The 65,858-nt window shown below is 44.0% G+C and overlaps 5 protein-coding genes and 3 long non-coding RNA genes across 15 annotated transcripts; 3 read left to right on the top strand and 5 right to left on the bottom strand.

Moving 5' to 3' along the window:
• Positions 1-5,362: 5,362 nt before the first annotated feature.
• On the bottom strand, positions 5,363-20,365 carry LOC120710226. Its single transcript, XM_039995875.1, has 19 exons — positions 19,980-20,365; positions 18,649-18,710; positions 17,985-18,072; positions 17,835-17,896; positions 17,646-17,739; positions 16,997-17,428; positions 15,975-16,886; positions 15,763-15,894; positions 15,567-15,683; positions 15,113-15,193; positions 14,349-14,478; positions 14,195-14,234; positions 14,082-14,126; positions 11,424-12,132; positions 10,545-10,722; positions 7,251-7,356; positions 6,630-6,720; positions 6,474-6,536; positions 5,363-6,256 (listed from the first exon to the last, which is right to left on the bottom strand). Exons 1-19 carry the CDS (start codon positions 20,076-20,078, stop codon positions 5,615-5,617), a joined length of 4,083 nt encoding a protein of 1,360 aa, XP_039851809.1. The 5' UTR covers positions 20,079-20,365; the 3' UTR covers positions 5,363-5,614.
• Positions 20,366-21,671: 1,306 nt separating this feature from the next.
• Positions 21,672-23,523, top strand: LOC120708439 (beta-glucosidase 5-like). Of its 2 annotated transcripts, none has more exons than XM_039993679.1 (4): positions 21,672-22,158; positions 22,258-22,321; positions 22,613-22,700; positions 22,935-23,523. In XM_039993679.1, exons 1-4 carry the CDS (start codon positions 22,027-22,029, stop codon positions 23,164-23,166), a joined length of 516 nt encoding a protein of 171 aa, XP_039849613.1. In that variant the 5' UTR covers positions 21,672-22,026; the 3' UTR covers positions 23,167-23,523. The 2 variants fall into 2 exon arrangements, with proteins under 2 accessions (XP_039849613.1, XP_039849612.1); XM_039993678.1 differs by having other exon boundaries at positions 22,613-22,709.
• Positions 23,524-25,708: 2,185 nt separating this feature from the next.
• Positions 25,709-29,454, top strand: LOC120708438 (vacuolar protein sorting-associated protein 36-like). The gene is made up of 8 exons (XM_039993677.1): positions 25,709-27,252; positions 27,332-27,532; positions 28,147-28,240; positions 28,328-28,385; positions 28,564-28,633; positions 28,842-28,977; positions 29,067-29,151; positions 29,230-29,454. The coding sequence occupies exons 1-8, from the start codon at positions 26,614-26,616 to the stop codon at positions 29,285-29,287; spliced, it is 1,341 nt and encodes a 446-aa protein (XP_039849611.1). The 5' UTR covers positions 25,709-26,613; the 3' UTR covers positions 29,288-29,454.
• Positions 29,455-33,540: 4,086 nt separating this feature from the next.
• On the bottom strand, positions 33,541-36,744 carry LOC120708437 (ADP-ribosylation factor 1). The gene is made up of 7 exons (XM_039993676.1): positions 36,546-36,744; positions 36,049-36,204; positions 35,533-35,603; positions 35,248-35,367; positions 34,832-34,950; positions 34,374-34,455; positions 33,541-33,837 (listed from the first exon to the last, which is right to left on the bottom strand). The coding sequence occupies exons 2-7, from the start codon at positions 36,194-36,196 to the stop codon at positions 33,832-33,834; spliced, it is 546 nt and encodes a 181-aa protein (XP_039849610.1). The 5' UTR covers positions 36,197-36,204; positions 36,546-36,744; the 3' UTR covers positions 33,541-33,831.
• A 773-nt stretch (positions 36,745-37,517) lies between these two features.
• LOC120708435 lies at positions 37,518-40,327 on the top strand. Of its 3 annotated transcripts, XR_005689368.1 has the most exons (7): positions 37,518-38,008; positions 38,094-38,239; positions 38,368-38,646; positions 39,118-39,249; positions 39,672-39,737; positions 39,884-40,112; positions 40,201-40,327. It is a non-coding gene; the product is annotated as an uncharacterized LOC120708435 (long non-coding RNA). The 3 variants fall into 3 exon arrangements; XR_005689369.1 differs by lacking the exon at positions 39,672-39,737 and having other exon boundaries at positions 37,520-38,008; positions 38,094-38,251; XR_005689367.1 differs by lacking the exon at positions 39,672-39,737 and having other exon boundaries at positions 37,523-38,008.
• Positions 40,328-41,205: 878 nt separating this feature from the next.
• LOC120708434 (AP2-like ethylene-responsive transcription factor At1g79700) lies at positions 41,206-44,427 on the bottom strand. The gene is made up of 7 exons (XM_039993675.1): positions 44,047-44,427; positions 43,878-43,960; positions 43,633-43,641; positions 43,165-43,262; positions 42,911-43,035; positions 42,550-42,626; positions 41,206-42,231 (listed from the first exon to the last, which is right to left on the bottom strand). Exons 1-7 carry the CDS (start codon positions 44,292-44,294, stop codon positions 41,606-41,608), a joined length of 1,266 nt encoding a protein of 421 aa, XP_039849609.1. The 5' UTR covers positions 44,295-44,427; the 3' UTR covers positions 41,206-41,605.
• A 4,946-nt stretch (positions 44,428-49,373) lies between these two features.
• LOC120710777 lies at positions 49,374-50,406 on the bottom strand. The gene is made up of 3 exons (XR_005690012.1): positions 49,907-50,406; positions 49,668-49,781; positions 49,374-49,588 (listed from the first exon to the last, which is right to left on the bottom strand). It is a non-coding gene; the product is annotated as an uncharacterized LOC120710777 (long non-coding RNA).
• Positions 50,407-53,511: 3,105 nt separating this feature from the next.
• On the bottom strand, positions 53,512-57,026 carry LOC120708433. Of its 5 annotated transcripts, none has more exons than XR_005689365.1 (6): positions 56,312-57,024; positions 55,372-56,171; positions 55,204-55,286; positions 54,892-55,011; positions 54,556-54,805; positions 53,512-53,854 (listed from the first exon to the last, which is right to left on the bottom strand). It is a non-coding gene; the product is annotated as an uncharacterized LOC120708433 (long non-coding RNA). The 5 variants fall into 5 exon arrangements; XR_005689364.1 differs by having other exon boundaries at positions 55,204-56,171; positions 56,312-56,616; positions 56,759-57,024; XR_005689366.1 differs by having other exon boundaries at positions 55,204-55,467; positions 56,088-56,171; positions 56,312-57,023.
• Positions 57,027-65,858: the final 8,832 nt, after the last annotated feature.

Here is a 65,858-nt window from a genome sequence, read left to right as displayed (position 1 = left end):
CCCTCATTCCCTCCTCTCATTTGACCTCAAAAAATCCAGAAAATAGAGAGGGGTGAGAAGAAGGGAAGCAGCGAAGCTCTGCCGAATTCCGCACTTGTGATCTACCGGTAACTTTCGTATAAATTCGTTGATATTGTATAACAATTTAATTTAATTAGCAGATTAGCTGAATTAGATTTGGTGCTTTAGAACACTGGTTTAGTATTACAATTTGAGTACTATTACAGACTTTTTCAAATAAAATAATTATACATTAGAATAGAATTATGATAGTACCTTATTGATATTGCAGTATAAGACAATAGAATTATAACAGTACCTATATTTTCACGCATCGATTTGGTATACGATATGTGCATTGGTTAAATTATGGTTTGTTATTTGGCGCACCACACTATAGCGCCATTGTCTTCGTCAGGATCAACCTACATTCCGTGGAGCAAGTGTAAAGCCACCGTACCCAAAGGAATTGATGTGCCAATGTGCTTCTGCGGTTCGTTATGCAAGTTCATGCAATCTGAGGTTTTAGGAGATGACTACGGCATGAGGTTCTTTATGTGTGAGAACTACGAATATGATCCACCTAAGCGATATGGCAAAGACCGGGCCAAGGTAGCAGGACAACATACGCTATTTTTCTATATGACCTAACATTGAGTTATGATTCTAACTTGTGTTGGACAAAGTCTCCTCCGCCTCTTTGTGATTTTATGCAGTGGTTCGACACCGTGCAGTCGCAGCAGGCAAAGGACATTGTCGAACAAAAAACAAGATGGGCTGCAGAACGTTGGCGCCGAATGAAGCACGAGGAACAGCAAGAGGAGAAGCGCAACAAAGAGCAAGAATAGATCCGCAAGAGGATGGAGGAGGTGGATCGTAAGGCGGCGGCCGAACGTGAAGCTGACAGGGAGAGAAAGCGAGAGAGGGCACGTCGTGCGAAGGAAGCCGGGCCCGAAGCAATTAGGAAGGGCAAATATCATAGGTGCACTCAGTAGAGTAGTACCATGTAATCCTGGCATTTTACATTCCATATGACATGGTAGGTTTAGATGCAACAAGAAATTATCTTGGCGCGTGCACATGCCACTGCAATTAGTTATTTGTGTTTTAAGTTGAGAGCTTAACTCTGTGTGTTGTAGCCTTTACCATTAATTTGCAGTTGTAGCCGGGAGTCTATGAAGTCTTTGAACTTTTCTTTAATATTTTCGGAGCTTTTCATGTCACTAGAATACTAAAAAACACACATTAATATAACGATAAGAATTAAGAACTAAGAAATACATCAGGGTCTGCTGCTAAAAAGCTCGAATAGCTCAAAATAAGAACCATAGTGTATCTAGCTGCGAGTACGAGATCACAGGTTGCCACTGCTCAGCACGGCGATCACGGGTTTCCCAAATGTCGCATTCTTTGCCCAGACATACGTGACAAAAGACGACAACCCAATAGCAGTGCTCTTCCAACATTTCAAAAAGATGTGACAACACGGCAACCACACCAGCTCACCTTCAAAGCAGTCTATCTGGCGAGGACGACGGACCTGTCATTCTACAGCGAAGGTCTGTGGCGTGTAGTGGGGAAGGCGGCATCTAGGCGCGATCGACCGAGCGGCAGTAATGCAGTGCTGTGAGTCTGCATGCACAGAGATGCCGCCTATAAACACTCCACACTCCGGGTATCAGACATTTGTGCGCCTATAAATACTCCCAAGTTTGTGAACTCCCAGCACAACTCAAACATCAAACCTCATTGTATACCCAATGTCTGGAGGTGGGTCTAGCGGGAAGAATTACTATGGTTTTGGGAAAGGAAAAGGGGGAAGAAAGGGAGACCCCATAATATGGGAGGGGCCTCTTGGACCTGATTCCTTTCCGGAACCAGTGTTTGAGTTTCCGCCACAGCACAAGAGTGAATTTACCAATGAAACTCCCCTTCGACAATACGATAACCGTAGAGAACCGTGGCCAAAATGCAGACATGGTGAGGACTGCTTAGTGCAGATGTGCACCGACGGGATGGATGGCGGTCGGCGTTTCTTTAAATGTCCACATGCATGGGTAATACTCGGTTGTTTCATTTCTTTATCTTCAATGAGACACCTTACATGGAATTTGTTTTGCAGTCTTCCGATGCACCAGAAAACTGTGGTTTTACTAGGTGGGGAGATCCTGCACCAATTGATTCTGTTCAGGAGTTCATCGAGTACCTCCAGATAAAGATCTTTGATCTGGAATGTAAGGTGAACCATTATGAGGAAGTGAGCGAGGGTAACAAAGACGACGAAGTTGATGATATCAGCAATGCAGCCGTTTCACAGGATGAACCATGCACTATTCCTTACTGCAACTGCCCTTGTCACAAGAAGAAGGGCCATGCGCCTCCGGCACCACCGCCTGCACCACCTGCAATGGGTGGATACTGCGGAGAAGGCTCAACGCAGTTTGCTACGTGGGGGTACGGCTACTAGGACTACCCTAGTGCTAGTGACATGCTGTATCATTGTGTTTATTCTGTTTTTTTTAAACTACCTAAGGCATGTTAGGTTAGTCCGGAATCTGTTTACCGTAGTTTGCAACGGGTTCTGACATGCCACTGCATGTGTGATGTGTGTTTCATTATCGTTGTATTATGATGTAAAATTTGGTGATTCACATTACGTAATGCATTTCTTAGTTCTTATTTCTTATCGTTATATTAATTACATGTGTGCTTTTAAGTTACCTGTAGATCAGGAGTACGCAATTCGCAGAGCTTCGCTGCTTTTCTTCTCCTCACCCCTCTCTTTTTTTCTGAATTTTTAGGCTCAAATGACAAAGGGAATGGCGGCGAATGGTGGCCAGGGTTTAAGCAATAACAATAACGGAAGCAGCAGCAATTAGTGGATTCATGTTGAGTTCCTCGTGTCAAAAAAAAGAAATGGTTAAGGATACAATCAACCAAGAAATTATTACTTCGAACTTCTAAGCTCTATTGGTAGAAGTAACTAATAAGTACAAATAAATGATAATCGAAATCGTCCGAATTGCTTCGAGACCTCGTTTTTAGTTTCTAATCATTATAGGTTTGTGTAAATCAACGTGAAATCTGCATCTACCAGACATCCGCATCACCCACCAAAATTGACATCCGACACCTTCCGTAAATTTCATGATAATTCGAACTCGATTTCCAAATCCTTCTGCAAATATATCACAATAAATCTTCGGACGCTGGAGGAATTTTATGCAATTCAATAGGCTTTGTTGGCCAAACACAGGATCATGTCACCCCCCCAACGGGCGACAGGGTCCTGTCGCCCCTGAGGTGGGCGACAGGCCCCCCTCTTTTTTTCTCCAGGGACTTCGTTGCAAATTTGAAGAAAAAAAATTACATTTGAGCCCTGTCGCCCCCCATAGGGCGACCGGGGTATATTTTTGAAATTTTCCAAAACCGACATATATTTTTGAAATTTTAATTTTTTTTTAAATATAAAAAAGAAAAAATTTCGGAAGTTGGGTTGCTTCACATTTTCCAGCCCGTTAGGCTATTATGGTGTTGGTTTTTTGTTTTTTCCTTCATATATATGACTACATAGACAAAATGTTCTGTCAAAAATAATGGTTATTCAACTGAATATCTTAATGCATAGTGGGCCCGCCCCTAGATGGATGGTGGGAGAGCTACCTAGTCGGTGTGCTGCCTCTCTAGAACAATGCGCAGCGATGCCGCGCAAAAGTGACACTCCTTTTTATTTGTTGTTGTATTATTAAATGTTTAATATATTTATAATAAAATTTGTGGCAATCTAAAGGTTAGAAATATGTATGTCTCTATCTTATCATTATAAGAGCCGAATGTTTTAGTTGTCCATGTGTTATTATTTGTGGTGGTTGGCTTATCTCGGCTTTTGACGTGTGGGAGGAAAAAGTGGTAAACATACTATTAGATTAGATATATTTATTGTCATATCATACTTTGCTCTTGATTGATCACGATCTGTCCAATTAGTTGTGAGTTAATTGAAAAGAAATTGTCGTTTCAGTCAGTGTACTTCAATCCATTCTATTCTCTATTGCCTCTCTCATAGGCTCATGCTGTAGAAATAGAGTTGATTAGTTGTTGTGGGCTCTATGGCGAGAGTACTTATGGACTTCATCGTGTTATGGTCGCGTGAGTTTGGTAAGGGCAGAATAGACATTGCCCAGATTTACTTTTATTGGATACCTTTTATCCTAACGAAGCAAACAAAAGCTAATTCATATTTTTATATTTTCTACATTTTTCTTTGTATTTTACAATATGCTAGGACAGATTTGTAATTTCATGATAGGTACATGGGTGATACCACATGCATAATTTACTTCTTTGAAATATTATGAACGGAAAGAGAGTACTCCCGAGCTGCAACCCTTCAGACACTTAAATGCAAGACAGTTAAGATTTATCTAAGTCAAACCTTTATTTTCATTACCACTTTATCTAAGAACTCGTATGATAAAAAATATGGTCAATAATAATGGTTTCATCTTGAAATATATAAGAAGTAAGAACTATTACAAACATAATGTTGCTATCCATACATACATGTCACAACAGTAAGGATTGTAGCTAGATCTCCCTCTAAATGAAATTAGTAGGTATTTATAGGATTTTAAAAAGTCAAATTTTATAGATTTAGACTAACGAGTTGTTAAACTATGCATGCTTTTTCAAAAAAAAAATTTGACAAAAAACTTCACATCGAATGTTTGAACACATGCATGGAGTATTAAATGTGGACAAAAGAAAAAACAAATTGCACAGTTTGCGTGTAAATTGCGAAACAAATCTTTCGAGCCTAATTGTGCCATGAGTTGACAATGTGGTGCTACAATAAATATTTGCTAATAATAAATTAATTAGACTTAATAAATTCGTCTCGCAATTTACAGGCGGAATTTGTAATTTGTTTTTTATTAGTCTATGTTTAATACTTTAAATGTATGTCCATATACTTCAAAAAAATTACAAAAAGAACTAAACACACCCGTACAAAACTTACATGAATAGATCCGTACTTCAAAGGCCTTTTCATAGCAATTGATGATATATCAGAAAATTAGAAATTGATGACGTTTAAGATCCAATACCAATGCTGGAGATGCTCTAATACCAATACGTGTGGTAAAGACGAACCGAGGGACGGAGTAGGACACGCTCTTTTTCTTAAAACTAATAGATTGCCAGGTGGTTTTCTTGAAAAGAAATGCTGACGCGTGTCGTCGGGCGTTGCCTGCATTAACAGTGCACTTACCTTCAACCCAGGGCATGTTGAGAGAAAAGTTTTTACGGGCGATAGTTACGACGGGTTCTAACTCCTGCGTGCAGAATGAGGACCAGATCATGCTGTTATGTTCTGTGCATTTGTTCAGGAACGACCATGTGACCATGTCCGTACAGCGACTAAATATATTCCCGGTAGATAACATCATAATTCAACTACCAAATACTTTTCTTTCAAACATCAGACCTTGCCAGGAATATGCGAAGAGCTATAGAATGCATTGTGCTAACTGAACTTTACAGACAGAAAAAGAACAATTGGGCTTCAAATTTAGGTACCCCATTCAGAAATTTTCATGCAGCAGCATCATCTTCAGGTTCGTTCTTCATATGCATCGTCGAACCCATCCTCATCACTGCTGTCCGGACTAGCACCAGCACCATCCTCTTCTTCATTGTCCTGGTCAGCGATACCAATTTCTCCATCAATCGAGCTCAACTCCTTCCTATCACCATTTTCATCTGTATCGAGTCTGATGTCCTTGGCCATCTCAGCATTCTCCAAGTCATCAAAGTCACCTGTGGGAATATTATTTTCGATTTCAATCTGGTTCACCTTAACAATGGGAAACTGCAGCGGCTTATCAGGCCAGTCCTCAAAGAAATTGTTCAAGGCCATGAATTTGAACGTGTGAAGAAGCCTATGCCTGTCCCTCTTGATATCGGAGCTAAGTAGTTTCTGTAGGAGGGTTGGTTCCCTGCTCTTAGCCGTTGCTCCATCACCGATAGGAGTACGGTTCCATACCTTGGATCTTTTAGACTGAAACTCTCCACGCTCATACCTCATTCTTTTGTTAGTATTGGCACGATTTCTAAAACGAGAATCCCTGCGTTGAGTTTTCCAGTTACTTTTTTTTTCATTGCCTTGATCCTCAGTTTCAGATAGATAGCCAGGAGGTAACTCAGGTAATTCAAAACCCAGTTCTTGCTGCTTTGCTAGGATTTCCTTCAGTTCCTGCACCAAACAAAATAGTTGCATCTAAGAACCAGGCCAACATACATTTCAGATCGAAATAATGGAACTGTAACATCCTAAGACATATCCCCACTACTTGAATGCTGTGGACAATGCTTCTGACTATAGACCACTTAAAGCCAGATCAATTCTATTTTCCTTTAAAACTAAGGAGGTAAATCATGACCATAGATCCATATCATAAATATTAGATCACCTGGCGTCGCAGCTGGGCATCTTTGTCCTTGTTTTGATTATCTGACTGACTCTCAGACAACTTCTGCATTATGGAGTACAAGCAGTTGGTCACTATCCTTTCATGTATACATGAAGTACTCAGGCTTAGTAAGAAGGCATAAGTACAAACATGAACCTTGCTTATATTGACGCTTGTAGGGTAGTTCTTCTTGCGTGCTTCTACCCACTGTTTAACTTCATTTGCATCATAGATTAAAGGAGGTCGCCTGCAAATATGTGTTAAATATTATCTGTACCATGCCTAAGAAATATGTATTGCTAACCCTATGATTAAACTGTATTTGTACAGCAACAAAGAATAGGAAGATCAAGCAGTTAGACAAGGCACAAATCAACAAAGTGCCAATAGAAAGTGAGTGTAGAAATAACTTTTTCTCGAAAGGAGTGTAGAAATAACTAGGAGGCTGGAGTTTAGGAGGTTAAGGCTATCTTGTTCAACACGTTGTCCTAGTCTATGACTATGAGCCTTTTCCGATACATAAATAGAAGGATTAAAAAAGTCACCAGAGAAGCATAGGATGCTCAAACTATTCTCAGAATAAAGGCGTAAGAAATTATGATGGTTTGATGGCAGCATAAGCATAATAGCTGACCAGTGGACGCTGTACCAAAGATATTCAAGTACTCAACACTAAAATGTCGTAAAGGGTACAATAAGTCAATAAAAAGTCTGCAAGTCAAATTTAACTTCGAACAGACTAGAAGACAAAAAAAAACACCATTCAGTAATGCATACTTTCGGCTTCTGCTTGATGCTGGAGCTGGAGCATCACTGCAACGTCCTGATGCTGAACTTTCATGTCTCATGAAGTTGGATTTTGTGTCCCCCCAGTTGTTGTTTCCTGATAAAGTGAAAATAATAATGCTAGTTGGAGAGATATCAATCAATAAGACAGATGATGAAACAAATGTGGCAGATACAGAAGAGTACATATAAAATGGAACTTAAAGAGAGAAATTTCTTCTAAAGAATTCCAGGTCAAGAGCATGACATGCTAGTTTTACATTTTGTTAAAAAAGAAAGCATTCCAGGCTTGAAAACATGAAAGAAACTCCAGCTTAAAGATGAATGTTGAGCATAGGTTCAGTACAGAACATATAATCCCAACTCTCAGTGAAGATGCAGAGAAGATAGTCATGATTTAATTTGACAATTGTAAAGCATATGCTAGTTCCAAGCAAGACAACAACAACAACAACATAGCCTTTTTTCCCAAGCAAGTTGGGGTAGGCTAGAGATGAAACCCGAAAGAAATAAGTTCAAGGTTCAGGCACATTGATAGCTAGTCTCCAAGCGCTCCTATCCAAAGCTATCTCTTTAGAGATGTTCCAATCCTTAAGGTCTCTCTTAACCGACTCATCCCACGTCAGTTTAGGTCTACCTCTACCCCTCTTTACATTATCGACTAGCTCAAGGATCCCATTACGCACCGGCGCCTCAGGAGGCCTTCGTTGGACATGTCCAAACCATCTCAGCCGATGCTGAGTAAGTTTCTCCTCAATTGGTGCCACCCCGACCCTATCCCGAATAACTTCGTTCCGGACTCTATCCCTCCTTGTGTGCCCGCAAAACCACCGCAACATCCGCATCTCTGCTACACTCAGTTGCTGCACATGTCGTCTTTTTGTAGGCCAACATTCAGCACCGTATAATATCGCCGGACGAATTGCTGTCCTATAGAATTTGCCTTTTAGCTTTTGTGGCACCCTCTTGTCACAAAGGATGCCAGAAGCTTGCCGCCATTTCAACCAGCCAGCTGAAATTCTATGCCTAACATCTTCATCAATGTCGCCATCCTTTTGTAACACCGATCCTAAATACCGAAACGTATCCTTCTGGACCACCACTTGCCCATCTAGACTAACGTCTCCCCCCTCATGCCTAGTCGCGCTGAAATCGCACATCATGTACTCGGTCTTGGTCCTACTAAGTCTGAACCCTTTCGACTCTAACGTGCGTCTCCACAGCTCTAATTTCCTATTAACCCCTGCCCTACTCTCGTCAACTAGCACCACATCATCAGCAAAGAGCATACACCAAGGGATCTCACCTTGTATATCCCTTGTGATCTCATCCATCACTAAAGCAAATAAATAAGGGCTCAATGCTGACCCCTGGTGTAGGCCTATGTTAATAGGAAAGTCAGTGGTGTTGCCATCACATGTCCGGACAAACGTCGTCGCATCTTTGTACATATCCTTAATGAGGGTAATGTACTTGGTTGGGACTTTGTGCTTCTCCAAAGCCCACCACATGACATTTCTCGGTACTTTGTCATATGCCTTCTCAAGGTCAATGAAGACCATGTGCAAGTCCTTCTTCTGCTCCCTATATCTCTCCATCAATTGTCGTATTAAGAAAATCGCCTCCATGGTTGACCTTCCAGGCATGAACCCAAATTGGTTTTGGGTCACACTTGTCCCTCTTCTTAGGCGATGCTCGATGACCCTCTCCCAAAGCTTCATCGTATGGCTCATCAGCTTAATCCCACGGTAGTTAGTACAACTTTGAACATCGCCCTTGTTTTTGAAGATAGGTACTAATATACTTCTCCTCCATTCTTCCGGCATCTTGTTTGACCGAAAAATGAGATTAAAAAGCTTAGTTAACCAAACTATTGCTCTATCTCCTAGGCATCTCCACACCTCAATGGGAATACCATCAGGACCCAACGCTTTACCTCTCTTCATCCTCTTCAAAGCCTCCCCGATCTCTACCTCCTGAATTCTCCTCACAAAACGTCTGTTGGTATCGTCAAAAGAGTCATCTAACTCAAGGGTAGGGCTCTCACTCTCCCCATTAAACAACTTGTCGAAGTACTCTCTCCATCTATCCATGATCTCATCATCCTTCACTAGCAGTCGATCTGTCCCATCCTTAATGCATTTGATTTGGTTGATGTCCCTTGTCTTCCGCTCGCGGATCCTAGCCATCCTATAAATGTCCTTTTCCCCTTCTTTCGTGCCTAGCCGCTGATACAGGTCATCATACGCCTTACCTTTTGCTACACTCACAGCTCGCTTTGCAACCCTCTTCGCTAATTTATAGCCCTCGATATTGGCTGCACTCTTGTCAAGATGGAGACGCTTGAAACACTCCTTCTTCTCCTTAATAGCCCTTTGCACCTCGTCGTTCCACCACCAGGTGTCTTTCCCCTCCTGTTTGCCTCCCTTACTCACGCCAAACACCTCTGAGGCCACCTTCCGAACACATGTTGCCATCTTTAGCCACATGTCATCTGCGTCTTCTCCTTCTTCCCAAGGCCCCTCACCTAGCATCCTTTCCTTAAACGCTTGTGCCGCTTCCCCTCTAAGCTTCCACCACTTTGTTCTCGCAATCTTGGTACATTTGTCCCGGTGGGCACGTACCCGAAGACGAAAGTCCGCCACCACAAGCTTGTGTTGAGGGACAACACACTCCCCAGGTATCACCTTACAATCTAAGCAATCACGTCTATCCTCCCTCCTAGTAAGGATAAAGTCGATCTGGCTCGAGTGTTGTCCACTACGAAACGTCACAAGATGGGATTCCCTCTTCTTAAACACGGTATTCGCTATCAACAAGTCGTAGGCTAACGCGAAGTTCAACACATCCTCCCCCTCTTGACTCCTGCTACCATACCCAAAACCCCCGTGCACTCGCTCGAACCCTACATTAGTCGCACCCACATGACCGTTGAGATCTCCTCCTATGAAGAGTTTCTCGCTGGTAGGCACGGTACTAACCATGCTATCTAGATCTTCCCAGAACTGCATCTTGGTGCTCTCACTAAGGCCTACCTGAGGGGCATATGCACTGATCACATTCAAAACCGAATCTCCAACTACCAACCGGATTAGGATAATCCGGTCGCCTTGCCTTCTAACCTCTACGACTCCATCCTTAAGGCTCCTATCAATCAAGATGCCTACACCATTCCTACCCGGAGTTGCTCCCGTGTACCAAAGCTTGAAGCCAGTACCAAAGCTAGTTCCAAGCAAGAGTAGACAAAAAAAGATCTGTAGTTAACTGTGTCATAAATCACGCTACCTCTTCCACGACCTTGATTATAGTGCTTTCCTCTTCCCCTCCCTCTAGGTGCACCAAATTGCCTGCCATCTCTAACATCTCTTCCAGAGTTAAATCGGACTCTCTGATCTGTTGTTTTGTTCCCATTTTCAGATGCAAAATTAGATATGACATCTGCTTTATTCTCAAAGTGGTTTACCTGTTATAAATTCAACAGATCATTATTCGAGATAAAAAAATCAACAGATTATAAATTAAATGGATCAGTACATTCTTTAATTGATGGAAGGATGTCATAGGAAAGCATACTTTTCTGAATTGGAAAAGCAACAATCAAAATAGAATATATTATGGCTTACGATGTGAAAATCATCTAAACAGTTCTTTACAGATGGTACAATACTAAAGGACTAAGAAATTCTCAACAGTTGACATGAATCTATGTATCAGTGCAAGAGGGAACTAGAACACCAAAAGGTTCAAACAGCCATTGTGCAAATGAACAACAGTGCATAAGAACTGAGTTAGTTTTGCTCATAGGGGGACTTGGTGAAAACAGTGATGGAAGATCAGATAACTCGGCAATGGTTAGCAGGCTAAACATTTATTATTTGATTGCAGTACAGTGTGATTTGTCTACTGAAAATGATGCTTGGCACCTGGCACGATGATTGGAATGATCAGCGTATAGTGTGGCATCTTACTATTAATTGGCCCTAGTAACATCCATCAAAAGGCATCATTCTGCAGATAAGAATGTTATCCCAATCCAAATGCAACAATAATAACATATATATCAGCGAACTCATGTGTGCACCAACAATCATTAAGCTAAAAACCTAGTGTCAGTTCATACCCTATTGATCGACCCCAACAAATAAGGGCAAATGATTCAATCACCTCGCCGTTGCCACCACCAATGCTATTCCGGTCCTTCCTCACATCGTTGAGAATTGGCCTCGGCGCACCGCCACTGTTGTTGTAGTCCTTCTTCACACCATTGAGAATTGGAATCGGCTTCGGTGCTCCTCCGCTGCCGGCGTTGTTGCTGGAACCTTTCCCCGCAGGGCTCATCATGGGCCTTGGCGGCCGCGGCCCGCAAATCCCAGCACCGCCAGGCTGAAACGCCCCGCCACCAATGAAACCGGCTGGCGGCGGCCCGCCTGTGTAGGGCGCGAACTGGTTGGGATTCGGCGGGAACCCTCCCGGGAAGAACGGCGCCTGCTGGTGTTGCTGTTGCTGCTGCTGGAGCGCCGCCGCGGCGAGGAAGCCGAGGTTCTGAAGCTGCTGCGCCTGGGCGAGAAGCTGCAGCGCGAGGAAAGGGTTGGCCGCCGCCGCCGCGGCCATGGGGTTGGCGGCGGCGGCGAGGTTGGGGACGGGCGGTGGGAAGGCGGGGTGCATGGGGGCGCCGGGGAGGTGAGGCGGGCCCGCGTCGCCGCCGGGCCGCCCACGGTGGGGCTGGTTGGGGTTGGGGCGGGGAGGGTGGAAGGGGCGCATGGCTGGCCGCGCGACGACGGTGGGTGGGGACAGCAGAGATTTTGGGTAGGGTTTTAGGACTCCGGCGGCGCGGAGACGAAGGCTGTCCGTTCTCTGACCGTGCCCTATAAGGCTGTTGTGCCAACGAAGGTTTGAAATTCATTTTTTTGAAAAATTAATGATTTTCCAATTATTCGTTTTTTTAAATTAGAAGTCACATCCAACTTCACCGTGCTACCCTAGCCATCGGTGGAGTGGCAATATAACGGTGCTCTCCGCAAATATTCGTAGTCACATCCACACGTGCGAGTGAGGGCGTCGCACAAGTTCCACGCTCCGTCCCTGTCGTGGGTCGAGGTACTGTTCTTCTTCCTCCACATGATGGGCTGGGAGGTGAGGGACCGACAAGGGGGGTGGGAGGTCGTGATAGTTCGGCCGGTGGTGGAGGATGAAGCGGGTCTAGGTACTGTTCTCCCTCCTCCACATGACAGGGCTAGGAGGTGGGGGACCGACAAGGGGTGAGAGGTCTTGACGGTTCGATCGGTGGCAGAGGGCGAAGCCGCGCGAGAGGGCAAAAAGAAAGTCGTGTTGAAGGCCGGCAGCACGGGGGCGATAGGGCGAGCACATCAGTCACGTAGGCTGCTCCTAACAGGACCTGTGCTCTCTGCAACAAGGGCTCATTTGGCTTTTTAAATTTAAGTTATATAAATCGTGTCACATCGCATGCAATGTTCTTAGGCGTTAAGGCGAGTTGTGGCGAGTCACCACAGCCTAGCCGCCTAGGCGGGCTAAGGCGACGCCTAGGCGGGCCAAAATAGGGGAGCGTCTTGTCGACTAGGCGACGCCATAAGAACATTGATCGCATGTTTACACACCAATTAGAAGTACTAAATATAAATTTATTATAAAACTAATTTAATAAGTCACTTAATCAGAAAATGAATCTATTAAGCCTAATTAGTCTATAATTTAACCACTAGTTGCTACAATAACCATCCACTAATCATGCATTAATTATACTCAATAGATTCGTCTAGAGCTCTAATTGCAATTTATATAATTAATTTAATACTAAATTGGCATTTGAACATTCAAATTGACATCCGAATATTCAATGTGACAGCAACTTAAAAAATCAAACAAGGACTAGTTGCTGTATTCAATTGTCAAACCTCTTGCTATGACGTTGCCAAAACCCGAGTTCACTTTCGATTTTCATTGTACGGTTTATTTGATTAAAAAAGTTCGAAATCTGAACCAAGAAAATACAATCTCAAGTCAATACATGATCGGGTAGTAGAGGACTAGAGGTACAAAACTGAACTTTGTAAAGATAAAGCAATCAGATTAACTTTGAACATGCAGCATAGTAGCTTGAAATCTCTCTTGTACAACATATGAAAATGACGGGCTAATACTTAGTCGTGGACCGCTGCAACAAATCGGTTATCTAAATAACAGGCACATGTTATTAGTTACACGGAGAAGACATCCTCATGTTCCTTTATTAAGATTAGCAAATGTTAATGTTGCTGAGTAAAGAAGACAGACCCCTTCAACATACAAAGCAAAGGTAATATCTATTACTGAACAACACAAAATCTGACAGCGATGAATTCATTTGATGAAATATCAGATTTTCACTATATTAAGGATCACTAAGGGTAATCACCCAGTCATTTCATGGAAATGCCGCTCCTTTTCCAATTCCACAACAGGAATTAATAAGAACATGAACAGAACCCATGGGCAAATGACAAACTGGTGAGAAATTTTGATGTTTGACCAGCAGATCCTGCCAGATATACATCAGTCCAGGCGAGTGACACAGCTTGTTGCTTGGCGAAAAAAATTCCAGCAATGCCTGCCAGGTAGACTTCCGTGCATTCCTTTCTGATATACAGGAGAGCGTGATGTAATCCAAGCAACATATTTACCTCTGGGATTCTGATTCCACACGCATTTGCTTCAATGCTTCTAGTATAGTACACCAGAGCCATTTCAGTTTCGACCAGTGACAATTTCCTTCCTCTTCAGTCCACCACTATCAGGAAAAAAGAAAGATTCTTTACTAGCACTCACTCAAATGGATTCCTAGGTGGAAAAGGTCCTTGTTGTGTTGAGCCCCTGTAACAAGTAATCATTAGAAAGAGATATCTATTAACAATTGCAAGTGCAGGATTCAAGGAACTTACAACATATGAGAGTCTTGTCCAGCCACGTAGGATAACCCTCCTGGAATATTTTTTTTAAAAAAAGAATCAGGTTTAGCATTAACAGTGAGGTTTTCCATGTTTCTGCACTTTCGTATTTGCGCGTGATGATTAATTTGGTGCAAAGGGCAGATACCTTGAGGCCCAGAAGGAATATATGGCATAGCAGAATTCTGACAAACCCATGGCTGTGCTAAGCTCCCAGAATAATCTGTGGTGGTATGAAGATCTGGTAATGTATCCTGTAGCGAGGTCAAATCCATAAACTGAAAAAAGGAACAAAAAAACTCAGTGAATAAAGGGGGGGGGGGGGGAATTTGGCAACATGGGCAAAGCTGCACTCTGGTTAGGTTGTCAAGAAAAAAAAAGTAAACAGGCTCCAGTCCTGGGATCTTGAATGGGCTAGTAATCACATATTAAACAAAAAGAACACAAGATCTATGAATAGAGGTTTTTGAAGTGCTGCCGTGTCCTATGGCATTGGGGGTATACTGGATGCCTGTGTTGTGGCAGAACAAAAACCATGCCATGAATAATAAGTCAAGAAGATTAGGAACACATCTTTTTTTTTCTAATTAGAGTTGCTGGAAAGATACCTCTAAGGAAATTTTATTGAATTAGTGCTTACTATTGCTTTTAGGAGGGGAGGTGTAAGGGCTATAAAGAACTCAGATTTGTAAATTGTAATTCTTACAATATCTATTTGAAGCATCGTAAGCCGACTTAATGCAGTTGGCTCTTTCGTTTTGTGCCCCTATTCATATTAACATATATTTGGCTGGGCCACAAATACTGCCGTCCCATCAAATAATAAAGTAGATCATAAATAACAGTATAAGGAACATAATTTCTGGCCAACGTCATAATTAGTACAATTGTAAATCATAAAAATAATGATACCATGTCGTTAGCGTCAACATCAGATTCAAATGCTATGTCAAATGGATTTGTTGTTTTTCCAGGATGAGACACCATGCCGTCCTGAAATAAAATCAACAAGGATTGATAAAGACATAAGTTGATCCATTTTGATATTAAAAGGTAGGAAAATAATTACTGTAGGTGAATGCAAATTACAGGAAAATAGAAGGGCATGCAGAGTGACTAAATGGCATATGCAGGAACCCATGAAGGGTGGTGTATGCATAGGGCACCTTAGAATACATTGTCTGAACACGTTATCTTATATTAATAATTCCTTAACTTCTATGATAAACTAGATGATATTCACAAAATAGACCCCAAGAAATAAAAGAAAATACACATTATATCTCAAACATAATATTTTTAATATGTACATGCATGTTTGCTCTCAATAAAAATGAAGCTATTGTAAAAGAAGGAAGCTCCGTACCAAATGGGATTGAAGCGGTGCAGGAAACAATGGTCCAGCCATCTCAGCAGGTGAAACGTTGAAACCAGAAAACATATCCCCAGGAGTTGGCCTTTCAGTCTCACTCCTAGCTAAATCCTAAAGAATGATTTAGAATATTCAGCCTAGCTTTCTTTGAGAAATATACTTTTCGAGATGTTAATTGAAACATGTGTACCTGTGGATTTCTAGGTTCAACATATGAAGCACCGGGTGTAGTAAATTGATGAGGTGCTACTTGAGACATAGTGTTTAATGTGAACAAATTATTTGATGCGCTCTGAGTTGATTCACCAAAGGCATTCCAAGGCTATAAACGAACAAGGAAAAAGTTACCAAGAGTGAAGCTATAACAAATAGCTAAGCACCTCATGTGTAAAATTATTTTACCAGAGAATTTTCCTTGGGGACAGAAATCTTCACTTCTTCAGTATTTAAACTCCAGTTATCCATCATAGATAGAGTACTTTGCGACCCAATGGCATTTGGTGGTGAAGTTGGCGATGTTGATTGATCAATTGCTTTAGCAATATCATCAGATGGAGGAAATGCAGAAGGCATCTGAGCTTGCACATTTGAAACAGATGTTAAAGATCCACGTTGTGCATCAAAGAAAGCCCATCCACCGTTAGCAGGCGATGAAGCTGCTGATGGAATTTGCTGAACATTAGACAAATGTGGCAGTTGTTGGTCAAAGCTAGCAAACAGATCTATCGGTGGAGGGGATGAGGGAGTTGCTGGTTCCTGCAAAATTGACAGACTGAAGAGATCATGTTGAGCAGGATGGGATGTGGCGAGTGCTTCAGCTGATGGTACCATGGCATTCTGAACAATAACATTATGGGCAGGTTCTTTGGCAACATCAGAATGACCGCCTAAATTATGAGAAGCTGATGACTGTTCATTAAAGCCGGCAAACAGATCTATCTGTGCATCAGAAGTGACAGGTTGTTGCACAGTTGATTGATCAAAGAGGTCAAGAGGTGTGAAAGTCGTTGGTTGTGCTGAGGCAGGCGACGGAACCACGGCTTCAGTCTGAACCCCACCATGTTGCACAGGGTTCCTAGTGGCAGTGGTTTGGCTACCTAAACCAGCAGATTTCTGAGGTAACAAGTTGTGGTTGCTGGGTGGCAAGGCATATAGTTGTGTTGAATTTGCCACAGGAGAAGCCACAATCTGATGGTTTACTGCAGAATGCACTGACTTTTCTGTTGGTGCATCAGGCAGGTAACCTGATTCAACTGATTTGTTGGACACTGAGCTACCATCAAACGATCCAAAACTTCCAGAAGAGGCTGTTCGCTGCACATGGAAAGAAGAAACAATTCATATCTAATGCTCTGTATCTGGAGGAGTTTTCTATGTCAAAAATGCATTTACTGGAAAGTGAGGGGAACAAAAGGATCACAAACCTGCGGGCGTCGAACTCCGTTCAAATCTATTTGTGAAGTTACATTAGGATACTTCTGGGATTGAGGATTTTCAGCAGAGACATTTCTTGAATGATGGGCTGAGGGACTACTGTACCCTGTCTCTTGAGAGCTAGGAGAAAGGACATCATTTCTAAAATCACCAGTGCTTGAGGCTGAAAAGTCGGAAAACCTTGACCCTGAACTTTCATTAGCAAATCGATCTTCATTCATCTGATCTCGCAAACGACCTGGACTGAATAGAAAGTTGCCGAGCTTCCCATCGAAGAGTGCCCTATCTGAAGGCCTTCGAGCAAGCGTGTCAACTTGCTTACCATATCTTCTATCTTCATACTGAAAATCATAAGGTGGGCTTTGGGAGTATGAATGATAGGAGCTAGGTCTTCTCATTTCATTTTCATTGCTTTTCACACTCTGCCAGAAAAATGTAAACTATGATTAAGACTGAACTACGGAAGTTTCAGCCAGAATATATGGACAGTGACTGGAATTAGCTGGAACAACAATATGGACTATGGCAATTAATAGGTTAGACAAAGACAATGCAACTACTCATATATCCATAACTGTTCTCACTAGACTTAGATAAAGGAGAATACAATGGTGCTGGCAAGACACATCAGCTCATTACCTCACTATCTGTCGCTGGCTTGTTAGAGGACCCACCAGCATACTTCTTGTCCACATAAACAGTCCTGATAAATTCCCTTATCTTATCCGGATTGCTGAAGAAAAAACAGAATCAATAAGAAATGTAACATTATTCAGAGAACAAAAGGAATAAGTAGCCATAAAAACTCGAGGATCAGATGAAACTCACGTATTGACAGGCAACCTCATTCGTTGCCAATCCCAGTCCTTTAGGTAGATGTCGCGAGCTCGCTGCAATGATTGCCTCAATTTGGGTCAGAAAAGTTGTACGGGTGCCCTAGAGGTAACATGATAGGATAGTTGTGGGTGCATTTGTTACCTGATTACCACCCTGTTCAAGAGCCCGCACTTCTTGGGTCGTAAATTTGGACATTGACACCGATTTAACACGGTGAGTGAACTCACGGCTGTATATCACACACAAGACGTTCAGAACATAATCTCAAGAACAAAAAAAAGAAAAACTTAAAGCTGGCTTCACAATACAATAGGACTTGTTTCTCTAGGTGAAAACTGATTGCATGTGCAAGCAAAATATCCAAAGAGAGGAGTTGTAGAATGGAAGACGGAAAGTTCAATTAGGAGCATGACTAACAGGAAAATAATGCGACAAGCCGACAAACCCTTTTTTTCCACTATGGGCCAAGCCCGAATTTCATTACTTGAAGCAACGAAATTACAAAGAGGTTCACGAAAGTTCAGCACCAGACGGTGTAGTGTAGCTCAGGATTCAGGTTCGCCCCCCAAGAAGGGGAGAGCAAGCCGACAAACTCTTAAATGTAGATTTTCAATTATGTATGGGCAGCAGACAATACCATTTTTGCTTTTTTTTATATTAGGTACATTCCTATTGTATGCCTTGTTAGAAGCATCAAATAGAACAGCATAAATTTAGCAAAAGTCAATACTCAATGGAACTAATATGAGAGTTACAAGATAATAGGAAGAAGGAGCAGATGAATAGGCAGGGAAAAGATACTCACTGAATTCCACTACATGACAGGCAAATGAAGGTCCAGAAATTGGTACATACATATTGCGGCCCCTGTAACAAAACAAAATTTATTTGAGTTAAAGTCAAGAGAATGGTATTAAATTGGATGGATAGCTGGGACAAAATGTGTCGCTGATCAATTTTTATGCTGCAACAGAAAAATTAGGGTTTCAACAACAGTTAATAGATGGAAGAAACAATTCTATTATCACGCTATACAGTTAAAGTAATAAAAGCAAAACAAGTTACCCTTAACAACTATGTAAGGAATGGAAGTTCAGCAATTCTGTAAATTAATCAAGTTAATCCTCAAACACCAATAGCAGTGTTGATGAAAGTTAAGGGGATCTAAATAGATCAAAAAACTATGTATTACCAACCCAATCCAGCAATCGTAAGTTACAAAATGGCAGCAACGTTAACGAGTTTCCCAATCTGATGTAACCTAGGGTCCTTAGACCTCTCATGCGATCAAAGGATGAGAGCAGTGAACTCTCTATAATCAGATATTGGAAAGAGTACCAAGCTATCATCATTTAACCAACAGATACATATACATTGATACTCGTCCTGTTCATCAGTTCGAGAAAATCAGGTACCGGACCGCACCGAACCCAGTTGAGACCGTCATCCTGGGTGCGTGAGCGGGTTGGATTGGAACGGTTTCAAACCCGGACATATTTGCACAGAGTAGATGGTCTGCGGTTTCGACCCGTTGAACCGGTTGAAACCTGCCTTCTTCCTGCGTCCTTCGCCAGCCACGCGTATCACAGCCTGCGAGGCTGCGACTGAGAGTGGCTCCCTGCTTGCTAGCACGGTGGCGAGCGGTGCGCACGTGCTAGCGTGGCGTGGCCATATTGCTGGTGCCTATAGCTAGCTGCAGGTTATCCATATTCATTAGGAGCTTCAGTGCATTGCATGCTTGCCTGTTGGCGGTAGTCTCTCGTGTGCGGGGTCGAGCGCGTCTTGTAAAGCGAACTGCTGCCGGTGAAACCAGCTGCCCAAACCAACCCAACATATTAATTAAGCCGTTACAAACCCGTCCAAATCCAGCCCGCACCGGACCATCATAATTATCTTGGTTTGGGTTGGAAATAAACCAGAAACCATTAAAACCGAACCATGAACAGGGTGGATTGATACAACTTGAACGCGTGGACCAATGAGCTTCACAACAAAATTTTCGCAAATCTGAGCTAACTGCCTAACATTCCTATCGATGGGCAAATTCCACCACCTCTCTGGCAGCGATCCGCGAAGCTGAACATAATACGTGCTCCAATCAGGTTAGCGACGAAGCTAACGGGCGAGAGGGGTTACCACACTGTTGCAATTGATGCACTTGCGGTTGGGCGGCAGCTTCATGAGGCCGCGGATGATCTTCTCGTTCCTCTCCTCCTCCCTCCTGCTCCCCATCATGCGCCGCAGAAATCAAACAATTCCCCCAGAACAAAAATGAAGGATTCACCCGAAAAGGGCCGCCAGGAAATTTCCACGGGCCCGGCCAGATATCGGCGAGCCCTAGCTCGATTGGGGCCGCGATTTGGGCGCTTGTGGGGGATTGGAGGGGTCGGCGGCTAGGGTTTTGCGGAGGTGGAGAAGAGGAGGAGGCGAATGGGAATGGCGGCGACAGCGAGCCTCGAGAGGGATGGGAGGAAGGAAAGGCGAAGCGAGAAATTTGGCTTTTGGGATTAGTGGCTGGAAGCCGACGGGTCCGGGACCCTTTTTTTTCCCCCTAACGTGGGAAAAGGTTTTAACGGCGTCGTCACGTCAAATTGATTTCCTGCGAGGAACGACGGCAAAGCATGTACGCTCCGTGCGATGCCGTAAGCATAACGGTCAAATGCGACCATTTGTCTGTTTCCTTTGGGATCATCATGAGCAAGCTGTATTTGTCGGCTGTTTGTTCCGACGTACTAGTACTTTCTGCGTTTCAAAGTATAGATTAATTCATATTTCTAGACATATAAATGTTATATATATCTAGATGTGTACACTTTGTTCTGTTAGATGTGGTTGATGGCTGGTGCTGATTTGCTGTGAGAAAAAAATACTGTTGACTGACTAGTGTTTGGTGTCTGATGCTGATTTAATGTGAGAGAAAAGTATAGTTACTAGCAACCAGTAAAATAGAGCGATAGTAAAACTATGTACATAAAAATTAAAATGGACTATAATTTAGATCTAAGGAAGTAATACAATAGTGAATATCACCTTTGAAATTATATTTATTGAAAAGGTTGTTTTTTGAATAAGTGTATCTCCTTCATCCCATAAGCAGAAAAAGGATGGAGTTGATATAGAGGACATACGAGATGTTTATAATTTGGAATGACAGGTTTTGTAGGAGAAAATTTTAGATACAAGATCGTATATTGTTTAGGGAGTTTGTTTTCTCAGGTAATTTAGAAGATAATCTTCCCTCCATACACCAATTAAAATTTTAACCACCGGTAGCTAACGCAACTAACTACCTTCGTTTGTTTTTAGATATTGTATTTCTTTTTGGCGAAATGTCGAAAAATGATGTCATCTAAGTGTTTTCCTCCGTAAATGTTTTGGTGGAAAAGAGTTGCAGTTGATGCTGCTGCATGTACACCTCGATTGCATAGATAATTTAATTTAGCAATTGACACAAATAGCAAGCAAGAGAGTATGGCATTTGAATTTATGTGGAAACTTCTTATGCAAAATGCTTAAGGTGGCAATGAGTAAGTAATCTACTATGAAGTGAATATAAGAGATGTACCTCTTATATTCACAAATTTCAGTCATAAAACCCCGAACCTCTTAAACACTAGAGTGGACTGCTAAACATGAACCTCGAGAGTCGAGACCATGTCTAGCTATCTACGCCTTGTTCGGCTGGCAGCTCCAGCCAGCCAGCAACAGTGTTTTTCCTCTCACATCAAATCAGCTCAGCCACCTGCCAGCTAACCAGCCAGTAGTATTTTTTCCTCATAATAAATCAGCCACCAGCCCAGCCACCAGCCAGCCGAACGAGGCCCTAGTGTACCTTTTTTCCTTTCTTTGTTTTCTTTGCAAAATCTTCCCCTTCCTATTCCATGGATTCGACTGCTAAAAACTGATACACAGTTCCGGACAAACCACGCGAGTCGTCTCTACGATTCGCGACTGACATCGACATGGCCTGCGGAAATCTAGTGGCTAACTGCTTGCTGCGAGTGACACGACTCGCACTGTTGCATTATCTGGTGTGGGAAGCAGGGCACCACCGCCGCATACCACACAAGCGCCGAAGCGCGCGTGCAAACTGGCGAACCAGCAGCCTGCCGAGTGCCGACACCTCCAGTACTCGTCTCCCTGTCCGGGGCTCCTCTCTCTCTGCAGAGCCTTCAGGATAGACATGGCTGCCGCCGTTGCCGCCTTCTCCCTCCTGCTGTTCCTCTCCGCCCAGAGCGCGGCTCCCGTTCTTGGCTTCACGAGGGGCGACTTCCTGGAGGATTTCGTCTTCGGATCCGCTACCTCTGCTTATCAGGTAACGGATGCTCCGATCAATGCTTCCGTGCATGGATTCAAGGGGTTTTCTTGACACCTATCGTTTACTCTTTTTGATGATCTCTACACTCTACTGCAGTATGAGGGTGCTGTTGCAGAGGATGACAGGAGCCCAAGCATCTGGGATACCTTCACTCACGCAGGTCCGCGCGTCACTCGGTGGTTAAATTTCTGCAAATGAAGAAATTAAAACTGGACAGTAATGTCAACGATTCATGTTTATTTCATTGATTTAAGATAATCGTGCAGCTTGATCTAAGTATTGTTTAAGACAAATCTTCCATATGATTTATACGTTTTCTAGTAATTTAAAAGTTGTTGACAGTTAAAATTTCGAAAGGTTTGGTCGTATCTTGTCCAAAACAAGACATTATGACCATCGAGTGCATTTGTTTATATCTTCTTCCCTCATTCCATCTCCTTTCTGTCTTCAGGCTATGCAACCATAAATGGTAGTCTCCATGATACTGACAGGGTTGATTACATGAAGAACCACATAAGGAGCACATTGACTGCACTAAGGTGTGAAATGTCAGTAAGAGGATTTTACGGTCATTAGATGGTAGCTAAATTTTAACTCGATTTAGCAGCTTTCTGAGGATGATAAAAAGGCACAGCCACAACTCACAAAACCCAGCAATATCATATCAGTCCGTCGACAGATTTCATGAATTGTTCAGACCGAACCTTCTTTTCAGGAAGAACTATTGTTCCGATAAGATCATAGATTTATCCTTAACCTACCTCGCTCTGCAGGAATGGTGCCAATGTGAAAGGCTACTTCGCGTGGTGCTTCGTGGACGTCTTCGAGTACCTTACAGGATTCAAGTCGCACTACGGCCTGTACCGCGTTGACTTCGAGGACCAGGCGCTTCCAAGGCAAGCTAGGCTCTCTGCTCGCTGGTACTCAGAATTCCTCAAGAACAAGGAGATCCAGATCCGTGAAGAGAATGAGCTAGACGATGCAGGATCGCACGCTCAGCAATGAATCGTGTGTAGTTCACTGCAGTGATTTATCCTTTCTCAACATACTGTGGCAGCCTTCGGCAGAAGAACCATATTTTACTTGAGTAAAATAAAACTGGCACTCTGGCAGGAGATTTACCAGAATTGCGTTAATAAAGAAGAGGTTTACAAAGGCCTGGAGACTAGAGAGAGAAGGAAAAATTGTACAAGAAACGACACAAGTAGAGGGAACTACCCATGATAGGTTAGCGCTTCAGTCGATGTAGAAAGAGATTTTGCTCTTGTAATTTAATCAGAGCTCAGTGCATCCATACTCGTCAAGATATAGATAAACATGATCATCATCTCTAAGAGCATCTCCAAAAACTCTTGTATCTATGAATAGCGAAAATATGATAAATCTGTCTGTCCAGATAGATAGAAGGCTGTTGGCATGAAAATAAGCACAGCAGCGCCAGCTTCTCCAAAACCTAAAAAGAAATGGCTAGTGCTCAGCGCTAGCCAAAGACGCCCAGCAGCTTCTCCTGATATAGCTATTATGTAAAACGAAATAGCTAGTAAAAAAAGGATGAAATCCAACCGCTTCTCCAAAATCCAAAAAGGGATGGCTAGCGTACCGCCAGGCAAAGATGCCCAGCGGCACCCCCTAGATAGAAAACGAGGATATAAGACGAGGTAGATAGAGTTTCTGTTGGATTGAGTTTTTTTCTCTTCCTTTTTTTTAGAAAACTCATCCATGATACAAGAGCTCTTGGAGATGCTCTGCATCTATGAATAGCTAAAATCCTGATATAGCCATTATGTAAAATGAAATAGCTAGCGAAAAAGGGATGAAATCCAATAGTTTCTCCAAAATTCAAAAAGGAATGGCTAGCGTTCAGCGACAGGCAAAGATACCCAGCGGCACCCTCTGGATAGAAAACGATGATAGAAGACGAGGCAGATAAAGTTTCTGTTGGAAAGAGGGATTTTGTCATTCTTTTTTTTCTAACTAGCTCAACATACAAGAGCTCTTGGAGATGCTCAATGTCGCCGGACACAATTATTTAAATCCCAGCTCTCTATTGTTAAAATGAAATTTGATATCACATCTATTATTCACAGGAAAATCAAGTATATATAACTTGAATAGTTTAACCAACGTGATTGCACCCTTCCCATAAGGGTCGGACTCTAGGATTAGACATTTTATGTGTCTTATAATATGGTTATTTATTTAATGGTAAGTGATATGGACTGACAACAAGGCATTAGTTTATATTGATTTCACCAATCTTAAGATCTATCAGCCGGATCTCCTTTAGCTATTTATAGCGGTGGTAATGTCGTGTTTGTGACTTGTGAGCACCTGTTTTGTACTTTTTGAGCAACATAAATATTTTCATTTCAATTTAGCACGTCTTAATACTCAATTCTTTACCTACGTTTTCTTTCTTTACCTACGTTTTCTAGCTCCATCCCGAGCATATACTTCTCTTCAGTGGCGGAGGACCAAAAAAGATTAAGGTATGGCGAAGTCGAATCGTTGAAAAGTGAAGATTTCTAATTAAAAGTAGTACTACGGAGTATAAAGCAACGTCATCTTTCATCAATTCAACAAAGCAAATAAGAAAATAAATGAAAAGTAATTAATCGAATTGCAATGGTGCGAAATTCATTATGTACCTCTAATCTTATCCCCTTAGCCTAACACCTGCCCCATCCGATGAGTGCCAGTTTTGCTGCCACAATCGCTGGTCGTCCATGCACCGGCGTCCAACCCCCTGCCGTGCTGCTGCCTGCGTCTGTTCGGCACGGCAAACCGTCTCCAGAAGCCCGGACGCTGATACGCTGGTGACTGTCTCATCGAACACCAAGCGCAGTTGTGGTATGGTTCGTCCTTTCCTTTCGTCTCCGTCTCTCCAAATGATGGATGGATCCTGTGCGTGCGTATTGGTCACGGAGAGAGGGACAGACTATAGATGCAAACAAGGCAGAGTTGGCCCGTTAAACAACAACAAAGGAGCTAGGCCCACAAGTTGGCCCAATTCGGAAAAAAAACGTTCAACCTCAGTAATCTAGCCCGATGTGGCTTCTTCTTCCTTCGTGCGTTTATTTTCCTGGCGCTCAGGTCAGGATCGGATCTCTAATGGTGGCTGACAGAAAGTACAGTTCAAGATATAGGGTTCTCGCAGAAAAATCAAGGTATGGCGACCGCCATATCTCGCCATACCGGGTCCTCCGCCCCTGCTTCTCTTTTCAAATGGTTCTTGAGTGCAATTTTGGCAATGCCCACCCCTTTCTCCTTTTACACCTCCTCCGCCCTCTTTTGTTGTGCGCCACCATGACTCACAAATGCGATTTTAGAACCACCTTTTTCCACAGCCCCTGCAGAAAGCCCCTAACTCACTAGTTTGGCATCCTCATCGTCATCGTCATCATCAATTGTCAACATCCATACTAATTCAAGGGCCAGAAGCCCGAGAAACCCAATGAGAAATTGCTATCTCATTGTTTTTACCAAAGCGAAAAGCATCTATCTTCTTCAAACGAATTCAAAACTGAGAGCGTCTTTTTTTGTTTTTGAGAAACCGGGTAGCATTAGATTTATTGATATAAAAGTTTACATGCACTTCTTACAAAGACACCTCTGATAAAAGCAAAATTACATCCAAGTCTTTGTAAGACATTCCCTGTCATCTTCGACGCCGGCCACCGGAGCCGCCGCTCTGACCCACGAAGAGAGGAGCGCCAAAGCTGCAACTTGAAGCCGATTCCCAGCTCGACGAAGGAACTTTCGAAGAAGCGACATACATTTTTAACGCTACAACAGTCGGCACATCGCAAGAGCCAATGCACACTTGAATCAATGAACGCCCGAGCAAACCGTCGCCGAGAGAAAGGAGATACGGCGCCTCAAGACGTGCTGGCGACCTCCAAGCAAGCAGCGACGAAACAACCCCAAAAGGGAGACTCCAACCCGATTTCTCAAGGTAGGAGGAGACATACCTCACAACACCATCCATAGAAGACACGTTGCCATCGCCGCAGTCGCTGGAGATGCTCTGGAGGAACAAAAGAACTGGTCGCTTGAACCCTAGGCCACTGAGATGAGCTCGCCTTCGCGTCGCCGCCGACGAAGCGAAGAACCTAATCCTAATCCTAACCTAACTAGAAGTATTCTAATAGGAGGGGATATGTACACCAGCCACCGAATCCCCACTTTACAGGCTCACCGGCGCCAGAAAGGCCACCGGCGGCGAGGAGAGCCAGCGAATCCGGTAGCGGGAGGGAGAATCGCCTCGAAGTCATCTGTTTCAACTGTAGCAGGGGAACGAGACGAGAGGAATCCGCACGCAACTGAGAGCGTCTTTCAAAAGAGAATTCAGAAGTGAGAGTTTGATTATTGGCCCGGCCCAAAGGAAAGGAGTTCAGGTCAGCGCCAGGAAAACCCAAACCCACTGCCGCGCCGCACCAGATCACCGTCGCCATGTCCGCCGCCGCAGCCGACTGGCTGCCGTCAGCGTCCGTGACGGCGTCCGGCCGCCCGGTGCTGTCCGCCGGCGAGGTGGAGCGGAACCTACTCCCGCTCGTCGACCTCGAGCCCGAGGAGAACCAGCGCCTCGCGCCCCTCCGTGGCTGCCTCCTCGCGCTCACCTCCCACCGCCTCATCTTCCTCCACGAGCCCTCCCGCTCCGCGCGTGGGCTCCCGCTCGCCACCGTCGTCCATGCCTACCCTCCGCACCGCAGGCACAGCCACAACCCCCTCCGCTCCCTCTTCTCCTCCTCGTCCTCATCTTCCTCGTCGCAGCACCACCGCATCCGCCTCCAGATCTCCATGCCGCCCGCGCGATCGGAGGTCGTCGCCATCGTAGTGACCTGCAAGGCCGACGTGGATGTCTTCTTCGGGAGGCTACTCGAGGCGATCCGCGCGAGGGCCTGGGAGATGACACCCGCGGCTGCTCCGGCGAGCGCCGCCCCCATGGCGGAAGGGGCCGCGCCGGCGGAGGACATCGCGATCCGGATGCCCGTTGTTGGGGTCTCGGGGATACTGCGGATGGAGCAGGAGTCGTGGGAGAGCGCCGGGCAGAACTTGCAGGATGCCTTCCAGGATCTTAACGCCCTCATGGTTCGAATTGCATAGCTATTATATCAGATTGATTACCATGGTCTTATCTGAACTCAATTATTATTTTTCCCTGGTCCAGAGCAAAGCTAAGGAAATGATGCAGCTAGCAGAGAAAATGAGGCTAAAGCTATTAACGAACTCACCAGCTGAATCAAATTCCAATGACGAAGAGATGGGTTCTAAGCAAGACATGCAGGATTTGTTATTGAGTGTTGGCATTGTGTCTCCTGTGACGAAAGAAACTGCTGGTGCTTTGTATCATCAGCAGCTGTCACTACAGGTAGCTTGCACTTGCTTGTTTATGCTTTTCCAATTTTCTTCATGTAAGAATTAAGTTATTACTGATCGTTAGCTTTATTTGGATTGCCAATTGGTTTTCGTAGTGCATGAGTTCTGTAAGAAGTTGATGTAGGTTGGACCAAATATTCATTCAGTTTCGGACTTCATCGCCATATGGCTTATGCACAGCAGTATATTACAGTATAAACTGCTTGATAATCATGTCTTCCTCCATTCGCTAGGAACCTTAACTTCTATTGAGTAGTAATGATGGCTCGTTTACATATGTCAGCTATATGCCTAGGCCATTTTTACCATTACTTGAATTTAGTCAAGAGCTGTGTCTTTATATTCGTCATTGGGAAAAGGGTACATTACCGGAGAATCGCTAGGATATTATCATTTATAACACATGAAGAATCAAGAAACTATAAGATTCACAGTCTTGTCTATTAATTGCCAGGAAGGCAGGGATAAAAAACATTGTCCACGCCTTCCAAGTTTCCTTCTAATCTGAGAGACGTGATTGCACATTCTTCTCTTCTCCTTAAGCTGCGCTATACTAAGACTAAGATTTGTTATTTATTAATGATTATTTTCTCCGTTCATTGCCAGCTGGCGGACTTTGTAAGAATACCGCTTGAGAAAGCAGGGGGTATGATAGCACTAGTCGATGTCTATTGTCTCTTCAATCGTGCCAGGGGAACAGGTCTGTGTTTTTTCTATTACAAATATCTAAATAGAATTCCCTTGGTACCTGTGTTCTGAAATTAGTTTTGTTTATTTTTTTTTGTAGAGTTAATCTCACCAGAGGATCTTTTGCAAGCGTGTTCGCTCTGGGAGAAAGTTGATGTGTATGTATATGGTGCTTTTGATGATTAACTACCAAAAATCTCTAGTTTTCTGAACAGAATCTAAACATGATGGGAATAGCAAAGAGTAGTTAGTTTAGTAACTTTCCAGCTGGCTCATCACCAGCCATTGATCATGGTTTTGATGTTTTGCTTATAGATGTTGATTTGTAATGAGCAGCCCAGTCATGCTCAGGAAATTTGATAGTGGAGTGAAGGTGATCCAGACCAAGACACATAGTGATGAAGAGGTAAACCACTGCAACAATAAGTCTTAATGCATACTGAATGGCCACTAAACTGCATATTGTAGATAATCAGCACTGACTCTGTTAGTGGGTTATCGTTATTACTGCCACCACTATTTTCTCCACCTGTCTACATTTGTACTTCTGCCACTAGCAATATTTTTAGCACTAGGCACTAGTAAGCGCTGATCTTTTTCCTCAACAAACATAGGTATTTGCGAGAATCTTGTCACTTGCTCAAAAGCCGGATGCTCTTCGGAAAGGGATTAGCCCAAGTGATGCTGCATTCACTCTGGGAATTGCACCAGCTTTAGCAAAGGAGCATCTTCTAAATGCAGAAAATAAAGGTATGATATGGCTATTTTGAAGTATTTTCAATTTTGCAAGTTATGTGTTTGATTCATAAATGAAACTTAACTACCACTGTTTCTCTCAGGCTTGTTATGCAGGGATGTCAGTCCAGATGGATTCCGCTTCTTTGTCAATTTGTTTAATGAGATTGATGCCCAAAATATTTACACGTAAGTAGGAGCACACCCTGCCTCACTGCAGGTTCCTTTTGAGAGATTATGCCCTGTATTGATTTGTTTGTTTTCCAGGCAAAAACCACATGGACTGTACCACGCTTGGATCTCTGTTGCCATGGCGTCTCAGTGACACTGGTCAGATCAGCTGGAGCATATTGCTGCAACTCTTTGAAAACGTTTGATCAAAGTTTTGTCTGAATATCCCACCATTGTGTATGATGTAACACACCTAAAGACGTGATGTAACAAATTCATGTATTTTGTGGAATGAAATAGAATTTGAGTGCGATGTTTCAATTGATTAGCCAAAACGGGCTCTTAAACAAAAACAAGTCAAAATGAGTAACCATAGTCGCACCATGTTTCAACTTTCAATTGATTTATAGTTTAGATAGAATTAATGGACAAGATAGAGATATTAGATCCATTATTGATATTGTTTTGATTGATCGGTCCACATGCAGTGCAAGGGAATGATGCTCAGACTGACTTCCTATCTTTGCGCATTATTATTTAAATAGTGCAAAGAAAGTTGTAGCTTGAACCTCCTCGAAGAGGATGACTAGGAGGAGTTTGTTTACAATTGTACGAGCAGCAACACCTTTGAAAACCATCAAACTCGCTACACTTCGGTTAAGCCCCAACGAGAAACATTTCCTCCGGCAGCTGTCAGGAGTGCATCGTACAAGCAGATTTTCGCAATTAGCTACAAAATGAAAAGCAATGATCAAAATAAAGTTTTGCAGATATGTATAATTATAAGAACAAAGTAGTTTTTTTTAAATAATGAAGAACAAAGTAGTTGAAGTACCCCCAACGATGTACCGGGGCCACTTTCTTGACCGAAGCAGGGCGACAGGGCCAACGCCATGATCGCAGTGGCCACCACTAACAGGGTCATTGCATCCCTGGTTTTGAGATTCAGAAGCGCCATCAGACGAGAGATGGGGTCGACGCTGGAACTCCACGGCGCGCATAGCCAAATATGTGTGCGCGCCGGGTGGGGGGGGGGTCTCTTTAATCTTGATTATATGTGTTGGAGGTTGTTTCTAAGAAACTTAATGCTCAGTGGTAATAGCCAACAAAGTATCCTTTAATACTCAAAGACAGTGGCCAGCAAAATGCCCCATAATGCTCAGCGGACAGCGGTAGTGCCTAACAAAGTGTCCCTGATGCATGACAGAGTAACTATTTCACGTTCATCTATTAATGATGTATTTTTGTATGGACGGTAGAGATTATGCTAGTTGCTGAGATCTAATGGATAACACTAATCGAGATGACGTGGCTTAATGTGGTTGTAGAGAAATCAAAGTAACTGACTCTTAGTGGGGACCAACTATATATGTTTTATAGATTGCTTTTTTAAAATGCACGATGAAAATATGCTTTATGCATTTATTTTGATATTGTACTAAGTGTTAATATATTTTCTAAAAAAATGATCAAATTAGAGTAATGTGCTGAATGATAGGGTTGGACCCCGTAATCGACCTGAGCTTCAGACCACGAGCTAGTCACGTCCCGCAAAACGGGCTCTTAACCAAATGCAAGTCAAAATGAGTAATCTTGGTCGCACCATGTTTCAGTTGATTTATAGTTTGGATAGAATTAATGGAGAAGACAAAAATGTACTAGATCCATAGATGGTTGAACAGTTGACTCCTCCGCCTACTTCGCGAAAGAAAGGAGCCGAGGGGCGCCGCCGCCGCCGCCACCGTTTGTGGCCTCCGTTCCCTCGCCTCCGGCCTCGCTGCCAGTGGTGACGAGGAGCGGAGGTCCGTCTCTTCAACAGATCGTCTGTTTTCGTAGGGTCTTAGTCGAGTCCACCTAGGTCTAGGGTTTGCTCGCCGTCGATGTTCGGCGGTGGAGTTAGGTTTTGCCCGAGGAGTGTGGATCCTCTGCGGCTTGCTTTTCCTGGCGACGTCGGTGATGCGGAAGCGATGGCGGCGTAGCGGAATAATTTCTCCCAGCCTCTTCCGTTCTCCGATGGCGATCTACTCCGACGTCAACGGAGAGGCTGGGGAGACCTGTCCAGGAGTCGAGGGCCGGCGCATCGTCGTCTTCTTCAGGTGATGATGTTGTTGACCCTATTAATCTTGAGGAAGATGATTTTTGGTGAAAATCTGAGTTTTGCTCGGATTGCCGGTGGTGGAATCGAAGGATGCGTCGTGGGTACGGGAGTTGGCCGATGTGCATGTGAGACAGTGTACTCGGCTGATTCGCCTAGAAGTAAGCCCTCCTATGCGACCTCCACCTTGTGGAGATTGGCTCTGGTGCCCGATGACGATTGGGAAGCGGCTTCGGCGGTGGTGACGAACGGATCTCTAAAGGCTTCGAGAAAGATGAACATGAGCTTTGGACTTCTTTGTAATTTTCCTTTTCTTTGAGGTCCTGTTTGTGAAACGACCGGTGTAATGCGCTAAGATCAATACATTTTCCTTCTCAAAAAAAATGTACTAGATCCATTATTGTCATTGTTTTGATTGATCGGCCCACATGCTGACATGGAGTGCAAGGGGAATGATGGTCAGACCGACTTCCTATCTTTGCACATTATTATTTAGATAGTGCAAAGAAAGTTGCAGCTTCAACCTCCTCAAAGAGGACTTGGAGGAGTTTGTTTACAATCGTACGTGCAGCAACACGCATCACGACCCCCAATCTCATGACAATCTGTTGTAAAATTGGTATGCCCCAACGAGACACATTTCTGGCGGCAGCTGTCAGGAGTGCATCGTACAGGCAGCCTTGCGCAATCAGCTGCAAAATGAAAAGCAATGATCAAAGCCAAGTTTTGCCGACATGTAAAATGGTAACAACAAAGTAGTTGAAGAGTACCTATACATGATGTGCCGGCGCCGCTTTCTTGACCGAAGCAGAGCGACAAGGCGAACACCATGATCGCAGTGGCCACCACTAACAGGGTCATTGCATCCCTGGTTTTGAGATTCAGAAGCGCCATCAGACGAGAGACCTTGTTTCTAACTGTACCGTACAACTGCTCTACGGCCTGGTTTGGAATTCATGCATCTTCGGCCATACTTATATGGAGGCAGATGGATGAAGCAAATGTGGAGAGTAATTAATTCTTGGAGTCATGCTTCTCTGTTTAGGAGATATCTTTGGCTGTCATTCAATTTGTGCTTCACTCATAGCCATACCCCTTGGATGTTGATCCAATGATTTAGATTGAAGTTTTTCATAGTTTGCACGGAGAGGTTGATTTGCACCTGATACATTCCCAATTAACTATTGCTTGATTTAGCGAGCTATATTTACTTATTCCCTTTATTTTCTTTTATATTGCTCGGTATGGTTAGCTGACTATTGATATATATACTTCCTCCGTTCCAAACTTTTAACTTTTCTAAATATATATAGTTTTTCTGATGTATTGAGACAAAATGTATACAAAGATGCGTACTGCATAGCAAAGACTGATATTGGTTTGCAACTGATATGCTCCCAAAGTTAAAAGGTTAAAACGAGCTATAATTTGAAACTATTTGGAACAGAGGAAAAATATAATGCAATTAGTACAAATTAATGGATGTGGCGCGCCCACGCGAGTGTCGTGTCTTCTACGGAGAACATCATCGGTTATCCTGTAAAGCATTCAGCCACCAAGCGACACTTCGCAGGAAGACAAAATTTAGGTAAGTTTATGCTGTTGTTGCTTCCGATTTGGCATATCCATCACACAGCACGCATACCTCCATCACAATACCTCCACTTCAAAACAGGACTTCACTTTTAACAAATCCTTTGCTGTTATATGTCAGGTGAGCTCGCCAATTTCACAGCAATATCCACCCCATCTCTTACCCCAACTAAGATGCTGCTGCCTTCGGGCACCAAATTTTGTACGCACAAAAAAATTTCCTTTCCCTATATGAACCACTCAGATCTCTCCGTCTCAATCACTCATATCCGACGGCCGAGACCGTCCGGATCATCCCTCTCTCCCCGCGCTCCTCATCCTCCTCCCTCGGAAGTCGGAAGCATTCAAGCATAGACCCCTCTCCCTCTCTCTGTTGCTCTTTGGGATTAGATTCATTAGGATACACGAGGATTGCGTAAGTGCTTCCTTCCATGTCACATAATGCAAACTCGGCACGATGCCATCACTATGTGGTAGACTGGTAGTGTGGCCTTTTGATCTCAGAAACATTTAGCGATGAATTGTCAGAACAGAATGTAATTATGCAAGGCAAGCGTGTTGATTGCCATATCCAAAAAGAACATGAGGCATCTCAAAAGAACAGGATGTTTGCGGTACATACCCACCAAGATGCAGCAGTGAGCGGCAATGTGAGCAAAGCATCTCGGATATGTAATCCAACAAAAAAAATCGAGCAATCCACATCTGACATAGCAATGTATCGGCAAAGATCTATGGCAAAGCATGTAAATTTAATTTACCACACATCTCCGAGCATAAGTACACATGATTGACAGAGTCAGTTTTGTGAAACTGGACAGGCGATAATACCGAGCCAAAAGCAAAAACATAACCAAATCTGGCACTAGCACCTCAAAAGAGAACTAGTTTCTTTTTCTTCACAAACACCCACACTATCTATTGTAGATTGTATAATCTTATAATATGTAATAAGGCAGCAATAAGTTGTTCAGACATCTTCCTCTTCCTGGGAGCCCTGCCGAAAAGCTTCAAGCCTGGGCAAACATATGGAACGAAAATACTGTCAGTTTCCAGCAACAATTTTTTGAAGTCACCGACAGCTATAGCCGGTCATGTACAAGCAGTTCGATGCTATGCAGAATTGCTAGTATGGTGTAAATGTAGTGTAGAGCAGAGGAAAATGCATGTCCAAGACAGTTCAACTTTGTTCTATGCCTAACAAAACTGTTAAGACAGGCAGCTGGCCCCTTTGGCCAATTGGCCCATGGGTGTTTTGCTGCATCAGGACTTGAGTCCTTTTACAAGCCTGGTTGATGGTTAGATAGGCGAGGATCTCCAGCGTTGATTCGGTTTCTATAAGCCAAACCCTAGGAGCCCTTGCCTATATATTAATCAATCTATTATTACTGTGATCCAATGTCGCTTACAGAAGCACTAAAATCCTGCCTACACTGAGGCAGCTATAATGCATGCCTATTTCAGCATTGAACATATAATCAGAACAAGCACAACAGCTCACTGGAGTATTCAGGCAAAGCACAAACATGTCATTAGCATACATCTATCTTACCTTGTTGGCGATGTTGTTGGAAAGCCAATCAAGCCCCTCGTACAACCCTTCACCAGATGTAGCACAAGTGCTCTGGATGTACCTGCATTCCAGGAGATAGTTTTATGTTTAATATTAGCACAGATATATCTTTTAGATTCCAGAAAGGCAACAGTGACATTGACAATTATTTGAGGACAAGATATAATACAGCACTGCAGAATGGAGATAAAGATTCAACCCAATCACAGTATCTCAAGTGGTGTGAATTAATGCAACATTGGTGGTCCCAATGAAAAGATTAGATAATATTCATATATCTTCACATCCTATAGAAATGATAATTGAAACAAAAACACTTCAAACATACAACGTAATTTATACTTGCAAACGTGTCCAATACAGACTCCAACAAATTTCAGAATGTCAGGGCAACTTCAAACATGATATGTGAAGAGTACGAAAATAAAGTTTCTTACCAGTGCCGCTGGCGCAGGGAATGCAGGCCAAGCTTGTCAGTAATTTCAGCAGCATTCATAGCATTAGGAAGATCTTGTTTGTTTGCAAACACAAGCAGCACAGCATCACGCAGCTCATCCTACAACATAGAAAGAGATCTAAATCATTAGGAATTAGGTCGATTAGATTGGATAAAGGAGCAGAAAAGCTCTGCCCAATAAGCACTTTGAGAAAAAAAAAGATACATGAATGGTGTCAGCAGCAGAAAAAAAACATGCATCATAAGCTGCGCAAAGGGCCCCAAGAAACTTTATTTGGCAAGCCAGTTTTAATCTCCAAATTCATTATTGCAATATATTCTTGAAACCAAAACTTCATTTATAGACTGGATATTTGCAAAGTGGAACTTTTTACTAAAATAACACTAGTATGTTACCTCATTCAGCATCCTGTGGAGCTCATCCCTAGCCTCAACAACACGCTCCCTGTCATTGCTGTCCACAACAAAAATGAGACCCTGCGTGTTCTGGAAGTAGTGCCTCCACAGGGGCCTGATCTGTTTTGAGTTTTTGGCAGAGAATCAATAAACAGCTAATCCACTAAAAGTTTTTTTTTAGAAAATACTAATGCTATGGATCTTGAGAGCAGAAACTATTTGCTAAGAGTTCAGACTATGATAATCCATTTGAGATATAGCTCAGTTATGAGCACATTTAAGTACCTTGTCCTGGCCACCAACATCCCAAACAGTGAAGCTAATGTTCTTGTACTCTACAGTTTCAACATTGAATCCTGCAAATTTCAAAGATAAGCCAGTCTGTAAGTTGTAAAAAATATATTTCATATTTTACCAATTTCAGATGTACTAGCTAGCACATGTTCTGTATGTCTTAACAAGTATTACCAATCGAATGTTCCTAAAAAGATGATGTGTCCTCCAGAAGGCCTTCGTGTTTGTCAAGTTACTATTCTAACGAAACCTTTTTTACACGAAAATGAATCAATGAAAAAGAACAATGTTCAGGAATCATGATTGAGTTTGCTCGATTTTTACATGGCTATAAAACCATTATAATCGGATTACAGCAAACTGGGTAATTTTCTCAAACTGTCAGAAAATGCAAGCCCCAAATGTGAATTGTCACCATGTTTGAGTTTACAGTTCATAAATTAAATGCGCTGTACAGTTACAACATCTTCCGCGCAAAGGAGAGCATATGGTGGAGGAAGGGCTCACCGATGGTGGGGATGGTGGTGACGATCTCGCCGAGCTTGAGCTTGTAGAGGATGGTGGTCTTACCGGCGGCATCAAGGCCGACCATGAGGATCCTCATCTCCTTCTTGGCGAAGAGGCGGCTGAACAGCTTCCCGAACGAGAGCCCCATCTCTTCCTCTGCCACAACACAAGACCAAACAGGTTTCAGCCAACCGAGCACAGATCCACATCCACAGACACTCGCTTCGATTCCAACGCGCGTAAGCAAGCGCATCCCACAGAAATCCCGCGGAATGGATCCCAGGTCACGAGATCCAAAGCAAGGCGCGGGATCGAATCGGATTCGCGGGCACGCGAGGGAACATATATTCGCCAACGCTAGCGTGGAGCCGAAGCTGGATCATGCCGTAGCGGGGGGAAACGGCACCCCGATCGCCGGCCAGACGATCGGCCGGATCAGATCCGCGAGGCACGGAGCGGAATTCATGACAGCACGAGGGAGAGGCGGGAGCACTCACCGAGACGGTGGCGAACGCCTTCCTCCTCCGCCGCCGCGCGAGCTCCCTCCCTCCCCTCGCTCCCCTTCGCCCCTGCGCCGCCGGGCTTCGGCGATCTGCGTGCGCGGATCGGCGGAGGCGGGAGCGACGACGCGAGCGAGCGAATGCGACGGGAGCCTGTGGCTGGCTGCGGCCCTGCGTGCGGTCCGAGCGGCTGGCCCGAGGCGGGCTGCGATAAAATAGAGAGGAGGGGCGCTCGCGCGGGGCCCGGCCGAATCGACCCGGGGCGGGCGGGCTGCGGGCAGGTGGAGCCAGCTCCTGACCGGGACGCTCCGCTGTGAGTCTGACGTGTGGGGGCTTCCAGGCATGGGCCCAAATGGAGGCTAGACAAAATGGGCTAGTGGGCGTGTGGCGTAGCGCGGATTCGATCAATCTCAGCCGCGCTTTATTCGGCGGGCCGGGAAGTGGGCAAGTTTGGTTTGATCTGGGCTGCTAGTTGGATACGACGCTTCAGGCGGCCCGCCCTGGCTAGAGTGCCGGCATCTTGTTCTTTTGACCGGTTGTCGAAATTGAGTCGGCTCCTTTTGAACAGCTGTTCTCTTTTTGTTCCTCTTTCCGATGACTTTGTTCTCTTTTTATTCGAAAAAGAAATAGTCTAGTAGACATTTTGCATCTCTGTCTGCACACCCATGGGCCAATGATGAACCTTCCCGCACACGCACGTCCCATTCCTAGAGTGCCTACCTCGGTGGCTCGGCTCATGCTTGCTTGTCACGTTCCCGCACCTCTTCACTAGTCTACCATATTCTCTATTTCTGTATACCACTTCTTGCTCCTCAGCCGGCCACGTCATCCTTTAATATCATCCGTCCGATCTACCATCCGATGTCTCATATCGCTTCCAACGGATTCCGTCAGCAGCGACTTCTCGCTCCGAATCCGTCGCGACCGCTTCTTGCGGACTTTTTTTGCCTTCCTCTGCTTCTGCTCCTCAGTCGTACACTGAAATATCTTCCCAGCTTCTTTCCTCTCCCCCTCTGTGCACGACTCCGGCCGATCCCTCCGCCTCCCTTTCTTTCCCCTACCTCCAGCGGGGGCTCCGCCCAAACCCGCCGCCCCCTTCGCGTCGCCCTGCACCAGCGATGCGCGGTCCCGGGCGCCATGGCCTCCCCAGCACGGGCGGCACCGGGTACCACGGCGGCACCACCGCCCCAGTAATGCCGATGCCGGCCACCCCGGCGGTGCGGCCGCGCTAGCATGAGCAGCCCCGTGGGCCCTGCGGGAGCCCTTGCAAGGGCGCCGCCAGGCCACCCGACGGCGCCACCGCTCCGGCACGGGCCAAGCCAGTGGCCGTAGCACGGGCGCCCCCCTGCGCGTCGGCCTCAACGACCGGCCCTGCCTGGTCGTGTCTTCCTCTTCCCCGGCTACTGCTCCGCTCGGCAGGTGGCCTTTGCCAAGGCGCGTCACCTCAGCGACCGGATCTGGTGAGACCTCACCCTCTTCTTCTCCTCCTCTATTCCATAGCTGCTCCCCCAGGTCCTCCATCCCTCCGCGTTCGCCTTCGTGCAGGTGAGTGGCCGCTGCGGCAGCATGTGCTACCTCCCCTCTACACGCCGGTCGCATCCACCGCCTCCGTGGCTGCCGTTTTCGCCGTTGGTCTTCCTCTTCACCTCCGCCAACCCCCGTGCTTTGCGTTTTCAACCCCCCTACGAACGGTAAGGCCCCAGGTGCTGTTCCCTCTTCGCTTCCTGTTCTGTGGCCTTCAAATCTTCATATATTTTCCTGTGCATCGTGTAAGTTATCCAGTGTATTCCATGAACTAATTTGGTCTTTTGTTTTGCAGCAAGCTAGGCTTAGCGGTGCCGAGGGAGGTCTAGCAGTTCCACCTCCACCATGGATTCTTTGATCAGGACTAATATTTTTCATCACACGGCTAAATAGAGTTAAGGCTTCAAGAGTCTTCTCTCCTTTCTTGATTGCTGTCCACATCTTCTTTGCCTTCCATTCCATAAGACATGGAGTACTATCACTTTCATGGTGTTTTTTTTTTTGGCAGAATCTGTGTTCCAATCACCCACGAACTGCACTTCGCAGGTCAGGTAGCACAGAAAAAAACAGAGAGGTGAGTGTCCATTCAAGGAGGCATTCCCCTATCTGAAATATATTAGCAGAAGTACAAACAAATTCTTGATATTTAAATAAAATCATTCGATATGAAGACAATCAAGCAATTGAAGTGCCATGAATCAAAATATCAGTCAAATGGGATCATCTCCCCTCTATTTATTTTTGCAAGAGACATTCCCCTATTTGAAATATATTAGCAGAAGTACAAACAAATTCTTGGTATTTAAATAAAATCATTCGATAGGAAGACAACCAGGCAGATGATGTGCCATGAATCAAAGTATCAGTCAAATGGGATTATCTCCCCTCAATTTATTTGGAGCAAATAATGTTAGGTTGTTATGGCATATAACACATTTCAGTTCCAATGTCCTCAAAAAAACAAAGGCACTATGAGGAAATAAATATGTAGCTTCAGTAACGACATGTAGCTTCGGTAACGACATTGACATTTTAATCAATGCAGGCAGCATAGGACCAGAAGAGAATTGAAAACTGAAGCCCATGTTGAGATCATTGCCACAATTGGGTGGCACTCCATGTAGCAGACTATCAACCTTGGAGCAAAACATTATGCCTGAACACCACATAGTACCAGGTACAGCACACCCATTTTCACTCCATCATTCAGTAAAAGCACTTCTTTATTTTCTTCTTACAAATCATAATTTGCACTACCCTTTTATCACTTCCTTCACCATATAGTTACATGGTATGTTATTACTATAAGTCCCTGTGCTTCATAAGCCATAATGGTATGTCATATGTTTAGTTTATTGGTTTGCTTCAAAAGGACAGCAGTACCCAAGAGATTTCGTATGCTTGCATTTACATTCCGTATTACTATAACAATGCACCTTTAAAAAGGTACCACATAGATCAGATGTGTGGACAGCGGCAGCCCAGCCTGCTAATGATAGTTCTCTACAAATGCAAAAAATGGAGCAACACATGCATAAAATTTTTTTTCTGCTTCTTGCCCCAGCTGTTACATTGCCACTGCTTTACCCAATTCTTCAGGTCTCTATATCCAGATATGGAACACCTGCTTTTTCTACGACCACTAAAATATTCTTCCTATAATTGGTAGGATGCTTTCTCTATGATCAGTAAAATTCATCCACCTATACCTGCCCAAACTATGTTTGACATCTTACTGACAAGTCTCTGTTCTTTGCCTGCAACACACTGGGGTATATATCCGCTCGGGCTTATTTTGTTTTTGGTTCCAGGAGAGGCACTGCAGTTGAGATCAATATGGTGGATCTGTTGATTACGTCAGCTGTATTCTTCTCTATTCTTTTCGAATGGTTGGGTTGTGGATGTGTTGTTGCAAATGCATGTATTTTATTGGTGCCCTTTGTGTTGTTTCCTGTTGAGATTCGATAAGCACTTCCTTGGCTAAATCATCTTGCTCTCCCCCCACTGTGGTTGGACTGACAACCTTCTTAGGAATTAGAGGTAAACTGCATCTCCATGAATCAAGCCAAGTAGTACTTTCTCTTTAATATTCACAGACATCGCTCACCGTCCTTGCTCCTTTGTTCAGAAACATGGACCTTTGGTGTATACGTTCCTGCTAATATTGAGAGGAGAGATCCAAATGTTTCTTCATCTACCTTTGTTGCTTGGAATGTTTGGCATCATCATATATTTGTAAATTAGCTTTCGACACATCCAGTTTCTTAGATCTTAAAACATTTCATATCAGGTTGCTTATTTCATTGGGTGAATAGGGGAAGAAACAGCTGCTCTAATGGTTTACATTTCTATGTGCATGTCCTGATTAGAGGCCTGCACAAAGTTTCTCATGAACTGTGATTCATTGCAACTTCTATGAGACCTACCTCAGCGACTCAGATCTCCATATTTCTGCAAACCTTTTGGTTCTTAGGTTCAATTGTTTCATGCTATCTTTCGGACTTCCTGCCCCGTGCGAAGCACGGGGGTACCTGCTAGTTACTTCTAGCCTTCTAGGCATGTGTTCTTGACTGGTTACAATATTCATATTATAAGCTGCTCTAGCAGGAAACTAGTTTATATTCAGTTTATAGTTTTTTTTATAAGCGGAGTGGTTGAATTGGAAAATTAAAAACTAGACTAAAAATTGAGTTATTTAGATCAACTAGAGCCCTTATTTAACAGCTTTTCTATTAGCTCGATGCAAACGAGACAAAAGGGACCTTAAGCATCCACACATGCATTCTTGTCAAATCAACCACAGAGAGAAGTCACTTGAGCCTATGTTTAGTTGTGAAAATGATGCGAAAAGCGATGTAGCACTTTTTGTTTGTATGTGATAAATATTGTCCTACCATAGACTAACTATGCTCAAAAGATTCGTCTCGCAACTATGCTCAAAAGATTCGTCTCGCAACGTACATCAAAATTATGTAATCAATTTTTTTATTTATTTATATTTAATACTCCATGCATGGATCATTTGCTATATTTAATGTTTCAATGTGATTTCAATGTGACGAAAAGTTTTAGTAGTTTGGAAGAGTCGGAGGGAATTAAACACAGACGCAACACCCCAAAAGCACACAAAATGTAGCAGAAACTTGTCATTTCAGTTTATCAGTATCTAGCTAGCTAGCAGCTACTGTACTACAAGCAGAACATGTGCATCGCATCAGTCACACCGCACGAGCACTTGTTGCCAGTTTGCCACGGCATCCAACTTGGACACCCCGATACGGCAGCGTAGCCGACAAGTTACAAGTTTCCATGGCTTCCACAGTGGATCATCCCAAAAGCTCGAGCCCCCTCCCACTTACACATTCCCCCAAAGGCCAAAAGGATCGAGACTCGAGAGCGAGAGCTGCCACGCCATCGCATTTACACGCCAAAAACCACAAACCAAAATGCCACCCAAAACCCCCAGGAACCGACACGTTGCCACGTAATTACACGGCCGGTGGATGGGAGCAGGGAGCGTGCGCGCCCGCGCATCACCACCAGCGCCCGGACGCCAGCGAGCTGATCGCGGCAGCCGCGCAGGAGACGGCGGCGTCAGGCACGGCGGCGGGGGGTTGGACTTGGACCTCGCCCCCCTGGCCAGGGCCGGCCGAGCCGAGCGCCTCGAACAGGGTCTCGATGTCGCCCTCGAAGCCCACGGCGTCCGGAAGCGGCAGGCCGCGCAGCTGGTGGTCGTCGGACGGCCAGCCGGGCGCGCGGGCGCCGCGGGCGGGGTACCGGGCCTCGAAGTCGGCCGGGTCCATGCAGAGCGCCTGCAGGATCACGGCGATGGCGTGGTCCACGTCGTCCGCGTCGCGGAGCACGGGGCCCGGCGGCAGCGGCGCCAGTGGACCGGCCAGCTCGTCTTCGGGCTCAGGCTTGGGCGTCAGAAGCGGCGCCGGAATCGGACCAGCAGCCATGGGCAGCGGCAGCAGCGCCTCCTCGTCGACGGGCTCGGGCTTGGGCTTCAGAGCCGGCTTCGGCTGGGCCTTGGGGATCGGCTGCTCAAGCTGCTGCAGGTAATCCGTGTAGCTGCTGATGTCGAAGTTGGTGATCGCGGCATGGCCCCGCAATTCCAGAGCTGCGAGGTCGGAGGCCCGGGCTGCCTCCTCCTGGGTCCCTGCACGGCAAGAAAAAAGATCCAAGGGGACCGGCCAACAATTCAGAAGTACATTCCGTGGGCCTTCTCAGAAGCAACCAGAATTCAGAATGCAAAAATGCGGATATCAGAATTCAGAATGCAGAAATGCAAATTACAGCTTACTAGTAGTAGTAGTAGCCTAGTAGGGACAGGTATTGCCAAACGGATAAGAATGCTGAATGTACGATGATATAGTGATATAGCAGCAGCTTTGTGTGGAATGATTTTGTAACAAAAATGTCGTTTCTTGCGATCAGTAGCAAAGTGCAGTTGAAGGCCAAGGAAAGAGATAGGTACCGAATATCCCCAAATAGAGGTACTTCTTGCAGTTAGCATAGCCTATCCTGGCCTCCCACTTGCCATTGCGGTGGTGCCTGCAAATCCAAAGTTCTCATCAGTTCTATCATTCACCAAGAAAACAATGCCGACTTGCAGGAAGGGTGACAAACTAACAACAAACGTTTGCACTTCAATATAATTGCAGATAAGCGAGAAACTTCATCCTTGTTAGTGACATTGCACAGCTAAGAATCACTGCACTCAAGGAAGATGCATTGGGCAGAACCAGAACCACTGACTGAGCCAATGCTTGATTCTATAGATACAGAGATACTGAGATACAGGTGATGGTGCAAGCCACGTGTGCGTGCGAGCTTACTTGGCCACTCCTCTGTACTCGGAGGCGCCTCTCGAGAAGGAGCTGCTCTTGCGCCGCAGAGCGGCCAGGTACGCCTCCCTTGACATGCACTGCATCCTCTCATGCTCGTGCCTGTACAATTCCAGCTGCATTAATTGTTCACATAGAGAGCTTAGCTTCACACTAGTGCGGTATGAATTAGCACTTTTAGCAGCAGAGTACAGTACTGAGACAACAGACAAGGAGAGATGCATGACTCTGAACTCTGAACTTACTGGGAAGTTGAGTTTACAGTTTGAGGACTCTGAGCCCCAGTACTTGAGCGCTGCAAGATCGTAGGTGTGGCCTGCTGCCTCCTCATTGTCAAAAGCTCCTGCCAAGATACAAGATTAAGGATTTGTATTCCTATGTTCTTGCATTTGCAAAGGTAAAGCCAGCATGTGTCTGATGGTTTTGTGCCAACGTTTCTGAATGTCCAGCATACAAGGGGACACACAAAATGCAGTCCTTTCAACTTTACCCAAAAGTAGTTTGTTCAGTGAAAAAAACTTTACCCAAAAGACACCTTTTTCCCCACACTCGATTACTCTTTTGTTGAAAATATTGGAGAAACTAGTTGCAGGTTCGAAAATCGAAATCAATCCGAACAACACAGTACATTCTAAATAATTTGTGGGCATGGAAAAGTTTGTGAGCCTTTTCTGAATGTGAGGCAGTGAGAGGATCTTGAGTTCTTGACTCACCAAGATAAACTGTTGGAGGCAAGCAGACCATCATTCAGACATGAAACATCCGCGAATCACACAAATGCCGGGGCAGCCGAGCACAAATCCAAACACACACAAATTCAGAAGAAACAGAGAACAATGTCAGGCATTTTGCGACAACGTGAGGGCCTAAACGATCAAATAAATGGGAGAGGGACCGGAGAACAAACAAAAGAATCGCATTTTTTTTCTTCAGCTGCACACAAGAACAGATACCTCACCTTGTCTGCCCTTCTTGCTCTTGGCCGGACACCGAGCGTGCCTGTCCCACAGGTGCGCCTCAAACTTCCCCGTGGCCCGGTGCCTGCATCAACGAACACGGCGACGAGTCTCACTCAGAAATCACAAAGCACGGAACCGAATCACGTCGCCGACGAACGATCACGCCACCTGGTGACGCCCCTGTAGATGGAGCTGTTCCTCCTGGGGACGGCAACAGCACCGCCGGCGGCGCCATTCTTGGCCCTCCTACGGCTGCTCCTCTTCTTCTTGCCGCCGCACTTCGTCAGCCACGACGCCGGCACGTAGCAGGAGCCCGACGAGGACGCGGCGGAGGAGACGCAGGAGAGCGAGGAGGGGGAGGAAGCCCGAGACGAAGGGGAAAGCGGGGTGGCCGCGCAATGCGGCCTCGTCGTCATGGCGAGAGTGCCCCAGGGTTTAGCCCGACCCGGCCGCTCCCTTTCGCTTTCTTGGCCTGTGATCGCTCTCCCTTTGCCTTTTGTCTGAACGGCTAGGTGTGGTGCGGTGGTAAACAGGTGTTTGCTTACTAATGGGAAGAAGATCCGGGCCGGTCGGGACAGAGCAGGTGAGCTCTGCCTATATGGAGGTGGAAAACTGGAAATGGCTCACCACACCACAACTCTTTTGGGGGGTGGGATTAACCACGGTTTGTTTCGCCGAGAGCTGGCCAGTGCTGTACGGAGAAAACCAGCAGTAACCGTGGTTACTGAAACATACGAGGACAGTGGGGGGACTGGAAGGGTTGGGACGTGGGAGCAGGGCTTGGGGGGGTGGGCGCGAGACGCATCGCCCGCGTGGGTTTATGTGAGAGCCGGCGCGGCGACACTTGGCCCTGAGGCCACGGCGACGGCGACGGCGACGGAGGTGAGCTTTTTTTGGTCAAGCCCCGGAGAAGTTTGGCGACCGCGCTGCAGGGACACGCACGGTCGCAAGGAGCCAAACAAGTCTCGCGACAGAATGAGGAGGGGGCCGTGCTGCGAGCCTGCGAAACACGAGCGTGGACGGGGCTCCACTGCGAAAGAACCCGAGCTCACTCGCTGCGAGTTCATATGCGTGAACCCAATGGGTTCAGAGTTCGGAGGGGGCGAGCTCTCCTGGCCTCGCGAGCAGACACGTGCGCCGGTGTGGGTGCGTACGTGTTCTTGACAGGAGGCGCGAGCATGCTTTGTAGTAACAGCTGTGCTTTACTCTCAAAAAAAAAAACAGCTGTGCTGTGGAGGTCACATCATACCTGCATGGAAGTAAGCATAGCTACCAATGCTGCCGTGACCAAATGCTTACCAACCGATGGAAGTCAAGATTTATTTGAGCGGCTCTTGGATGAGTAAAAATTTCGTAGAACATTGGGATGTTCGGCTAAACTTACAAATGACAATAAATTTGTGGGCTAATTTTCCATGTATTTTGCAGTATCAATTACATGGGTCCAAATCTTACTATTACTAATTACTAATAAATCTTGCTATAACTAACTACCAATTGGAGGCTCCGTCCTATCCAAGTCTCACATGAAGCCATCTTACTATTACTAATTGGAGGCTTTTTTGAAGCCTCCACATAAAGCCACCTAGAATTCTAAGTGAACACAGTAAAAAATAGAGAAATTCTAAAAATTACTATTACTAATTAGAGGCTCCTTGGAAGCCTCCACATAAATCCATCTAGAATCATAGGTGGACACTCTAAAAAAATAGAGAAATTTTAGAAAATTGGAGGCTCCTTTGAAGTCTTCACATGAAGCCACCTAGGATTCTAGGTGGACACTCTAAAAAAATAAAGAAATTCTCACAAAAATCAGAAACATTCGGCCATCAATCTGACAACTCTAATCATAATAGTTGTGGTATCTGTTATCTTTCCTAATAAATTACACACCTCTACCATTATGAAAATAGACTAAAAAAATTCTCTAAACATGTATCTAAATTACGCACTTTTGCCATTATAAAAAAACATGAAGTAACCCCTAATCTTTATGTAAATTACCCACCTATGTTATTATAAAAATAACACAAATAACCCCCTAAATTTGCATATAAATTATCCAATTATGTCATTATTAAAAGTTAAAGTAACCTCTAAATCTAAGTTTGAATTATATAATTATAACAAAATATTAAAGTGCACCAATATAAAATTCTAATTTACTATTTCTATCATTATTAATATATTATTTATATTATTATTGGACGAGTTTTATCTACACTCGCTTGTAGCTACTCTCACAATCAATATTGGTATACTGATGGTGAGAGTATGTTCACATACTCATTTATCACTTTGAGTATGTTCATATAATAATTCTAAGATACTTCAAAAGGATACATACGAAAAATTTCAAAAGCATCCATATTTTTTAAATATATTATAATTATAAAATAGTAATAATATATAAAAATAAGTATGTCTACATACTTTATGTATGAGTACTTACTCAACGCATATGCCATCATGGATAGACTAGTATGATCACATACTTCACATACATACTCTTCGTTGGGTCAGATATGTCATGTATCATGAGATACACATGTGGGAGTAGCTACAAGCGAGTGTAGAAAGGAAATTTCCATTATTATTTATATAAAATACTACTCTGGATATGTGTCACCATGCATTCATGTATGATTGAAGATACAAGAATACTAATTGACAAATAAATTGTTCAATTAAATTATATCAATTACACATAGAGATGCGATGCAAAATGAAATCTATTGCAACTAGATAATATTAAATGTGTATTTTAGAGTATGGGTTAAAATATTTAATAGATGAAAGAGGACGTTCGATAGATAATTATAATTATTTGTTATAAACTTTATTTTTATATTAATTCTAATTAGCCCGTGCGGGAGCACGGGTTGATAGGCTATTCTAGAATAATAGGTGGATACTCTAAAAAAATAGAGAAATCCTCACCAAAAACAAAAATATTCGTCCATCAAACCGACAACTCTAATCATAATAGTCATTCGATATGTTATCTTTTCTAATAAGTTACACATCTTTGTCATTACAAACATACTTAAATATGTATCTAAATTATCCATCTTTGCCATTACAAAAAAAACTAAAGTAACCCCCTAATCTTCGTGAAAAATTACCCACCTACGCTATTATAATAATAATGCAAATAACCCTTAAATTTGTATATAACTTATTCAATTATGTTATTATTAAATTTAAAGTAACCCCTAAATCTGAATCTAAATTATATAATTATAGCAAAGTATATTTATATCATTATAAATTACTATATTTATATAATTATAGCAAAGTGTACCAATACAAAATTCTAAATTACTATATTTATATCATTATTAATATATTGTTTATATTATTATTTATATAAAAATAGTACCATGGTATATGTCACCATTGAATTCATGTATGATGAAAGAGATAAGAATACAAATTTACAGACAAATGGTTCAATTAAATATATATCAAACACACATGGAGGTGTGATCCAAAATGAAATCTATTGCAACTAGATACTCTATCCATTTCAATTTGTAAGTCATTCCAACTTTCTTGGAAAGTTAAAATATTTTAAGTTTGACCAAATTTATACAATAAAGTTCTTACATTTATGATACCGAATAAGTATCATTAAATTCTTCATTAAATATATTTTCATAGTATATCTATTTGGTGCTATAAATCTTTTTAATCTTTTCTATAATTGTGGTCAAATATAAAAATAGTTTGACTCTCCAAAAAAGTTGAAATGACTTACAATTTTAAATGGAGGAGGAAGTAATGATAAATATGTATTTATTAGAATATTTAATAGATGAAAGAGGGTGCGAGATAGATAATTACTATTATTAGTTGTAAGTTTTGCTTTTTTATATTAATTCTAATTAGATCGTGCGAGAGGATGGGTTGATAGGCTAGTTAGTCTCTTGGAACCAAACGGGATCTAAATGTGGTGTTTAATCTCATGATAGAAAGCTGCAAAATCTGATTAGAAAATTAAATCATGCTCTAGATTATTGGTGTACATGCAGTCGCCCGCCCATAGCCGAGTAACCGGTTCGGGTGCATGATGGTTTCAAAGTTTTTCATTAATTATGGAACAATATGCCATCAAATCTGATTTTTTTTCTTAAATACCCAATCTGAATGCTTCTTCTTGCTTAATTCTTCTTCATGTTGACCGAAAATTTCCTGAGTTACTTGATGTTAGGCTGACTAGGAGAGATCCCAATAGATTATCCTCTAAGTGAGATGCAAGTAGTAGCTCTGTAATTGCACACTGGTGGAGCTATATGTACGCCAAAGGGACCATAGGGCCCCCTACCAATTTCTCCAATAAGTTTGGGATGGTAAGAGGAGCTATATGTATGCCAAAGGGACCATATGCCCCCCTACCAATTGCTCCAATAGGTCTGGGAGGGTAATAGACATTGAGGAAGAGGAAGGTCGATTGGGGAGAGGGGAAGTCGCGGGCGTGCTGACGCCGATCATGAAGAGAAGTCGTTGCGGGTGGGCGGGCGTGACAATGAGGTGGTGTTGGAAGCAATGCACGTAGGACGATTCGAACAACCTGGACCGGGTATAGACAATTTAAAGTTTAAATTAAAAAAAATAAGATTTAGGAATGATAGAAGAAAATTAAGCACAATACGCAAGAAATCTTTTGGACATTCCTAATGGTATTTTTCTTATTATTATATACCCCACACAAATATGTTTTTCGAAAGTTCCACATCCATGTTCTTGCTGAACCTACAACGCCGCATCAGAAGCACCATGACAAGAACATTCATTCTAAATACAGTATATGGCAAGCGAGCGAGCGACTGGGACAAGACAGGGACAGCAGATGGGGTCACGCGACGTCGGGTGCTCTGGCCTTTGGAGCATATGTCATTGAGCATCTCTATTATACCATCTGTATTGAGCTCTGTGACAACAAATTGCTGGAGGGCACCGAAGCTGTCACATGTGATGCATCTGGATCCAATGCCATTAGAGGTTTAGATGGATCTGGCAGGAGTGCACTGCTGCTGTTGAGCATAATAATGATATTTGACATATAAGGTCACTCAGCAGGATCATCCTTAACGCAGAGAAGGCCAATGTTGACATATCTAACCATCATATATGCCGCAGATGACAAATCCATGACGTCCATGATGGTTCCCTTGCTCCAATGCTCCCAAATCTGGTTTGATTTTACATTTTCTCCAGCTCAACATAGCAGAACTGAATTGAATTGAAAAAAGGATGCAGTGCAGTCTTACCAATCTAAGGACATAGGCGCCGCCATTCTATTTGCCCGTGACTATCTCGAGAAGGAGAATATCAAAGCTATATACGTCCAAATTGTTGGAGTAGCACCCACTCATGGCGTACTCCGAAGCTAGGTAACCACTGTCAATCGTAAACAATGAAAGTTACCAAGGATTGTTAATGCAGTAAGTATTTGATCAAGATACTAACAAGGGATACTAGGTTCCGACAGGATGGCACGTCACCTCGTGCGATTGGTCGCCTCCAAAAATTCTTGCTAACCTGAAATCAGAAATTTTGGGTGTCAATGCATTGTCCAATAGGACATTTGTTGCTTTCAAATCCCAATGAACAATCTTGGCACGTGAACCTTCATGAAGGTACTACAGGCCTCGAGCAATGCCATCAATGAGCATTAATGGATCGACCCGAGTGCGTCTCTCCGCATCTGCATTCATTCAACCATTCGTCAAAGCTAGCTTTCTAGTTTAACTTCAGTTGTGAAATTGAACCGTGCATTGCATTACCATAGATGAGGTTGTGCAGGCTCTTATTTTGGTGGTACCCTATGTTGCAACTTGGCCAACAAAACTAGCTCGTTCTTCAACTCGATGATCCACTAGTTTGAATTCTGTGACAGTCTTTTAACAACAACTAATTGACTATTAGGAAAAGTTTCCTGTATAATTTGGAGACATGCATTTTTCAACAAAATAGAATAAATGGAGCTATGTATCAAAACTGCCGCAACATTAAATTTGCATACCTTATAAACTGTGTCAAAACCTCCTTATTCAATCTTGTTGTCTATGTGGAAGTCATTTGTAGCTGCTCGAAGAGTTTGTAGATCAATAGCAAGGGACTCAAGAAGTCTTTTATCCTCTGGGTTAAGTAAATCTAGCATAGCAATTCCACATTCAAAGTAAAACATTGACACGGTTAGTTGGTACATGGTCTCCTATTCTTTCTATTAAAATAGCATTTTCCAAAGCTCGGCTACTATATGTACGCCAAAGGGGCCATATGCCCCCCTATCAATTGCAAAATCCATTAACCGCTACTAATTGATGTTTAGAAATTTAAAATAAGAAAATGAGCATATTAAGAAATAAATTAGTACTAACGGCCTCTCATGGTTTATGTTCTAGCTCCGCTAAAGATGAACTGTACACTCTGAATAAAGTTACATCCTTTTTGATGTTTTCTGTTGATTTGAAGGACACTATCAAATCCTGGGAAGATCAGACATCACTAGCGCAATTTCTTATAGTATTAGCATTCGTACTATAATCTGGGTTGATCTTGGATAGTTGCCAAAAAAAAAATCTAACTTTGTAATGGTACAGGAGGATTCTGTCCATCCCTGTTTGTAACACTACATCTACTTAAAGCTAGGAATTATGTTTTGCAGGAGGATCAAATTTTTGATAGCTTCCTCATTGGGCTAGAGTATTTGATATAATCACATTTCTTGGCATGTCAATATTACTCCACATTTTGTGATCCGGACTTGGAAACCTATTGCTGGTGCACTGCGCTCTTCCTTGGGATGTCTAACAATGATATATTTTGTGGTATTCACCGGAGATGACATACTGCAATGGAAGTCACAAGTGATAAATGTCAAGAAAATTACAAAGCTACTTGCAGTTTACTCCATATTTCTCATCCAGGTCTAAGCGATCGGTCACCTCCAAAACTCCTTGCTATCTGAAAACTGCCAGGGGAGGGAGAGAGGTGTTAGGGTGATGGGAAGGGAGGAAATCCATGGCTAACATAATTGTTAAGGGAAATTTTTTGAGAGGGGAGCTCCAGCCTTGCCCACGCTGGATCCGTCCCCATGCCTAGTTGATCCTCACACAAATTCATGTGTAAGCATATGTTAGGCTTCATATAGACAAACAGAGAAGTGTTGAGATCCAACCTGCACCATTGACTAAGTACAATATAAACTTAATAACTCTCAAAAGGTTGTTTGGGCTCTTAATTGACCATTGCCAGTTGTCAATATAAACTTGTACTACTTTGCCCGTGGCCCTAAGAGTTCAAACAACAATAAAAGAAAAAACCAGAAAATAGAAACGAAAGAAAAACAAACACATGACTTCAAAGTCAAACACAAATGAGTTGTCCCAATAGGTCCTCAAATTAAATTTAGCTACTAACAATAATAGCAGTTGGGTTAATACAACCCATGATGTGTTTAGCAAACCACCCCCACTAATCATTAATGAATCATACGAATTAAATTTTGACTGTCACGAAAAAGATTCAAATAATAGAGCAAAACCAAGAGAATATGAATTAATATAAAATGATAAGGAAAAACTGAAAGTGCTTTTGGCCCCTTAAGTGGGTTTTGGTGTTAATGACACACACAATTAAGGAGCCAATACGTTCATTGAGAAGGTACAAAAAATCTTTGAGATAATAAAGAGCAATTAACGATGCCATATTTGCTAAGAAAACAGTGTTTGAGCCCCATTGAAGATCTTTTATACATCTTTATTTTGAATTTGAGTTTAGGAAACACCGTACTTAACTGAGATGCTAATTAACCTTGAGAGACACTTTGCGCACACTTAAATACTTACTCCTGCTCTCTCAGCTAGTGTCGGAAGTTCTGACCCCCATCGGGAGTCTCCCATGAGTCCCGATGAGGGGTGCTCGGCCTTGGCTGATTTTAATCTGGTCGGAAGTTCCGACCTTGTGTCCGAAGTTCCGACAACCACATAACTAGTGCCAAACGGCTAATTTTTGGAGCTTGCCTATATATACCTTTTCGCCCCATCTTCAATTGCTACTGTTCTTCCCCGACTCAAACACACTCTTGAGCCTCCAAAACTCCTCCCCACTCCGTCCAAGAGCTAATCCTTGAGTTGATTCGAGTTAGGGCTTGGGTGAGAGCAAGATTCGAGTGTGAGCTTGAGTCTTTGACTTGTGTGAGCAGCCATCTTCATCTCATGAGCACTTGAAGCATTTTCATCCATTGATTCGCGTTTGTTACTCTTGAAGCTTGCTTCTAGACGGTTAGACATCACCCGTGGAGAGTCCTCTCGTGTGTGCTTCCCGAGAAGTTTGCATTACCCCAATCCTTCATGAATTTTTATAGTAAGTAACACAATCCTCCTTGTTGGTTGGTTGAGAGAGGGGAAGGGTTAAGTGGACAACTCTACTCTTCGTGAGCTCCTCAACGGAGACGTAGCTTCCTTCGTGTGAGTGAACTTCGGGAACAAATCTTGTGTCTCTTATTTTTATTGTTCATATTTTGTTCTTGTTGACTTTGAGCTCCTTTTGGCCCGATCTATTTTTGTGGGCTATTCTGTTGTGGGGGATCACTTGCAAGTTACTCTAGGACCTATTGACGAACTTCTGATTCAAACGCTTTTTTCAGGTTCATCTGAAAACTTGTACTTAGTTTAAATTCTTAACTCTCGTCGGAAGTTCTGATGGATCGGAACTTCCTACACAGGGTCGGAAGTTCCGACTGACTGATCCTCTGCGAAGAATTTTTTAATTTTTTTCAGGTTCATCTATTCACTCCTTGCCCTCGAGACATCACCAAGATCTTTTCAAAAAAACAAGTTTGTGTATTCATAACTGGTAATGATTTTCCTTTGATCCTCTTTCCCTTCCACAGAAAACAATAAATGGGTGTTGTACGAAGCGCAACAACCGCTTACCAGTATAATGGGTACAGCACGATGAGTGTCACTTCTTTAAAGCTGAAGAAAATTAATTAGTTTTTTACTCCTATCCCACAAATGAATTCTTTTAGGCGTGGAATTGTGGGTCGTTATGCGGTTGTCAACTCCGAGATTGGAGGAGGTCCAGCTCCGGCTAGAGGGAAGGAATAGTGAGGTAGCACGGCAAATTTAGGGAAGGTGAGAAGGTATGACTGCACAACAAAGGGGCGGGCTGAATGTGAAACGTGCTACATGCTCGTTGGATCCATGTAACCATAGGAGCCAAAACAATAGATCCATGAAACTATTAGAAGGCCAAAACAAAATATGCCCATCATTCATTTTCCCCCCATCTGTCAAGCCAATTGATCTGGCCAGTTAGTAAGTTAATTTAGCCCAATATTAAATATACTAGTAGGGTGCACGTGCGCATGCACGTGGTGACAAAAAATAAGTATAATATAAAATGTGTACTTGTGGCACACATCCAGTGGCCACAATCCATCGTCATTATTGTTATTAAACAATACAGTACGAGCATTCACAGTAAAGTCTAATGCAGTTAGATGCACACTTGCAATGTATTTACCATTGTGCTCCCTAGCCGCAAACTGAATCAGCTGGCCATGGTGCCGTTTAGCATCACACAGATTAAAGGTATTTAAACTATCTAGTAAACAAAAACTTACCCAATACCAGAACTATTTTCATAGACACTAAGGTATAATAAACTAACAATAATGTTTACAACTCCGTGCTATGTTATTGAGATCAAACAATCCTTACACTACCATTGAATGCTGCAGAATTGATGCTTCTACCCTTTTCATGATCATGTCCTACCTTTGAATTTTACAAAATAAATGAAATTGAAATACAGGTGAAATTTGCCCATGCAATTATAAAACTATTATGATGCCTCTTTATTTCCTAAAATTCTATCATTCTGTACAGCTTCTTGGTTTATGTGCTTCGGCAAAATTTGATGAGGGATGAACATGAGTGGAGTCGGAGTGGTCTTCCCTAATCTGCGAGACAAGAAGGTGGCATATATTTTAAATTAAAAAGGATAGAACTAAACTAAGAATTATAAAGCCGTGAAAACACAAGGCCCATCCTTTTGATAAGAACATGTGCTGAACTTGTTGGAACTGACTAATTAAATGACACCAATTTCAGCAAGAGTCTTTTTGTAATATGCCTAGGAATTGAGTACAGCTACATGTCAAGCTCCAGTTCCGATGTCATCAACAGTAAGTATAGGGTATTTAGGGCTAGAATTATCTCCCTTGTGGGTACCATACTATTATGACATGTTCAAGGTAAAAACTCCCGCCTGTCCAGCAGGTTGAGGTTGCACCCCCAGGTTCCTTAAACTCGATCCGGGCATATTAAACAACACAAATTACAATGGCAACCATCTAATCAACCAGGAGCTATCTAAACTAAAACCAAGAAGGCTACAAACCTGGCAACAGATGAGCCATAGCCCAACAGATGAGCAATAAACTAAACAGCACAAATATAGGCAGTAAATAAGATGTAGATACTTAAGCTGCAAAGTGAAAGAAAGATGGCATATTCGCTGAATATATCCATGGAGGTTTAGGTTAGATGTTTCTATTTAACAGCCTAATAGACACGTCAACTTGGATGGGAGAATATACACAGAACCATCTAGCATGTCATTCTCAAAATCATAAGATGCAGTCCATAGGAATGAGCCCACCTGCTGATTTACTCGAATGGTTGTATCATAGGCTGTCATGTTCTCATTGCCTCGTGGAGGTGCAAAAGATGGTGGTGTGGTAATTCAGTCTCATGCATTCAGGCTATGGATTGAAAAAATCAGGGAAAAATGAAGCCTGAATGCGACATCTCGTACAGGGAAGAAGAAGTCGCCGCCAGAGGCGGAACATCCATGAATTTTGGATGTCCCTTCTATCGAAGTTGCCCATGTAGATCAATATTTTCAATTCCTGTGACTGAGAGAATAATTAGAACCATGGTCTGTGCACCATTTGCATTGCAAATAGAAAAGTCTAAACCAAGAGGGAAACACTACCGGGAAGATCAGCGCTGGGTCTAGCTCTTTTTCGCCCCTGCGATGTGTTCGTACCATATGCAAGAGAACATGAGTGCTCCACCTTATTGAAATCAGGTCTTCACATGAAAATAAATGAAGCTGTGAAGAATTGTAGCAAGCCGTAAGATGGTAGAAAAGGCCAAAACACTAAACAAATGACTTGCATGAACCCTCGGCACATAACACAATCACCAGAGGATCATCACTCCAGCAACAGTAGACAACATGGGGAGCTAACTTTGGTAGGAGCTGACCAGAAAACTAACTGATTAAACTAATCATTCCACATACCTAACACTTGAAAGCTCGCTGATCCTATGCTGTGTACCTGCGCAAGCTGATATATGAATATCCCTGCTATGGTGGGCTTGCTCCTAAAAGTCAGAAAGAGAATGCCAAGTTGTTGATGCAATCATAATGGTAGATAATCTGAAAGCCAATAGGTCCCGGAGCTACTACCGTTGCCGCCACTTCTGCTGCTATTGGACTTCTGAAAACTAAACCGTGGAAAAGAAAAAAGAAAAAAAATAGGTCCAACAGATCCAGAGGCTGCCGCTGCAGAGAAGTTAGAACAGAGTGGTTAATCGAGGTTTTTAGGTTGAAGATGGAATCAAATTCATGCTAGGACAATGAGTATTGGAAAAGCATAATTGCACGACAAACATCATATTGAGCACAAGGAGCCTTTTTTTTCTTGAAGACCACCAACAGTAAATCTATTGTTGCTGCTCGACATATGAAAGTGCTGCTCCTTTGACAAATATAAAAATTGCATCTACTCCGTCAGAATATTCTAGTCATTGTTGTGAATCCTATTACTGATGCATTCAGGCTATGGATTGAAAAAATCAGGGAAAAATGAAGCCTGAATGCGACATCTCGTACGGGGAAGAAGAAGTCGCCGCCAGAGGCGGAACATCCATGAATTTTGGATGTCTCTGCTATCGAAGTTGCTCATGTGGATCAATATTTTCAATTCCTGTGACTGAGAGAATAATTAGAACCATGGTCTGTGCACCATTTGCATTGCAAATAGAAAAGTCTCAAGCTTGATGCGCAGCTATGGATTCACGCGGGCGCACGATGCTTAGGTTATCTCAAACAGGAGTAGTACGAGAGAGGGTTGGCCTTTTGAGGCATGTAATCTCTTCTTCTCTTTGGTGCTGGATTGGTACCTATGAACGTGAGACTTGTCCTAAGACTTGCCCTCGCACGGTTGTAAAACTCTTTTCATCTTAATACAATGATACGCAGCTCTCCTGCATATTCGAGAAAAAAATCCTATTACTGAAACCAGCAAAAGAATATCATTATTGTGCGTATAATGATCCTTGCCAGCATTTTGTCAAGCATGTGGCGGCAAGGATGGAATGATGTCAGACAGCGAGCTGCAGCTTACCGACGAATTGGGAGGCCATCTCCAGCAAAATCCATTCCAGCGAAGAAGATGAGAGCCGGTGCTTCAGCCAAGGCACCTCACGGTCATCCTCGAAGTTGTTGCCCGTGTTCTGATGGTCCTTCAACAGGTCTGTAGCATCGGATGCATGGAGGAGGCTTTTGTAGTTCCGTTCCTGCACTGAGGGAGCAGCTGTGGAAGCCCATGGGCCAACGCCGCCGCCGCCGCCGGGCATCGCTGCAAGGAGAGGAACGACGCCGTTGGGGGAGGGGAGGCGCTGCCGTTCCACTTCTCCTACACCCGTGGATCTGTAGCGAGAGGGGTGAACACCTTCTCAGGGATGGGCCGTCCACCGGAGCCGCCGTCGGCAACGAACGCCTCGACCCGTGTCCGTAGTCGCCGCCGAGGCGATGTGGATGGGAAGGAGAGTCGGAGAAAGAAAGGGAGGACCTCTGTTGCTGCATTTCCATCCCCGTCGGGTCCGCTTGTTCACCATCGCGCTTGGCCAAGGATGGGAGCAGCGGAGAGGAGCAGCGATACCGCGATAGGAAGGGCGCCGGACGCGGAAGAAGATTGGGCAAGGGGGATCGCCGGATCGGTGGATGGCCGGCCAATTTTGACGCGCACGAAAGCGTGATTGACGGACGCAAGCTTGATTGCCGGGCGGGATTGTACGCGGGTACACACGCGGGTAGCATTTTCTCACGGTGAAAAAAAGTAAGGGTGAAAAGGCAGAAACATTTTAGAATTGGCTGTTTTCTTCAACACCTCAAAACTTTTGCATCTTTCAACCTGACATATGGGTCTTGCTGTGAGAGGTACACCTCAGGTGGAAGAGGCTATCAATTGTTTAGGATTCTTATAATATAGAAGATAGACTAATAGAGGGGGCTAAATTTTTTCCCAACATTAGTTAGGAGGTTGTATTTCCCTTCTTCTTTTTTCCTTCTCCTTTTTTTACTTACTTATGTGTGTGTATGGGGGGAGGCTCCCGGCCCCGCTAGATCCGCCCCTATGCCTAGTTGATCCTCATACAAATTCATATGTTTGAACATGTTTTCGATCTCATCGACAGGTAGAGAGGTGTTGAAGCCCAGCCCGCATCGTTGGTTGAGTAATGGCTCATGAATTTAGCTACTAACAATAATTAGGGTTGGTTTGATGCAAACTATGGCATATATTTATTTTTTTGGGACGATAGATCTCTTCATTCATTAAGAAGCGGAAGAGTTACAATCAGACTCTAGCAAATGCTGGATGCTGGGCGGGGCATTAGAGTACCACTCCACCGTCCCAGGATCTACATTTGTTTGGCCAGTTCATAGGCAACTCTATTACACACTCGACTTATATGCCTAAGCTCAAAATCAGAAAACTGCAAACTTAACTCGTGCATCTCCTTGAGGACTGGGGTTAGCACTGATCGTTGCGTTTCCTTCAGCTCCCATAGGCGCACTAGCTCAAGACAGTCCGTCTCCAGACATAAATTTGTCACTCTACACGCCCTTGTGTGATTGAACCGCCAAATTAAAACTCAAAATTAAGCGAAATGGCATCATTTGAACGCATCAGGCGCATTAGCTTAATTAAGTGTAACCTGACAGCCTGTTTTCAACCCACAGGCTGATCGAAACACACCAGAAGTCTCGCGCGACGGCGAGCACAGACGGTACCAGCATAATATAATTTCACAAGAATAGATAATAACATAAATATTTACAAAACAGCTTTAAATTTAGAATTTACATAAAATAAATAACAGCAGCGGAAGAGAATATGACCTGAGAGAAGGAAATTTGATTGAGAACCAATAAAACAAAACGATAACTATGAACACGCGAGGACGTCACATCGAGCCCATTGATGCGAATCCTGGTTAGCTTCTATACCTGAAATAGGGTAAACAACAAACCCTAAGTATACTAATACTCAGCAAGACTTACCCGACTATGGGTATACATAGCCCACTATCTAGACATGCACGGCTTTCTGGCTGGTGGATTTATTTGAAGAAAAGCATCTAAGGGTATATCCTTAATTTCAAGATTTTAGCTCCAAATTATAGTTATAAAGTTGCTACACATCTATGATTTGCAGATCTATAACAATCAATGTGAAAACATAATTGATTAAATAACATCAACATGTATCATATCATTTCGTTTCATTTCCTTACTACGATGTGACTCGGAGATCAAGGTGCTCATGTCCGAGAGCGACTGACGGCGAATCGATCCGATTTAACCTTGCAAGGTGGACCTAACCAACACGTCACGTATTTGCCCCGTCGGACAATACGAACCAACCATTCCCCTCCCCGCCTCGAACTACAGAACCGCCCCACCTGCATATAGTCAACCGAGCCCTACGAGAGACCACCAAAAGTAAACATATGCATCCCAATTCTCCGCGGCCACTCGACTGCCCTAAGGGGTGGGTAGAAGTTCTGTACTTTCGAAACAAAGCAGTACTAGGCTTACCGGTTTCGACTACCTCCTACTTCCGGCATGCAGTTAGTACAATTCAAACATGATCAGCAGGGCCAACAACGGTACGGTCCTCAATCGACACAGACGAGGCTAAGACACCAGGAACCCTGTCCTGTTGCCATACCTATATCTTATCATCATTTCCCCGTCCGGTCTCAAATTTCCAATCATTCCATATTGTATTCCATATCTCATATACTGGAATATAAAGATAACTATAAATCTCGCGAGTAACCAGAAATTACTCGACTTTTGCCCTATAGCTCGCGAGTGACAGGAAATCACTCGACTTCTAAATATCCTATATCTCGCGAGTGCAAGAAGGCACTCGACTTCTATCGAGAACTATTAAGCATAGCATTTTTATCGTCCTATACATGCTAGTATAATTCAGGGAAACCTAGGGATCATGCAACTAGGGTTCCAATCAACTCCTGAAACGTAATGCACAAGTAATAAATACATATATATGTATCATAATTTCAAATAATAGGATGTGCACCAGGGCTTGCCTGGGATTAACACTAAGTCAGTGTTAGTTAGATGATACTCGCTTGGCGAGCATCTTCCTTTGGTCATGCACATCGGGTTCCATCCATCCGTCTTCGGGATATGTCCACCAACATCGTCTTCGGGTTCGGCTCCAGTAGCACGTCCTTCATATGGTTCATCTATCGTACCTAAATGAGATGCGACAATACATATGTATGAATGCATGGAAGTGCAACACGCAAGGCATTCATAAAAGTACAACATACTAGCATAAGCACCTAGAGCTATTTAACTTAACCATCACTCAAGCATCTCATAGAAGATAATAAGCACATCAAACATGCCACACAAATTAACTTAAATTAAACCACTGCAAGCATCCACCATTCAGGAAATTAGCCAAACCTTCTAGCCAACAAAATTTAACATGATTCACCCAAAAAATGACATACTTGATGTATCAAACCATGCAGAAAAGAATGGCTTACCAATACTTTTGGAAAGTGAAAGATATAACTAGAAACTAAATAAATGCAAAAACTTAACTTGAGGACATGATCTAGCAACCAAAATTTACCAGCACGATAAGCTATTGATAAAGCATGTAACAATATTTTGCCAACATTTATTGACAACAGAAAATATTTAATCTAGTCCTAGCAAAACAAACAGAACAAAAATAGATTTACAAACATGCACATAGCTTTTGGTTATTAAATTTTTACAGTGAACTAAACATGCAAAGAGTAAGATACTGCATAAATTTCATAATTTTTGAACATCCAAAACTGCAGATATTAAATAGACAAGCGTAAACAAGCATTAACCATGATTAAATCAATACATCATGAAAACATTAAACAAAAAGCAGGTTAAATATTTTTCCTAAGTTCTACATGCCAAATAAAATCTAATCCAACTGGTTTTACATTTTTACCATTTTTCTACTATTTACTATGCATTTTCAAAGCTTACAACCACTTAAATTAACATTTAAACTAGAGCAAAAAATATTTAGAAACTGAAGATCGACCTGTAAGGAAAGTTGTAGATCTTAGGACAAGGAATCCAACAAATTTTAGTTTGCATTTTTCTGATTTTTCTATGATTTACTATGATTTTTCAAAGTTTCAGCCAATTATTACAAAACAACCTTTCGCAGCACTATTCACCCGAGTCATGGACTTCGCAGAAAACACCCTGGGGTTCTTTCTATTGCTGTCTGGAGTCCCTGGTCGCGAAAACAGGGGAGGGGTGAAAGGGGAACGGCGATTCCGGCCATGGGAGGGCTTGCCGGCGGCGAGGGAGGGGTGGAGGAGCGAGAAGAGATCGGCGCGGACCTGTAGGTGGCCTTGGAGCGCGAGGAGGTGGTCCGTGGTGGCGGTTCCACGGCGGCCGGCAGTGGTACTGTGCCGCTGCGGCGGCTTTCCGGCGGTCGTGAGCGGCGAGGAAAAGGTCGGTGAGCTTCTTGGGGGCGAGGTGAAGCTGGCTGCGGGGTTGGTTTGGTTCGGGGTGGGGTGGAGGAAGGGGCTCGACGAGAGCATAGGCGGCGGTGGCCATGGCGGCGCTGCGAGGCGGCATGGGCGGCGGCGCGCGCTAGAGCGGCCGAAGGGCGAGCGCGTACGCGTAGCGGCGAACGAGCGAGCGAGATGGACGCGGATGGCACTGGCGAGGACGCGCGGCGCGCGCGTTAGCGAGCGGCGCCGTGGCCAATTTGGCCACGGTGACCACGCACGGGAGAGAGGGAGAAGGGAACATGTGTGCTTGATATTTTAGACCCAATTTGAATCTTCAAATTTTGTTTAAGACTCCTAATTGAGGGCTAATTGAGGGGTGTTACACCTTGCGAGCCGGATGCCATCAACTGCACGCCCAAGCTTCCACCATCAGAGCATTCAGACAATGGTCGTATGTCCTTGCGTGCGCCCCCAACAAAATGACCATCGTACGCGCAGGACAACCTACTAAACATGGCCTATTTGGCAAACCATTTTTAGATAATCACAGATGTAGCCCCTGGGCATAATTTCCCGAACCCGAAATGCTCATCTCTATTCGGGTAGGACTTTAAAGAAAAACAGAAGTTAAATTCGGGTAATCTTGGTATGCATCCTCAGTACTCGAACTACCGCATTGGCTGAAATCAGCAAGAACCCATTCAAACCCATCCAAATTGGTAGCCCAAAGCCCAAAACTAACCTACATCATTTAATTATTTTCCCGTAGATATATGTGGACACAATCACCATCAAAGTCGGCTGAAAAAAGGCCGGTTGATTATTCCCGTACTAGCAGAAAGTATAATTTTTAGAAAGAAGAGAAGTTCTAAGCTTCTCAACGAATATAAATCAAGGAGATTCTGAGAAGAATTAAATTTTCAAATTGGTGGTGAATCTAGATAGAAAAGACATCAAGGTGAGTTTTAAGGAACTCAGGGGAAACTGGAAAGAAAGGGTATCAAGACAAGTTTTTCTCAAGACCATTCTTACTCGATATTTTGTTAATTAACTTGCATGATGCAGGATGCACATGATGCCATGCCAGTTAGTGTACTACTACCCCAGAACTCAAACCTAAAACAACACGTTCGCGTCGTTATTTGTCTAGGGCCTACCCCCCTTAAAAGATCAAACCAGAGAAAAATGATTCCAAAGATTCACAAAAAGAATTGACGATGTAGTTTTCGTCCACATGCACTCAAGCACCAAGCGCACCTAGTAGCAAATAGATGATGACTCTTTTTCTCTCGAACCTCACGAATAAATCCCTTTAGGCTATCTCCAACAGCAGGAACCCAAACAAGAGACCCATTTCAGTTTTGGGTCATGTACAGTAAGAGGGTCACGCCACACCAAAATCTTTCCTTCTCCAACAATGAACGCAAAAACACGACACCCATTCCATCCGGCAGCGCCTCGTCTTGGGCCCCACCTCGCCGCGCCTGCCGCTCCCCCGCTGCGCCGCCCGCCGCGCCGGCCGCTCCCCCCGCCTCTGGCCTGCCTCGCCGTGCCGGCCGCTCCCTATCGCGGGTCCTGCCTCGCCGCATTCAGCTGCTTCCCGCCACGCCGGCTGCGCCCTGCCGTGGTCCCAAATCGCGCGCCGGTCGTGCCCCCCCGCCGCCGCCGCCATGGGCCGCCCTCTCCCCGCCGCACCGGCTGCTCCTCGCCGCGGACCCGCTCGCCTCCCCATCTGTCCCTCTCCCATGGCCGCGCCGAGCTCGTCCCTCCTCCCTCTCCTCTGCGGGGCTGCAGCGGCGCGCGCGCCATGGCGAGCGGCCGTGCTTCCCCTGCCTTCCGGCGCGGCATGCCGAGGGCTCGCCCCCCTCCCCCGCTTCCCCTGCCTGCCGCGCGAGACGCAGCGCGCTGGCCCCGCCGCGGTGCTCCGCCTCTGCGCCCCGCAGAGGGGACGTCATCGACCGAGCCCAGAGGGGCCGCCGGGCTGGGGAGGAGCTCGAATGGGGCGCGTGCAGGGGAGCTTGACGCAGGGGGCGGGCGGGGGGGGGGGGGGGGTGCGAGCACGCCGCCGGCAGTGCGCTGGCGAGCTCGGAGGCATTTGCGTCTCGCGTCGGAGGCGACGCATAATTGCCTCCCGCGTCGGAGGCGATGAAAAATGGGTCTTGTGTTTGCCTACTCTGTTGGAGGCCGTTCTTTGAAGGATAAAACACTGTGGTGACGCATTTTGGGTATGGGTCACCTTATGCCTACGCTGTTGGAGACAGGCTTAGGCGAGAAATTGCCCGGTCGTCATGCGGTTGTCGACTCAGGGTTCCTCCAGGCTCCAGCTCACGGTCATGGCCAGGGTGAGCGATCGGCTCAAACTCAAATCATACTTCTAGGGGTGATTGGATGCCTGGTTCTGGTTCTACCCAGCCAGCAGGCTCGGCGAATGCAAACTCTGATTGATTGGATGTCTACCCAGCTTTTGGGTCTAACTGGCGGGGCGCAAAAGGAGCGCTCGAGCGGATACAAAAGTTTCCTCGTTTCTGCGGAGACACGAGCCAGGCTCCTGCACCTGGCTTTGTTTAGTTGCCTTTAAAATTCTAAAATTTTACAAGATTTTCTGTTATATCGAATTTTTCTACGCATGCATGAAATATTAAATATAGTTAAACAAAATAACTAATTATACAGTTTAACTATAATTTGCTAGACAAATTTTTTGAACCTAGTTAACCCATGGCAAGACAATAATTATCAAATACAAACAAAAATACTATAATGCTTTACACCCAAAACTTTATGCAACAGAACGGGGTGTGTGGGCACTTGGGCCGCGGTTGAAACTGCTGTTCACCTGCTCGATCTTATCGCCTGGTTGCTAGAAATCAGCCAGGGTCGCCAGAGAAGGAAGCAATCAGGCCCCTTGTGTCGCCATGCCGCCAGACGCCGCGCACCGCACCTGAAGCGAAGCGGAAGCACCAACACACGGTGGAAGCCAAGTGCAAGCCCGAGTGACGTCCGGGCAATCATTCTGCCTGCGGCCTGCCTCCTGTCATCCCGCGTGCTCGAGTGGCCGAGGAATTTTTCGTTCGAGGACGACGGGCGACGGAGCCAGCACGAGCGCTGGCCGCTGGGTGCGCGCCGCTGCCGTCGAAGCATCCATTCCTTTGGCCGGCCGCTGGCCCACCGGGCACCGGCCACGGCGACTGCAACAACCACAAGCGAGTTGAAGCGACAGAGATAATCGACTACTTTTCGTGGATCAGGACGAGCTAGCACAGGGGTCAGGGAGGCAACACTACGATCAGTGCTTCCACGAGTTGATCCGTCGACGCCGTGGCCGTTCGTTCGATTGTCATGTGCGGCGGATGCAGGGCCCCATCGTGCCATTGTTTCCTTACAACTTTCTGAACCGTCCAATATTCAGGAGGCACGGGACGCGATGGATGATGATGCATCACACAGGTCGCAGCCTCGCATCAGCAGGTAGTGCCAGTGCCAGATAATGTAGATGCTTTTATTTGCCTCTCCCCATCTCTCTACTTGGTAATACCGTCACCACGGTGCTTAGTGCTCTAAAAGTCAGCAATTCCTGCTGGGTTGGTCGGTGTACAAAATAAAACAGTGCCGGCCGAATTGTTATGTTAAGCGCGATGGCCATACACAAATATTCAGATATTCTAGTTGGTCATAAGGAGCAGAGCAGGCCGGCCTTCTAGTGTCCTACGAGAATACGTCCTTGATGAGGAAGGATGCAATCAAAAGCCTGCAGGCACCTGCAGAAGGAACGGCCAGTGAAGTCAAGCAGGAGCAAGCACTTGGCGCCTTGGGATTATAGTTTTTGTTTAGATGGTCGCCATCATCATTCTACCACTAGGGCACCAAAGCTTTATTTAATTTAATTGTATCGTGTTGCGTTTACTTTTTTCTTGCTTCCCGAATATTGTAATCACAGCATGTCACCGTCACCCTATCGTAGATAAATAAATAAATAATGGAGTACACATGACGCAAATTAATAATTAATGGTCACGGCTCGCTTGCCGGCTAGCTAGCCTGCCAAGTCTCGTCATTTCCCACGTACACGTCACGCTACCACCAATCAATCAGCAGCTTATTAGAGAACGATTATCAAATAAAAATGTACTATTATGCCCACATCACCAAAACTATCTGCTTAATTTGCCTCAAATAAAAGACATGCATATCCTATTTTAGATCATTGCAAATTAAGCTATAAGCGTACGGAGCTTAGCTTAATATAAATATTCCGTACGGTGTTCCTAAAAACCACGCGGGAAGCACGATATACCTGAGGGCGATTGCACAGCTCACCCGTTCGAACATTTGGTCCCGGCTGCCGAGGATCTAACACATAACTTCCAAGCCCTCTTTTTTTATTATTATTACTGCTTGTTGCATAAATTGTTGGTTTCAAGGGTTAAAGTAACAAGTTGGTATCTCGAAAGTCAAAATATAATACTAGGACGATGGTGCTTTGGTTTGTTTTAGTATGGTTTAAGGAATCCCTAGAGTGGGGAGTCTCTACTCCCTCCTTATGCCACTTTAGACTTAAGTTTAGGCATATGCAGAAGGACCTGCTAGAGTATATATGGAAATGCACTGTGCTCCAACCATCAATACCATTATATACTATAGGACCCTATTTTTGAATGTACAAAATATTTTTGTCTCCATCTCATTTTGGGTGCATTGTCTAGTGAGAAAAAAATACATAAATATTTTTTGCAAAAGAAAAAAAACACATAAATGTTGAAAACAGTTAAAGGTTACAAAAATATTGCTTTAAAATTTCGAGAGAGAAAACAATTGACATATGCATTAGTTCATCCATAGAAATGTAATTTGCTGCAATAGTTGTAATTTTTTCAACGGAACATAAATACTGATGCAGATGCTCATACTTAAATGAGTGTTATATTGTCTGTAAAGATACATTTGATAGCATAGCAAACAATATGTGGTTCACAATTATTCTGTTAATATACAATTGGTCAAAATTTTGATCCATGGTTTGCCTAAAAAAAAAATTGATCCATGGTCAGAAAATGCTACTAAGCAAAAGAGAGAAGCAGTGTACACGGCTGCACCCTAGAACTCCGCATCTAG

The sequence above is a fragment of the Panicum virgatum genome, chromosome 5K (assembly GCF_016808335.1).
Source record: "Panicum virgatum strain AP13 chromosome 5K, P.virgatum_v5, whole genome shotgun sequence".
NCBI classification, from domain to species: Eukaryota; Viridiplantae; Streptophyta; class Magnoliopsida; order Poales; family Poaceae; genus Panicum; species Panicum virgatum.
This window is presented reverse-complemented; position numbering and strand designations above follow the sequence as displayed.

What these genes read in the sequence shown, in the direction of transcription:
- LOC120708438 (XM_039993677.1), top strand. Translation starts at nt 26,614, where the DNA reads ATGTCCGCCGCCGCAGCCGACTGGCTGCCGTCAGCGTCCGTGACGGCG. An exon ending in AGACACATAGTGATGAAGAG is followed by an intron (nt 28,634 to 28,841) that starts GTAAACCACTGC and finishes CAACAAACATAG; the next exon opens with GTATTTGCGAGAATCTTGTC. An exon ending in TCTAAATGCAGAAAATAAAG is followed by an intron (nt 28,978 to 29,066) that starts GTATGATATGGC and finishes TGTTTCTCTCAG; the next exon opens with GCTTGTTATGCAGGGATGTC.
- LOC120708437 (XM_039993676.1), bottom strand. Translation starts at nt 36,196, where the DNA reads ATGGGGCTCTCGTTCGGGAAGCTGTTCAGCCGCCTCTTCGCCAAGAAG. An exon ending in ATGTTGGTGGCCAGGACAAG is followed by an intron (nt 35,368 to 35,532) that starts GTACTTAAATGT and finishes AACTCAAAACAG; the next exon opens with ATCAGGCCCCTGTGGAGGCA. An exon ending in TCCACAGGATGCTGAATGAG is followed by an intron (nt 34,951 to 35,247) that starts GTAACATACTAG and finishes TCTATGTTGTAG; the next exon opens with GATGAGCTGCGTGATGCTGT.
- LOC120708439 (XM_039993678.1), top strand. Translation starts at nt 22,027, where the DNA reads ATGGCTGCCGCCGTTGCCGCCTTCTCCCTCCTGCTGTTCCTCTCCGCC. An exon ending in CCGCTACCTCTGCTTATCAG is followed by an intron (nt 22,159 to 22,257) that starts GTAACGGATGCT and finishes ACTCTACTGCAG; the next exon opens with TATGAGGGTGCTGTTGCAGA. An exon ending in GGATACCTTCACTCACGCAG is followed by an intron (nt 22,322 to 22,612) that starts GTCCGCGCGTCA and finishes TTCTGTCTTCAG; the next exon opens with GCTATGCAACCATAAATGGT.
- LOC120710226 (XM_039995875.1), bottom strand. Translation starts at nt 20,078, where the DNA reads ATGATGGGGAGCAGGAGGGAGGAGGAGAGGAACGAGAAGATCATCCGC. An exon ending in TTGGTGGTGGCAACGGCGAG is followed by an intron (nt 10,723 to 11,423) that starts GTGATTGAATCA and finishes AATTTATAACAG; the next exon opens with GTAAACCACTTTGAGAATAA. An exon ending in GCATCAAGCAGAAGCCGAAA is followed by an intron (nt 6,721 to 7,250) that starts GTATGCATTACT and finishes ACATATTTGCAG; the next exon opens with GCGACCTCCTTTAATCTATG.
- LOC120708434 (XM_039993675.1), bottom strand. Translation starts at nt 44,294, where the DNA reads ATGACGACGAGGCCGCATTGCGCGGCCACCCCGCTTTCCCCTTCGTCT. An exon ending in ATCTACAGGGGCGTCACCAG is followed by an intron (nt 43,961 to 44,046) that starts GTGGCGTGATCG and finishes TCGTTGATGCAG; the next exon opens with GCACCGGGCCACGGGGAAGT. An exon ending in GAGTACAGAGGAGTGGCCAA is followed by an intron (nt 42,627 to 42,910) that starts GTAAGCTCGCAC and finishes TTGGATTTGCAG; the next exon opens with GCACCACCGCAATGGCAAGT.